This window comes from Punica granatum, chromosome 2 (genome assembly GCF_007655135.1).
Source record: "Punica granatum isolate Tunisia-2019 chromosome 2, ASM765513v2, whole genome shotgun sequence".
Classification (NCBI taxonomy): Eukaryota; Viridiplantae; Streptophyta; class Magnoliopsida; order Myrtales; family Lythraceae; genus Punica; species Punica granatum.
The window spans coordinates 33184956-33254669 of NC_045128.1; the positions used below are offsets into that span (position 1 = coordinate 33184956).

General features: G+C 37.3%; 10 protein-coding genes across 18 annotated transcripts in view; 7 read left to right on the plus strand and 3 right to left on the minus strand.

Annotated features, from left to right (window-relative positions):
- Window positions 1-2185: 2185 nt before the first annotated feature.
- LOC116196526 lies at window positions 2186-4746 on the minus strand. Its single transcript, XM_031526285.1, has 2 exons — window positions 4451-4746; window positions 2186-4191 (listed from the first exon to the last, which is right to left on the minus strand). Exon 2 carries the CDS (start codon window positions 4060-4062, stop codon window positions 2413-2415), a length of 1650 nt encoding a protein of 549 aa, XP_031382145.1. The 5' UTR covers window positions 4063-4191; window positions 4451-4746; the 3' UTR covers window positions 2186-2412.
- Window positions 4747-8352: 3606 nt separating this feature from the next.
- Window positions 8353-11883, minus strand: LOC116197805 (alpha-soluble NSF attachment protein 2). The gene is made up of 9 exons (XM_031528054.1): window positions 11562-11883; window positions 10839-10888; window positions 10666-10738; window positions 10315-10394; window positions 10081-10232; window positions 9451-9610; window positions 9318-9365; window positions 8928-9008; window positions 8353-8708 (listed from the first exon to the last, which is right to left on the minus strand). Exons 1-9 carry the CDS (start codon window positions 11704-11706, stop codon window positions 8628-8630), a joined length of 870 nt encoding a protein of 289 aa, XP_031383914.1. The 5' UTR covers window positions 11707-11883; the 3' UTR covers window positions 8353-8627.
- Window positions 11884-14456: 2573 nt separating this feature from the next.
- Window positions 14457-16560, plus strand: LOC116195476 (amino acid transporter AVT6C). Its single transcript, XM_031524701.1, has 5 exons — window positions 14457-14941; window positions 15133-15288; window positions 15408-15611; window positions 15708-16176; window positions 16285-16560. The coding sequence occupies exons 1-5, from the start codon at window positions 14563-14565 to the stop codon at window positions 16409-16411; spliced, it is 1335 nt and encodes a 444-aa protein (XP_031380561.1). The 5' UTR covers window positions 14457-14562; the 3' UTR covers window positions 16412-16560.
- Window positions 16561-16622: 62 nt separating this feature from the next.
- LOC116195477 lies at window positions 16623-19205 on the minus strand. 6 transcript variants are annotated; one of them, XM_031524704.1, is made up of 7 exons: window positions 19067-19205; window positions 18278-18406; window positions 18094-18157; window positions 17565-17672; window positions 17366-17464; window positions 17104-17229; window positions 16623-17016 (listed from the first exon to the last, which is right to left on the minus strand). In XM_031524704.1, the coding sequence occupies exons 2-7, from the start codon at window positions 18299-18301 to the stop codon at window positions 16880-16882; spliced, it is 558 nt and encodes a 185-aa protein (XP_031380564.1). In that variant the 5' UTR covers window positions 18302-18406; window positions 19067-19205; the 3' UTR covers window positions 16623-16879. The 6 variants fall into 6 exon arrangements, with proteins under 6 accessions (XP_031380564.1, XP_031380562.1, XP_031380565.1 ...); XM_031524702.1 differs by having other exon boundaries at window positions 18272-18406; window positions 19067-19204; XM_031524705.1 differs by having other exon boundaries at window positions 18278-18366; window positions 19067-19197.
- Window positions 19206-19353: 148 nt separating this feature from the next.
- LOC116195475 (pentatricopeptide repeat-containing protein At3g13880-like) lies at window positions 19354-23295 on the plus strand. Of its 4 annotated transcripts, none has more exons than XM_031524699.1 (5): window positions 19356-19648; window positions 19816-19920; window positions 20007-22402; window positions 22500-22520; window positions 22610-23295. In XM_031524699.1, the coding sequence occupies exons 2-3, from the start codon at window positions 19843-19845 to the stop codon at window positions 22197-22199; spliced, it is 2271 nt and encodes a 756-aa protein (XP_031380559.1). In that variant the 5' UTR covers window positions 19356-19648; window positions 19816-19842; the 3' UTR covers window positions 22200-22402; window positions 22500-22520; window positions 22610-23295. The 4 variants fall into 4 exon arrangements, with proteins under 4 accessions (XP_031380560.1, XP_031380559.1, XP_031380558.1 ...); XM_031524698.1 differs by having other exon boundaries at window positions 19357-19648; window positions 19742-19920; XM_031524697.1 differs by having other exon boundaries at window positions 19357-19920.
- Window positions 23296-29733: 6438 nt separating this feature from the next.
- LOC116194525 (transcription factor SCREAM2-like) lies at window positions 29734-31948 on the plus strand. The gene is made up of 4 exons (XM_031523340.1): window positions 29734-29884; window positions 30527-30655; window positions 30740-30910; window positions 31510-31948. The coding sequence occupies exons 1-4, from the start codon at window positions 29798-29800 to the stop codon at window positions 31603-31605; spliced, it is 483 nt and encodes a 160-aa protein (XP_031379200.1). The 5' UTR covers window positions 29734-29797; the 3' UTR covers window positions 31606-31948.
- Window positions 31949-35216: 3268 nt separating this feature from the next.
- Window positions 35217-39844, plus strand: LOC116197521 (probable folate-biopterin transporter 2). The gene is made up of 5 exons (XM_031527688.1): window positions 35217-36071; window positions 37136-37392; window positions 37827-37922; window positions 38011-38181; window positions 38855-39844. Exons 1-5 carry the CDS (start codon window positions 35672-35674, stop codon window positions 39461-39463), a joined length of 1533 nt encoding a protein of 510 aa, XP_031383548.1. The 5' UTR covers window positions 35217-35671; the 3' UTR covers window positions 39464-39844.
- A 1043-nt stretch (window positions 39845-40887) lies between these two features.
- On the plus strand, window positions 40888-41984 carry LOC116196967. The gene is made up of 3 exons (XM_031526941.1): window positions 40888-41161; window positions 41373-41463; window positions 41606-41984. The coding sequence occupies exons 1-3, from the start codon at window positions 40954-40956 to the stop codon at window positions 41700-41702; spliced, it is 396 nt and encodes a 131-aa protein (XP_031382801.1). The 5' UTR covers window positions 40888-40953; the 3' UTR covers window positions 41703-41984.
- A 2995-nt stretch (window positions 41985-44979) lies between these two features.
- On the plus strand, window positions 44980-47510 carry LOC116194631. Its single transcript, XM_031523482.1, has 4 exons — window positions 44980-45347; window positions 45607-45742; window positions 46546-46609; window positions 46867-47510. Exons 1-4 carry the CDS (start codon window positions 45068-45070, stop codon window positions 47008-47010), a joined length of 624 nt encoding a protein of 207 aa, XP_031379342.1. The 5' UTR covers window positions 44980-45067; the 3' UTR covers window positions 47011-47510.
- A 17732-nt stretch (window positions 47511-65242) lies between these two features.
- Window positions 65243-69714, plus strand: part of LOC116197014 (protein NRT1/ PTR FAMILY 5.1) — a 4512-nt gene continuing 40 nt past the window's right edge. Inside the window, exons 1-5 of the mRNA XM_031527003.1 lie at window positions 65243-65540; window positions 65776-65993; window positions 66635-66847; window positions 66996-67336; window positions 68698-69714. The exon at window positions 68698-69714 is cut by the window's right edge and continues 40 nt beyond it. Of these exons, the coding sequence (XP_031382863.1) occupies window positions 65438-65540; window positions 65776-65993; window positions 66635-66847; window positions 66996-67336; window positions 68698-69598 (1776 nt within the window). The 5' untranslated portion in view covers window positions 65243-65437 and the 3' untranslated portion in view covers window positions 69599-69714. The remainder of the gene's footprint in view (window positions 65541-65775; window positions 65994-66634; window positions 66848-66995; window positions 67337-68697) is intronic.

Sequence of the window (69714 nt, forward strand, 5' to 3'; positions counted from 1 at the left end):
TTAACATCTGAAAATCTAGTGATCAGCCCTTTAGATTACTAAGGGTCATAGGGCCATAGGGCCATTTCTTGGCTCCGTCTATAATAGATTTTTATTCATTAATAAACTAAAGTTTACTAACTAATTGATAAAATAAAATATATTTATTTAATAAAGATAAATGTTAACTCCAGTAAAATTTCGAATTCGAGTTTTATAAATAAAAAATTCACGTTAAAAGATTTTTATTCATTAATAAGGTGACCTGACGCGAACTGAATTAATCGAATTTAATAGACTTTCGAATATTAAAACGCACTCGAAAAGAGAAAACGATAAGCTCAGAAATTCTTTTTCTCGGGGAGCTTGACCTCAGCAATTTTGTTTGGTCTGTTTTTGATTGGCCGATGATTTTTTTTTTTTGGGTTACAATTGGCCGATGATTTGGCAAATACATTCCTCGGATGATGAGGCAATATCCTGATGAAGTTATTAAATATTACAAAACAATCATATACAATATATATATATATATATAAAACACGAGATGCGCTAGAGCAAATATTCAAAGAGTATTACTTAACGTTTAATTGTTAACACCCAATAAGAATGCTTAAAAGTGAAAAATTAATTCAATAAACGATTCATAAATTCTAAGTATTATAATTAATTATTACTCATATGAGTAATGCTTTATCAATATATATATATATTGCACTCAATCAGTTTAAAACTCAATTATCACATCTTAAAATCCTCCTACCGTCAGTATAGATTCGTCAACTGCATCACTTCATGATTTGTCTCGTTTCTTTTTTTTGATCTCAGGACGTTCACTCTTCTCCCTATAGTATTAATTTCCATGTATCTACAACTCTACCACACAAGTAATTTCAAACGGTCATGGAATTTTCTCGTCTTTATGAAATTTCAGTTTCGAATCTTGTCCGGAAGCTGCAGAAGGCAGTTTCCTCGTCTCTCTGATATTTCAATTTCGAATTTTCGCTGGAAAACGAATTTGCTTGCATCGTCCAGAGGATAAATTATACCTCCATTAAGCCTTGCAATCGGTAATAGCTTCAGGGAGTGAGGTTTCTTAGTATGTTATTGTTTGTTTGTTTAACATCGTGGATAAAGTAAAGTGGGCTACAATTGAGAATTATGTTTATGGGGACGCATCAGATGTTAGCCTTTGGCAAGGGGAGGAGTCAACTAATCTGAACATAGCCCATGTTAACTGACCCAAAGGGATCACCCCCAAAGAGTCGTACATTAGGCCTAGCTTTTCATCTATGTCTGCATGAATGATTCACCTTGTGGCTATTTCGAGCCGGAAGGACTCTAACGGAGCTATGCCGGTCCAAGAACACATCAATCTCATCAGAAATGCATTTGAGGCGCGCATGCTGCTTATCATTGTTTTGTCTTACTTTCAAAGAAATGGAAAACTGATGAGCAAAATGGTTATTTGACAGATACAAATAAACGAGTTTCATTATGGTGATATTTGAAACTTTCGATTCACAGACGGAACGAATTGGCTCCCTCGTGTATCAAGCCTTCCGGTGGAGCTAAGGGCAACGATCTATCTCTTCGCTTGTAGGAAATCTCTAAACAAACAGGCAATTAGAGAAAAGGGCAACAAAATTCTCTGACAAGAAAGAAACATCCATCAACTCCTTCAGCCAAATACTTGCGTAGACATCCCAGCGGTTATTTTGGCAAAAACAGTAAGATATGAGAGCAGCTCTCCATGATTGTCCGACGTGCAGACATAGTTTGCAGAAGAGAGTGACATGAGAATCAACTAAAAACCAGTACAAAAAGTGCAGCCAGGCAATGAAATGACGTACATGAGCTGGTGCAACCGGGATCCTCTGTAGTTCGATACCGTGCAGTTTGTGCAATAATCTCAATAAAACTATAGACAAGAAATATTCGTTGAGGAGAACAATTTACAGACAGGATTGCACCAACTGCAGGGATCGTCCACGAGGAAACCTTTTACTCGATGAAAATGATAAAGATGAAGAACAAATAAGCTAAGCCATTGCATAAGTACATTCTAAAGTACATTCCATCTCTTCTATGATTACTGCAAGAGATTTTTATATGCATGTAGATGTGTGAGAGTGGGAAAGATTGCCTGTGCACTAGTAAGAATGCCCATTTGCACATTTTGGACAAGGGCAGTGAGGAAACGAGAAGAATGAAATTGAAAATTCGTATATAAATGACTATATGGATCCTATAAGCCCCATGAGCAACATCGATACGAATCCTGCGAAATAAAGGTGACTCGTGTACATTTCATATCCTGCAATTTTATCGCATCTTGTCACACCCACGACTCATTACAAAAACAACATGAAACAATATTTTCCAAACGGACAAACAGAAATTCTAAGGGATGATAAAAATATTGCCGAATTGTCAATCCTTACAAATAACTAATGGAGCAGGGGGGCTCATAGGTTCGTCCTTACCTCCCACAGCAGCCTCTTCTTTCCCTGCAGCGGGCTTTCCTTCTGGACTATAATACCCCATTGAGATTCTTCCTGGGCTCGGAGAGCTGGGCCCCGACTTCACTTGATCCTCGCGAGGTAGAGGGGACATTGCCTGGCCCTCCTTGTCCTTATCATTCTCCACCACCCGTTTGACACAGAACTTCTCCTCCATGATATCATACGAATTGCTTGTCCTCACTTCCTGGGCAAGGGAGCACCAGCAGCAGCAAAGCCAGAGGGCGCAATCTGCTGCCGCAGGCTTACCGAAACAAAACTTATAAGGTGGTAAATTATATCTCTTCCTCATTTGAATCCTCCAGAATCCACCATAGAGAAGACCAAAAAGGCATAGGAGAATTCCCGCCACGCTCAGAACTTCCCGAACAATCTCGTTGTCTATATTAACAGCTGCTAAGTTGAATATCCAAAAGGGAGCCATACAGAACAGAATAAAAGTAGCTATATGAACATACATGTTCCCAAACCTGAGCCTTTCCATATTCCATCCAAAGACACAGCAGCTACAGAATAGAGAGAGGTAGGCTATGGATATATCATTCCAGAAATCAAGTATTCCTCCACTCCACCTTGGGCTAGTCTCTACGATCCTCTGCTCATCCTGCTCTCTCAACGCAAAAGAATACCTCTTCTCTAAGGATTTACGTCTTAGGGCCTGACCAGTGGAAGAAACTTCTAGTTGGGACTCCTCGTCAAATTCAGAAACATAGTCTTTCCCGAGCGGGCTGATGATGGTGTATAAGCCTGCAACAGCAGGGGCCCCAATTGCAACTGAGATACAAATCCCAACCCCAAAGGCTGGTCGTTCCGACCTCTTGTACCCTACATTGAGGCCGCACAGCGCGTACTGGGCAAAACAATTGATGTGTAGCAAGATCACCACCACCATCATGTGGGCCCACTCATGTGGCTTGTAGGTCCCATTCTTGCAGTAGATCTTCCTCAGCCTCGAGATATCCTCAGGCTTCCATCTACATAAAAGCACGAGGTGATAGAACCTCTTTGGGTGTTGGTATAGACACATGAGGGTGAAAAGGGCATTGAGGATCTGGTTATTAACTTCAAACCACGCATTCCTCGCAGACTTTTTGGGGATAGCCTTATTCAACATCCCAGTCATCACAAGGAAAAGTATCGCACCCGACACAGCGACGCAGACAATCCAAATGAAGAGGGCCAGGTTCATCGGGTCTCGGATCCATTGCTTGCTCATCTTGAGGAGTGAGCCCCAGTCGATTTTCCGAGAGAATACCCCAATAATACGCTCTCTGATTCCGTGGCTGTTAGAGGAAGCCACAGAACGTGACATCTTGTCGCGTTCCTCCGCTAACTGCCGGAATTTAGCGGAAGCAGAACCAAACTTCAGGAGGTTTAACCTGCCAGGAAGAGTGCTCAAGGCACCCTGGAAACCCGTGTGAGATTGCGGGGTCTCATTGGTCAGCAGTGTTTTCCTAGATGATGATATATTAAAAGGAACTGAAAGATTCCTTCCACTGGTATCCGATTCCTCCATTTCCTTTTCGCCATTCAGCCCATTCCCATTACCAGTGGGGGCCATCCTCACATGAAACAGAAGCCTCTCAAGAATTTCCCCAAAAACCCGAGTTCTTGAACAACCCGGCAGTGATTCAGAACCCCCAAGCAACCAACATGATCTGTCAGTCGGTCACACGATAGAAATTGCAGTCTGAGAAAAAAGAGAAGCAAAGAATCACTCCACTGAAAGCTGCAACAACGAACAATTTTTCTTGCTAACTACTCCAAGAACTGCAGCTCAAGTGATAGCGACTGCAGTCCACTTTTACTCGCTGGGAACCAATAGCACAGAACTTTCACATTCAGCAGACACGGGCTTCAATCCTTATCCAACACCTAGATATTAATTCCGGAAATACGAAGTACGAGCCGAATCACATCAAGAAGAAGGCCTTAAGACGAGGACATACCGACGGAGTCCACAGAGCAACCAAGACATAACCGTCTAGGATGACCTCGATACTGGGGAGAGGTTCCCATCAAGAACACAGCAGCCATGCTTCCAGATGATGATGAAGAAGATAAATCAGTTTAATAATCCCCAGTGGGTGAGCCGCTGATTTCCGAAGCTGAAGAAAGGCGGAGTTTTCATGAGAAGAACAGGGTGTCGAGAGAATCAGAGAGAGAAAGATGATTCCTCCGCTTTCCCCCAAAACAGTGTGGAAAGAATGCGGTGGTTGAGCCGCAGGAGGAAGATGGAAACGACGACGCTTTAGCCCGCTGCGTCGTCAGAAGCATGACACTGTAGCGGACGTTATCGCCGTGTGCGTAACGGTCTTCTTCCTGTTAGCCGACAAAGACCCGCCGTTTCCCAGCCGTTCTTAATGTGTAAAACGCGGCATAATGTGTAATTTGTTTCTTTTCGGTAGTTAATATGTAATTTTCTTTTCAGTAGAGGCATAATATTATATGTAATAAGTAATTGGACTGTAACATACATACATACATACATATATATATAGTGGTAGATATACATGTGCGCTGCACGTGAAAAATTCTTTTATCTAGTTATAATGTATGCTACTGAAATGTTAAGAATATATAAAATTTAAATTTTATAAGAAAATTATAAATATATCTAATACTATGAATTATTGTACTGGATAGTAATTATAGTGCACCAAATTAATAAATATGAAATTACTTAACTAACTATTTAAATCAATTGATAAAATTATTTTCTTTTTTTAATAAAACGTAATTGCAGTTACTAAAAACTAAAAATAAGTCAATGTAATTGAAAAAATGACCCTTCTCATAAAATACATAAATAAATATGACAATGACGATGGCAACAACAATAATAATAATAACAAAATTTATCACAGCAATAGGTAGATGTGCTTAATAATAAATATACAAATTTATAATTAAATCAAAATCCCAAAAGAAGATATGCATGCCATATTTAAATTAGATATTACCGTAAGACAATATAAATACATACATTTTTCAAAAAGTATATCGTATATCTATAATTTCAAATCCTCCTTGTTACTTTAAGCTTTTTAATGTAATATGTACAAGTATAATTTATTTTTTCTCCATAGATATCTACTAAAAACAACACCATGAAAATCATTTTATCAATTTTTTAAATATGTATTGGACTTTTTCGAACACATAGTCAATAAAAAAAAGGAGAAAATTTTTATCTATATCTATCTATATTTATACTATATTTATATTTATATTTGTTTATAATGTTACAAAAGTGAGAAGGAAATGTTTGATCTTTCACTTTTCTAAAATGCTCTTAATGAAATAGTGTTCCTAATGTAATTTTACTTTTATTTGTGGTAAAGTCGGGGGCATGGCCCAAATTACAATGATAATGTAATTTTACTTTGATAAACACCCAATTGACCCTACTTTCTCTCTCTCCCACTCATCCATCTGCTCTCATCCTATCTTCGACCATTCACTCAGCCTATTTATTTTAAGTTATTTTTTTTTATTTTGTTAACTATATCTCTAATTATCTTAAATAAAAAATTAGTTTCACCTAAGGCTTCTCGAGTTTACCGAGTTGATTTCGAACTTGTATTTTCCTAGTTATATATTTCTATTATTTCAATTTTGTAACTCAATTATTTATATATTAATCACCATGTGTAGCATAGTCCCGCATCTAGTGCTATTATAAAGGGAGATATCTCCCTTTCGTCTCACTTTTACTTATCAAGATTATCATTTTTAGCTTAAAATAATAAAAGCCACAAAATTAAGATTAAATTTATGAAAATAACTACCTATGCGATCACCCTATTTTTCTCTCTTCCACTCCCCTTCTCTCCTTTCTCAATCTTTCCCCTATTGGTTGCCTGTTCTAAGACACCAATTAAACAAATTGAATGAGTTCGAGACTCCATATAACTGTACAAATATCCTCAACTGTTTCAGGCCTTTCCTATCTTTGTCTTCCTCCTTTGCCAAAGCCAAACATTTCAAGGCTAGTAGATGTTTAAATGATGTTGTATTAGATGATACATATATTGTCATTAGTCATAATCATACGCCAGTCATTGTGACGTATGGAACGTCTCTTCTCTCTACACGTGGAAATACAACGAATAACACACAAAAAATAGAAAAAGCATACTCAACAATGCTTAAAATAAATGAGTTTTCAAAGTGAAACTGGTTCGAGAATGTTATGCAAGACGTTCACTTCAAAGTAGATCTCCATCACTACCATTGGTGCAAATAGCTCCACGACATGCAACTCCCAAGATTTAATGAACTATGGGAGAATTTTCTAATATGCACTCAAATGGAACATTTGATGAACTTTTAAATCCTTGGATGCTATTGAAGGATAGAGTTCTAGAATCTCATAATATTTGAATAGAAATTTTCGAAGGGAGGGAAGAAGGCAAATTTCTGAAATTAGAACACCAAAGAATGTAAAAAGAAGTTTCTCAAAATGAGAGAACCGACATTTATAGTTTGTAAAACCTCATGTCTCTTCAATGTATAGACACATCTCTCTTCAATATATAGATACATATTCATGATTTCATAAAAGATATTCACCAAACTCTTAAAGAGACATATCTTTAGACGATCAAGGGACGTGAATACATTTTTCATGAATATGTTAAATTTTAAATCATCAAAATAAAAAAAGAAATGTCCATGTCTTGTGATTTCAACCGTAGGATTACACGTAACCAATAGAATATGTAAATCTTAATATATCAATTAGTTGTTAGATCAAGCAATACTAAAACCCCCCCTGCTTACATGCAAGTCTAGACACTCACATATTGAAGTATTCTTTCATTGACAGAAGCAACAATAATTTAAAAAACTTATTTTTTGTTCACTAATTAATTCATAGACATGATTTTATAGGTGAATGATCACATATATGGTGTATGGAATGTAGGTTAATTTAGAGATGAAACCGTAAATAAACTTTGATCAGAATTTGAAGATGATACTTATTGAAAGGTCGTGACTCGTGAGTCACAATCCAAAAGATAGAAAAGCAAAAAACAATGAGGCACGGGGGTGTTTTAGGAAGAAAAGTTAGAGAAACAACTATGCAAAGAAATTCTCATCAAAGTGTAATTAGGCTTATTCGTAAGTCATATAGGCATGTGTCAAATTTTCTATCTATTACATCATAAAGAACCAGACACAGCGATGAGACAAAGAATGTTGAGCATGATGAGACAACAAATGTTGAAAAAAAACCTAGATGTAGCAAAATTTGAAAACTAAAAGTCAGTGTAAAATAAATAGAACAAATGTACCTGTGGTGATGGGCTAACTCGATTGAGAAGGATGAGCGAAAATGAAATGTAAAAAAATGATCAATGAATAGAAAGAACCATATATGTGTGTATCTATATATATATATATATATATATATATATAAAATGAAAGTGTACAACCAAAAGTCATAAGTCGAAAATGTACGAGAAAAAATCACGAAAATACAATATTATTTTTAAAATAATTAAAATTGGAAAAACACATCGTATTTTTATGTAAAATATAGATTTACATATAATATAGATGTACATAATTTTTGGAAATTTATCCAGGAGTAGTCCGAGAGGCAGCCACACCTAAGGTTTGAAGCGGCGCGTTCCCCTCGCGGACCGGTCAACGTAGATTGGGATAAATCATTAATTGTAATATCTAAAAACCGGGGAGTGCAAAGAGAAAATGTCACGCAGACCTTTTCCTGAAACTCAAAGCTTGTTATTGAATAGAATCCTACATGAAAAACGTTTTCATGGAAGTAAGTTGATTATGGGTTTATGAATAGAATACTTCATTTCATACAATAGGAAGTATGCGTATAGAACCATAGAGGACTTGTACAGTGTACTCCCGAGAACTGTCTGCAAGAGAATCATTGCTTGGGAGTACACACAAATTAAACCCGGTTTATTGGAACATGCTATTAGTAGTGTTCATAGAACTCGCAATTACAAATAAACCGAAGGTTTTATAGACACACATCGGTCCAAGCAAACCCAAACTCATCCGAACAAACCAAAGTAGTCAGAGTGACAGGCATCAATAGAGGTAGCGGTCCGCATCCATGGGAAAAAAGAAATGAAAAGACTCTTAGGTGAGATCATCTTCCTCCAATTCCTTGGCCTTCAGCTTCTCCTTCACCCTCAGGAGAAGGGTCGTCTTCCAAGAATCCTACGCACACGGGGGCAAAACATCAGGACACAGGAAGAAGGCGTGTACAAAGTTACCAATAGAAATATTGGTAATGTTATTGCTTTTCCAATGAAATAGTTAATGTTATCTAATCTTTAAACATACGAAAACACAACAGGTAACAGGAGAGGGATGCCGGTGGTACATAAGATTTTACACAAAAGAAATGCTATTCCTTCTAGGTTAGTCGAAATTTACCAGTGGAGTCATGCTATCAAATTCCTTCACAACATCGGTGAACTTCACGACATCTTCCTCGTCGATGGCAGCAGCAATATCCTGATATCACAAGGTTAGCTTTTCCAGCTCAGTTCTGTGGTACTCAGGAGCATAGCGTGGACCATTATGTAAGAGGAAATTATCTGACTACAAGCATAACACTCATTGGGAAAGGCAGATCATGGTCGAGAGTATTTGGACTTCCAACAACCAACAATGCAAGTAAATAAGATGAGGCAAACTGAAATTTCATAACTCCTAAATCGATGCTTCAACACACACAATTTAACTTATCTAGGAAGGAGGAACCTAAGTTCAGAAAAGAAATGATCAAAACACAATAAGAATGAGTTCCAAGAAATCAATCACCTTTAACAATCTGCATTCACGTGTTCCTGAAAACGTTGGGTCAAGTTCCTGCAAGAGCAAAAGCAGTGAATGGAGTTAGCTTCCATAACAATAAGTAATACAGTGAGATGCTGAAGAAGCGCCAAAAGGTCACCTGGTAACGGTCCAATGCATTTGAAATCGCAACAACATCGCCCTTGCAGAGCTGACAAATGCCAGCATTCAGCAAATGCCCTTTGACTCCGTACTTCAGCAAGTTACTGTTAAGGGAATGCCGTGCTACGGCCTCGTATATCTCAATAGCCTTCTGATACCTGGAGAAAAATAAACAAGAAACATCAAATTCCATCACTGAATCACGAATGATATCCTTCCAAGCATCGCGTGCAAAACATCTCTCTTTCCTTTCTGAAATGCAGCTAATCAACATTAACGAAACCACACCCAGAGGACATACATAACTTGGCACCTAAATGCGAATGCAAATCCCAACAAGTGATCAGAATGAAATGCTCTTATAAGTATCTAAAGAAATGATTATTTATAAATCAGGAATATTTCTAGAAAATGGATATAGAAGTAAGATTAGATCTAGTCCAAAACAAATGTTATATTAGATTATTCTGCTCTCATCAAAATTACATATGCATCACGCAGAAAACTTTTGCAATTCAAAATACAGAGCATGATGCAGCTGAAGGTCGAATCAAAATAAATCTATTTGTTAGTCCCAGCTCTTGTAGAAAATAACGTGAACAAAATTATACAACAGAGAGAGACTTACTGCTCTAGCTGTGCTGCAAACTGAGCAACCTTCTGCCTGCACTGATTGGCCGAAGTAGTTACTTCCTCACTTTCAAAAAGCTCAGCTGCTCTTTCAAAGTTGTCAATGGCCCCTTGAATGTTCTGCTCAGACTCATATAATTCGCCAATTTCCTGCAAGAACCAAATTGCAGTTGATGTAATTTTGTCCAGAAAAAGACAATAATCTCTAGAGAGAGAATCCAGGTAAGATTACCTTGTAATATCTCGCAGCCATATTGAGTCTTCCATTCTCCATAAAAAGGTTCACAGCCTGCTCCAAGCAAGATATTGCCTCTGCAAAAATAGACATTCGATTAAATAGAGGTCTTATCTGCCTCAAAACACAAAATGGTAATGCATAAATTCATGTTTGGCATCTAGACGAACTCAAGGCCATGAAATGTAATCTACCTAATAAATCATTTAGAAAAAGAATATCAAAGACTCATATTCTGATTGTTCTGCAAATGAAAGATCGAGAAATAATATTGACTAGTGTAGCCTGAAATAATCACATAAATTATGGTTACCTAGAACCGGAAATTATCACACTAAACAACCATACCCTTGGGTGATGTTTTCTTGTAGCAATTGGCAGCATCAACGTAAGATGAAGCAGCTTCATGCCTGCTTTGGCTCTGTACCACATGCCAAATGACACATAAGTTCTTACACCATGCTATATAACTATAAGCCTGCTTACAGTGCCCAATGGTTTTCTGAAAAACTAGCACTTGCCTTCAAATGACAATCAGCCAACTTGATATATGTCGACCCAGCTCTATCCCCTGAGACACATAAATAAAATACGGTGATTAGCAGGACATAAACAAAACACTTGTTGTCTAAAACTTAAATTTTAACATTTGACACATTGGCTGATCCAAAAATACATCCCTTGTGCTTTAAAATTTAAAAATAGAAATTACGAGCAAAACAGATCAGGAAGCATACATAGATGTCCTAAGAGACAGAAACATAAAAGGATATGCATAACCTGCCTGAACCCAACAATTTCGTGGTTTCAGATTGTCAATATCATCAGAGTTGCGAAAACAGTATCGACTCTTCTTCAGAGTTGCAGTTATATAGAGCAAACAAGAGTCCGGAGAACGCGTTTCAACAATAAAAGGAAGAAAATCCAAATCGCAAATCGCTCTTCTAGTTCTAAAGCTGATTCGATGCAGATCATTGCTATCTTTGAAAATGGAGCCGCAGGGAGGAAACGAAAACCAAATCCATCCGTCCAACATATGTCAAGCAAAAGCCGAAATCCGATCAAAAACCCTAGGGCTTTGAGCTTTCCCAACCATCGCGATCCACAGAACACAAACTAACCCAGCCGGTCGCGCCAAAACCCCAGGAAGCTCCCGCATTCCTCATGCGAAAGCAAAAATCCCGGCCAACAAAACGAGGGAGAGAAAAATCAAATCAAGGAGATGAAGGGAGAAGGTCAAGTACAGGCTTTGGCGAGCTTGAAGCAATTGGCGGATTTGTCGAACAGATCGGCGGCGTCCTCGTACTTGGACCCTAGAAAGCTCCAGCTATTGAGCTTCTTCTCGGCTTTCTTCTCGTAGTCCTCTCCCCTCGCGAGCTGATCCCCCATTTCTCGATTCCGATTCTACCGACCGGAGAGCATGCAAATTCCGGTCGTTAATACGAGAGAAGACGACGGCGACGGACGACGGTGGTGGCGGAGCAGGTGGTGCCGGTCGTGGTGAGAGGAGAGACAGGTCAGGTCTTTGTTGGCTCTGTTAAGAAAGCAGAAATAAGAAATTGCAGAAAAAGAAAAAACTATTTTTTCTTCCTTTTCCCCACTTCTTTGAAAATTCATCTTCGAAATGGATCCAAGCAGCTGTGATCTTTTCTATAATTCAGCCCAAATCTGTGAGGCCCAATGGGCCTAAAAGTTCGAGGGAACGAAAAGAAGCCCAACATATAGGCCCATGAGTGTTGTACCAAAAAGGACTTTGCCCATTTGCCCGAAGGATGATTTGATACGCTCCATTTAGTTTACAAATAATAATTTAATTCTATCTAATTCAACTCTATTCTTCTCTAAATTCAACAATATAATTATTATTATTTTATCTTTTTTCATTTAATAATAATATATATATTTTTAATCACTTTTATAATCAATTTTTTTAATAATAAATTCACAATCTACTTTCACATCTATACATATATACATAGATATATATGTGTGCGCTTTCGGACATCAATACCATTTATCAATACATGCAATAATTATATAAAATCAAGTTGAGTTAAATCACTATATTTAATTCGAAAACCAAATGAAACCTGGTATAACTAAGGTTTCAAGTTGAATGAATCATGATAGTCAATTATGAGTGGGGATGCTATGATTGCACCTTTTGTGAAAAGATGATATGACACAATCGGAGTAGCATGCTCAGAATGTTGCTCAATCGATGAAACAAGGGCCCAATGCATAGTCCCCAACTTTTAATACATGTCATCATTATAATTGAAACTGTTGATCAAAATGGATACATGTGACGTATTGAAAATAAATAATGTCGACATATACGAAGGTCCTGGCTGAATAAAATAGACAAATTGAAGAAATAGAGCTAGAGAGAGGCAGGTGACCAGGGAGAAATAGCATAGGATGGAATGATAGGATAGAGAGGAGGGTGTTGATTATTTGAGAGAGAGATGAGGTTAGCAGATAAATATTCATGATTGTATTTATGACATTAACCCTAAGTTTGTAACTCTTATTACTTGAAAAATTGGTTATAACATCATTTTTCGAAAACAAAAGGTGAGACCGAAATATGACCCTTAATTTTATATAGTAGTATAGTAATAATAGTATTATAAACAATGATGGTGACGGTGACAATGACGACGACGACGACCACAATGATGATAATAAAGATCAGTAGCTGCATTCAAACAAATGCAAACCTCATGTTTTGATGCATTGTTTTATTTAAACATATTTTAGTCCATTTAAATGTGGTAAAGTTTTATTTTTTCGATTATAAAGGAGATTTATATATCTATTATAATAAAATAAAAATTTTATTACTTAATTAAAAGACACAGATAGTGTCATAATGAAAATCTAATCTACAATTCCTTAATTGACATGCGATGACGTGCGTCATTATACTAATTAATCAATTTTCTCTCTGGTAAGGTGTTTTAATACGCCTCTTTTCACAACTTGCAGAATGTACGTCACATAACACAGCCAGCCAGCCATCTTGAGCAGCCAATACCTACTTTCATGTCCAGGGTCTTTCTTGGTCGCTTCTGGAGTAACAAAAGTTATAGAAGTATCATTGCTAACACGACGCGATTATCTCGAACAACCGGATCGACTAAGTTTCATTGCGTCTAGTTAGATCTTGTCTTTGTCAGCATAGACGTGGATTTGAAAGATAATTATAGAATTGGAGTTCATTGATTGCTGTTGAAAAACAATTAAACGTATTGACTAAAAAGATAAAACAATTAAACGGTTCGTACATGACCCACATTTCCGTCCACATGCGTTCACCCTTTTTCTATTAACTCGCATGATCCCGTATATCCGTCCACTATTCACTCACACTTCCATCGTATGTGGCTGTCGCCGGATCCACCCTGTCCATTACCCATTTACAGTCAAATGTCTGACTGACTCCGTCTGAAATTACATCCTTACCCCTCTATCATACCAAACCAACATCCACATCAATAGGAAAAAAATATATTTTTGATTCTATAAATTTGAAATCAATTTTGATCTTATAAAATTTAAAATAATCGAATTAGTCTGTTTCATAAGATAATTTCGATCATACAAGTTTTAAAAAATATATTTTTGATCATATAAATTAACTTTCAATTAAAATGTGATCTTATAAGATTTTTTTAAAAGACATTTTTTATTCTATAAATCACGAACTGAACTAAAATTGTATTGCTAAGTAAACGTATAGAACTAATCAACACTTTTAAAACTTAGATGATAAAAAAATTGACTACACTTACGAGACTAAAATGTCTTTTTTCCCTTATCAACTACTCAAAAGCAGTTCGATGATAGACATTGATCATTTTGATTCACACGGATCTAGGATCAACATTACCGTCGTCTTTACTCGATTCAGGCACAGCTGTAGGGGCAATTCATCTGAGCAAAGCGAGCACTGCACGGTCTATGACGCAAGGGCCCGAATGGGCACCCGACGGTCGACACCCTAAACTAGCAGTGGCATTTCTGTAAATAAGGCAGTCTCAACACTGCAAAAGTGACCTTTTAACAAACTTATCAATCATGCAGCGTAAGGAACATCCGAATTATTTTCTCTCTTTTATAAATAGGCACATGCATTTATTCATCATCAAGCACAACCCGACAAACCCACACCCACCGACCGTTGTCGACTAACGGACGACTCTCCCTCTCCGGCTCTGCCCCGCCCCCTCAGCCCTCTCCATGTCGCCGGCGGCTGAGGCGCAAGCGCCGCTCCTTCCCTCGGATACGAAGCATGCTGCTGCCGCGGCCGACGAGAGGCCCGCGTCAGTCTCCGGCGCGGTGTTCAATGTGTCGACGAGCATAATCGGCGCGGGGATCATGTCAATACCGGCTACGCTGAAGGTGCTGGGCGTGGTCCCGGCGTTTGTGCTGATAGTGGTGATCGCGTGGCTCGCCGATGTGTCAGTGGGGTTCCTGATGAGGTTCACTCATGCGGGGCAGTCGGTCACGTACTCAGGCGTCATGAGGGAGTCGTTTGGGGCGGCAGGTTCGGTGGCCGTGCAAGCGGCCGTCATGATCACCAACCTCGGCTGCCTGATCATTTACCTGATAATTCTTGGTAACTAATTTATCAAACTTTATTAATAACCTGTGGACAACATTTGATTCAAACAGCAACATGTTCTCGCCGGACATGTACGTATTATGGTAGAGTAAATAAAAAATGTAACATAATTTCTCGGGTCGATTCTGTTTTGGACTAATAAGTGATCGAGATAGTATTGAATCCGTGATTCGTATATGTGGCAGGTGACGTGTTATCGGGAAGTAAGCCGGATGACGGATCGGTCCACATGGGGGTTCTGCAGGAATGGTTCGGGTCACACTGGTGGAACACGCGCGAGTTCGCCCTCCTCTTCATCCTAGTCTTCGTCTTGCTTCCGTTAGTTCTTTTTCGCCGCGTAGGTACGATTTATTTTCCTCTATATCGATCTTTTTTTACATTAATTTTCTTCTTGCGCTACGCTACTTTGTAAGGCTGATGATTTTCATACAACGTGTTCCTAATTAAAGTTAATACTCAGAGTCTCTGAAGTTCAGTTCCGCTGTGTCGGTGCTTCTGGCGGTGGTGTTCGTCGGAATCAGCTCGGCTCTGGCAATATTGGCTCTCATAGAAGGGAAGACGAACAGCATGAGATTGCTGCCGGAATTGGAGGACAAATCTTCCTTCTTCAACCTCTTCACCGCTGTTCCAGTCATAGTAACGGCCTTCACGTTCCATTTTAATGGTGGGAATAGCTTAAGGTTTAAGTTTTTAAGTCTCACAGAAATCTGCAAGCTGATGATCAAGTTTTGGTTGATGATGTTACGAACTTTTCGTGCAGTCCACCCAATCGGTTTTGAGCTAGGGAAGCCCTCCGATATGATTTTGGCGACGAAAATATCGCTCGTACTCTGCGCTGCTATCTTCTTCGCAATAGGAATCTTCGGATACCTTCTTTTCGGAGACTCGATCATGCCCGACATCTTGGTCAATTTCGACCGAAGCTCAGGATCAGGAACCTTCAGCTCCTTCCTGAACGACACAGTCCGGCTTAGCTACGCCCTGCACCTGATGCTCGTCTTCCCTCTCCTGAACTTCTCCCTCAGGTCGAACATAGACGAGTTCCTCTTCCCTAAGAAGCCTCTCCTGGCAACAGACTCGACTCGGTTCATCTCCATCACGATAGTTCTACTAGTTATAACTTACCTTGCAGCAATCGCATTCCCGAACATTTGGTACTTCTTCCAGTTCATGGGATCAACTACTGCCGTGTGCCTCGCATTCATCTTCCCCGCCGCCATCGTGCTGAGGTCCCCAGCTTCTTTATAACCCTGCCCTTTCATCAGCAATTTCATTACAATTTTTACACTGCCTTCTCCATTATCCCGATCAATTTTTCTATCTGATCTCGATTACAGGGATGTTCATGGGATATCGACAATGAACGACAGGATCATTGCAGCGATCATGATAGGATTAGCTGTAGTAACAAGTACAATCGCAATCTCGAAGAACATATACAGTATGTCAGAGAACACTACATAATTTTCTGTAGTTTCTGTTGTTTGTATTGTTTTGTTGCAATTTCAGCAGTAAATTTTTTATAGGTTTTTACCATATTGTCATATGATAGTTTAGTGAATTTCTTGCTGGGAGTTCCAAAACAGATCCCGATCCATGTTAAATTCTTCCCACAACATTTATACTCGATAATCCAAAATTTTCCAGTTCCCATTTTCTGTACCGGAACAACTCCTAAACGAACTAAAACTGTGTCAAGTTGCGCTCTAAAGGGCATGCTAGGATTACAAACACAGTCCTGTGAAGTGCAAGTATCAATCACTCTCTTATTTCAAAAACAAAAACCGGAAAAATGGTGCTAATACCTCATATCGTCACATGAACGGAAGGAACAAACACGGTGCCTCTTCCACTTTCCTTCAAACATTTGCATCAGTTTTCCTGCTCATGATTGAAGATACTTCTCCTGATCAACACATATTTTACTAAGAATTAATCATATCTTAACTCTCGAAACCTCTTTAGCAAGTTCGATTTGTATTTCTCTGCTTCTGCCTCCTCGAGTGAGTCGGGTGTGGACCTTATCAGGGGAACCGCGCCGGCTCGGTGGAGAAATCCAGCAGCTTCTTCTGTAATATGATCAGATGGGTTAAGATATTAAGGCGGGGCATAATCAAGAAAGAAAAAAAAAATCCAAATGGTAACAAGAGCAGAACCTGAACAGGAGAGAGCGGCAAGTGCCTTCAAAGCTTCTTTCCTCGTTTTGTCGTCTTTAGCATTAGCCAACATATTCACAAGCTCCTGAGCTCCACCCATCTCCACTATTTTCATCCGTCTTTCATCTGAATAATCAATGGAGATGTAAAGCTGACAGTTCCAAAACAATATTCTGTTTGGGGAATAATGACAGTTCCAAAACAAGATGGATAGAATTAGCAAATTTTCCACTCATAATGAGAGAAAGTATAAGGAAGATACCGTCAACTGCAAAACGAGCTAATCTTGATGCTCCCATCCTTTTAAACAGAGGATCCTTAACTTGCAAAAGCGAAACGGATTGTTGTATAAGATTATCTCCTGGAAGAAATTCAAAAATTGTTCCTTCAGTCAAGAGCTTTGAAGCAATAGCTGTGACCAAAAACAAGGAAGAAGGAACCTACTGTGAACATCAACATACCCAGATATGGGAAAAATTGGTAAGCAACAACTGTAGCAGTCCCCGCAAATAACAACTTTAAGAACCATCCTATCTTTCTCTCAGCATCCTCTTCAAGGGAAAGCTCCTCTACAAGACAATTAACCGAGAAACACGGGGACAAAAAAAGCTGGAGTCTTTAGAAGCAGCCACTTCAATGGAGAGTATATCACATGCAGGGCAATATATTACTGGGTAGAAATTTGAAAGTACTAAAGCATAAGACCTAGCAATTGAGATTGTGAAACCTCTCAACTTCATTCCAGCAGTAATTGCTTAATCAATGTACATTCACCAGAGTCACAAAAACATGTTCTTCCTGGGTCTTAAAGCATGCAAATTGCAGAAAACAAGTGCCGTGAGATTCCATCAATTTCTCCAATAAAAACAGCACCATTCTTATTTTCAGCAATCCTATTTCTATCAAGAAAGACAAGATTCTCCAATAAAAGAATACGAAGAAATAAGCAGCTGCATATCGATTGGATAATCATGAAAAGGGAGCAGAGACCTTTCCCATTGGCTGACGAGAAATTCCGATTTTGTAAATGCCCGGGCCTTCTTTTGCAGAGGTGCTGCATACAATAGTGAAAACTTGCATTATACACAGAAGGAAAGATTAATAAAATCCACTCAGTCCAGCACAACAAATCTCAAGGTCTAAAACTGAAAAAAGAAGCGGAATTTACACTGACGAGTTGTGCAGCTAGAGCCCGCATGCTGCCCAGTGAAAATTCTTGAAAATTGTTGGTTCGAACTCCTCCGCTGCTATTTTAATCTTGCACTGCAAACTCAAGTTCTGAAGGTTTATCACAGAACTCAACCTAATCCGAGCAGCCATCATGAATTTTGCAGGTAGGTAAACAGTTCGAAAACGTTAGAACGATACTAGAAGAACAAGATTGAGACAACACCAATGAAATTCTACGACAGGCAGAGTATAAAATTATCCAAATCAGCAAAATGGACCGAAATAAAGAGAGTAACAACAATATCGGAATAGTAGAAAGAACCTACGGATGCTGAAACAAACAAGATTCAGGGTTAAGCCATGGGGACTATTAAGAGTCACAACAATCAGTTACATGGGAACTGTTCAGACAACATGGAAAACAGCTGCCCCCAAAAGAGAAAAAGATTGAAATTCATGACATTATGCTGTTTAAAGTCCTCATTTTGACAACAAATAGATACTACATTACACAAACTCTGCCAGAAACTATGAATAATTTGGAGCAAAGACATAAATTGCCATGGACTGCTGAAACAAGACAAGAGCAGAAAGCAATCTGCTACAACGTGAGAAAACATAAACTACACAAGAAGGGGCATCCTCAGATGGATTAATTCAAACCCCCCCCCCCCAAAAAAAAAAAAAAACAACAACTTGAATCAAATCAACAACCCCAAGTGAAGAAAGCGAAACTCTCAATGAACAATTTCATGCCCCGGAAGATGAAAATTTCAGAAGGGAGCAGTCTTACTGATTCGCCGGACGTGCTCCGGCTTGCTTCCAACCCGCTCTTCCTCCTCCTCCTTCCGTCTTCCTCGTCTGCAAATGTTTCCCCATGCTCTCTCGCAGTAGCAGGGGCAATGCTGCCGCGAATGATGGGCCTAAAGCCCATACTTGATGTCGGCCCAGCCCATTATTGTCTTCTCCATGGGCCCTGTCAAGACTCTGAAGCGAACATTATCCCAAATTGCCGGAGCAGGGGAAGCTCAGTCTGCAGAGTGACGTAGCTCTCACCAGTCACCACTCAAATAGCCAGCCTCGTCCTGGACAGTTCAACTCATCGAGGCAGGGGCGAATCCAGGATTTTCGTTCGGGAGGACAAAAATATTACTTGATATAATTATTACATAATATTTTTTTTTTCAGGGAAGACAAAATGTAAATTTTACGTAGTAAAATTCATAAATTAACGTAATTTTGGGACAAAATTATAAAAAAGCCAAAGTCCCCCTGGTATTACATTGGCTCTGGCCCTGCATCGAGGTAACCTCTTTCTGCTTCATCTCGAAGGAACAAAGCAGTGGTTGCGATGAAAATTTTACCGGTTTACGAGGTTCGATTTCTCGCGCCTTTTGCCTAACCCGAAGCAGCAGCCTTTCTGTACCTTTCCTTAATGGCGTGACGATCGGATAGAATATGTATTCAGGCCCTGCTTCCATTTGTACGGTGGAACAACCTCGGAACATGAATTTAATTGGTTTCTGTTCGGGGCACTCGCAGGACGAGGGCCCGAAATAGCCATTGGAGATGAGCTTCTCGCTCAAGTCAGACATTTATCAGTCCCTGAAATTGCTCGAACTGGTTTCCCCTGCCTCCAACAACCGAGTAAGTCATTACGTCCCTATTGACCATGAATTTGAGTTCGTCGCTTAGTTCCTATATAGCAAGTTAATGTTTTTAATATTTTGCAGTCCAGGGGCTCAATCAAATTGTTACGATTGCCCCATACCCGAATCTCTAACGGGTCTGTTAGAATCGAATCCGCGAATGCTGATGCTGTTCGTGGAAATTGGAACCAGTATGATCAACAAGAGCTTGTTGATATGTTGCATCGATGCGCAGAGAACAGGTCCCTCATTGCTGCAAAATCAGTGCATGGATTTGTGCTGAGATATTATCCTTGTGAGGTCAATTTAATTGTACTACTGAATCATGTTGCTTATGCGTACTCGAGGTGCCACGACTTCAGGGCTGCTCGTCACGTGTTTGATAATATGCCCGAGAGGAATGTGTTCTCATGGACAGTCATGATATTAGGATCAATAGAGAATGGCCTGTTTCATGATGCATTAGGATTCTTCCTCGAAATGCATAATCAAGGAGTCTCACCCGACAAATTCGCTTATTCTGCAATCGTCCAGTTGTGCATTAGTTTAGGTTCGATTGAACTGAGCGAAATCGTGCATTCCAAGATTATCAGATCAGGTTTTGCCTCTAATACTTTCATTGGCACGTCTCTCCTTAGCATGTATGCAAAGTTGGGAAGGATGGAGGAATCTCGTAGGTTATTCAACTCCATGGCAGAACAGAATGAGGTCTCCTGGAATGCGATAATATCAGGTTTTACGTCAAATGGTTTCTACTCCGATGCGTACGACTACTTCCTTAGAATGAAGCAAGGAGGGTTGAAGCCAAATGCTTACACATTTATAAGTGTCTTGAAAGCAGTTGGGAAGTTAGGTGACATTGATAAGGGGAGACAAGTGCACAGCCATGTTTCTGAAACAGGAATGGACTCTAATGTCTCTGTTGGAACTGCCCTGATTGATATGTATGCCAAATCTGGATCAATATCTGATGCAAGGGGTGTCTTTGAAATGAATTTCATGGAATGTCGAGTCAATGCTCCATGGAATGCGATGATATCGGCTTATTCCTATTGCGGTCTGAGCAGAGAAGCTCTGGAATTATATGTTGACATGTGCCAAAGGAGCATAGAATCTGATATTTTTACCTACTGCAGTGTTTTCAATTCTATTGCTGCTTCAAAAAACCTCAGATTCGCGAGGGAAGTTCACGGGAAGGTCTTGACATCAAGAAATAGTTTAACGGTCACAGAAGTCAGCAATGCTATTGCTGATGCATATGCAAAGTGCAGGTCCCTTGAAGATGTAGAGAAGGTTTTCAAGGTGACAGAGGATAAAGATCTGGTTTCATGGACAGCTATGCTGACTGCTTACTCTCAGTGTTCCGAGGAGATCAGCGCGCTCTCTTTTTTCTCACAGATGAGGGAAGAAGGTTTCCTGCCTAACGAGTACACCTATTCTTCTATGCTCGCAGCATGTTCAAGCCTTTCTTTTCTTGAATACGGACGGCAGGTTCATGGGCTTATCTGCAAGGCAAGAATGGATAATGAAAGGTGCGTAGAGAGTGCCCTAATAGACATGTATGCTAAGTGCGGGAGTATTACTGATGCGAGTAGAGTTTTTGCAAGGATTCATATGCCGGATATTGTTTCTTGGAGTTCTATGATTTCAGCTTATGCCCTGCATGGATTAGTTGAAAATGCCCTCAGACTGTTTGAAGCAATGGAGAAGCTGGGGATTAGGCCCAATTCTGTTACTTTCTTGTCTGTTTTGTTTGCTTGTAGCCATGGGGGCCTTGTAGAAGAAGGGCTGAGCTATTTTGATGCAATGAGGAACGATTATGGTATTACACCAGAGATGCAGCACTACGCTTGTATAGTTGATCTTCTTGGCCGTGTGGGCCACCTTGATGATGCTGTTGGCTTTATAAAGAAAATGCCTATTGAGCCTGATGAAATGATCTGGCAGAGTTTGCTTGCAGCCTGTAGGGTCCATGGAAATATCGAGCTGGGTAAAGTTGCAGCTGAGAAGATCGTCTCAGTTAGACCAGAGGATCCTGCTACTTATGTCCTACTATCTAATACATACTTTCAGAGTGGGAAGCTTGAAGATGGGCGCGGCCTTAGGGATCTGATGAAGGGTTGGGGCATGAAGAAGGAACCAGGATTTAGTTGGATTTCTGTGAATGGAAGAGTTCATAAATTCTACGCCAGAGATCAGGAGCATCCTCAGAGGGATGAGATTTATGCCGTATTAGAGGAGCTCAGAGTGATAATGAAGCTCTTGGACTTGACTTAAATCACGCATTCAAATATATACAGCCTACAGGAAATCGTGGCTAAACTTTGCAGACTCAGCATGAGACTGAAGAGATTGCGATAAACCTGGTGGAGATTTACCATACCGTATCCACTTGATGCATGTTCTTTGCAGTGATCGGTTCTCAAAATTCAATGCAGGACCCACACATGAACCAAACACCGAAGCCATCTTTTCTCATGGTTAGTTGGATCCTTTCTCCAAACATAGCGGAGCAAACTAATGGACTAATTCTCTATTGACAAGAACCGTCCCTTAATCATCTTTCTCGTTCTGCAGGTTCCCCCCCTGGGTTGCATTGTAAGCTCCATGTGTCTGCTACCCAATTAGCTTCACAAAGATCGGATGAATGTGAGTAGTTTGTTAATGCATTGTTTTTGCCTGTGCAGATTTCCTTGGAAAAGGATCTCCTATCTTCTAGGACTTGATGAACTTGCAACTTATTAGAGCAACTATCCGAAAAGCACGTCACTGGCCTGTCAATATTCAGTCCGAAACGACAAAAATATATATACCCAACAACTGAGAACATCTCCTCTCTCTTGTAATGTCCCGTATCGAAGATATGGCTAAGTTGTAAGTTTGTTTGGTGGTTTCCACTGGTGGCATCTTTAGCTGGTACCTCAACATGTGAAGGAAGAAGAAGATGGGACAAGAGAACACAGTTTGAGTTGATTTATATGCTCCACAAGTTATCTCTTTTTCTTTTTCACCTTCTTTTATGCATATATATTTATAATTATATTGTTGTCTCCTAATCTTGTGAATGACATTCGTCTCTTGTAACTGACCCCGTGACGGAGAAATGCTACAAATCTCTTCGTTACTTTCGATGGAAGGGCAGAGGACAGCGATAGACTGAATAAAGTGCCGAGGAGAGCAACTCCTCGATTCTCCTCGGTTCTTACATTTCTTAGTTGTTTGCTCTGTAACTTCAGAGAACCGACGAATAGAAAAGAAAAGAGAAGAGAGGAGAAGCATTATGACATTGTAACATATAGTTTCTGCTGTGGATCTCTCCATGAACTGATATTGAAGGCTCTGCCATTTCGATAAGACCAGTCATGTTTGATAATCCGACTCATTCTTCCTGATTAAGCTCGACTTTTTCGGTGACTGGCTTTCTATTACGACGTACATCAAATGTGAAAATAAGGAAATGAAAATGCTTTTCCCAGTTGCTAATTTTCCGTCTCGGAACAATGGACGCTTGATTCATGCTCCTTCCTCAAAGAACATTCGCCAGGAAAGAAAAATAGGACAAATTCGATATAGCTGGAAAAAGTGCAGGGCTCGTTTGTTGTGATGGATAAATACTTAGGCCAATTTTCGTCCTCTTGTCTGGGTCATTAAACATTTTGATTTGAAGATCAGAGGGGTTGTGACTAATGAGAGCGACCTTTTTAATTCTATTTATACATCAGGGAAAGAAGTCGTACGGACGTTCTTCCCGATAGCGACTTAATATATGATCGACCTGAAACCCAGGATCAAGCATAGATTTAATCTTCAATTAATCGTGAAATATCACATTAAGTTTGTATCTACGTACATTTTTTTTTTCAGAAAAGGTTAAACGCTTTGAACTGAATAGATGTTGTGATCAATATGATATTCTATCTATGATTTTTTTTTGTGAACAACTTATTTAAGCATTTCGGTCGTGAATATTCTTCTTCCGATTATTCACTAATTGATTAAGCATATTACATGGTCCAAAAATCTCATTTCCTTACACTAATTAGTAACTAGCAATTATAAGATTTAAAAATCTTAAGCTGTTTGAAACAATATTGAGCCAAGCTATATATACATATGATCAGCATTTTTTTTTGGCCAAATTTATGATCAACAATCGAGTGCTTGTTCCAAAAGATTTTGCAAATTGTAGATCTACCAATAGTTGCATATTGTAATATTTATTTATTTAATATAATAATTCACTAAAACAAATCCATGATTTTAATCACGAGACTTCTAATAATTATAAGTCCTACTTATATGAATGATCTTCGGTTGCTCGATCTAGAAGTTTATGATGACTGAGGTACGTAACTCATGTAGGTTATTGAGGAAGGACTAAAACTCGGTAGCAATATTATAATATTTAACCATTGGTATTCTGAATTTAACACGAAATAATCCTAAATTTACAAAATTATGAGAATTGAAGCCCTAAATTTTTCAATGGATGATAAGAACTTTATGAGCTAGAACAACATTGCATTGTTGCTCTAATGCACCTAAGTTCCGATGAAATTCATGAGCCTGATTGTCTTGGCCGATGAACTTTCTCGTTTGGCCCAAGTTTAAACAAGAATTATCGTCATGTACGTGTGCATATCAACAAAAAATTATACATATATTCGGAGAGGAGGAAGGTTATCTCCCAATAATTTTTGTTTTCTGTTTCTTTCCTATTTTCTTTTGTTTTCTATTGTCACCTTTGCATGTGAATGTACTTTCCCGAAGTGCAAGTCACGTGTACTTTTGCAAGCAGTTCACAAGAATCCTTTAATACCAACATACACAATTCAACACCAGCATCATTATATTTTACCATAAAAATTAATTTCGAAAAACAAAAGGAAATTGTTATATCACCGAGAGGGCATAATGGTAATACATAAAATTATTTAGCTGAAATAAGTTATTAAGAAATTGGAAGTCGAGATACAAATGAATATATATTGCTAGTTTTTACATTTTTTTTTCAATTATAAATGAGACCCATGAATCTAGTATAATAAAGAATATAGATAGTCAGCCACAAGAGTCAAATATAAAACCTCATGATTATCAGGCAAGGATGCAATGCCGCTTAAAAATATTCCTCTTTCTCATGTATCATCAATCACTATTAGTACGTACCTAGGCATTCAAGATATATGTAAAATATATACACCTAACATTATCATGATAATATCATTATAAATTGGAGAGAATGTTTTAGCCTAATTGTTTTTGAATGGCGAGATTACATTATTATAATGAGATGGAATGTCACGGGAAACATTTCTGGATTCAGCTAAACTAACAATTGCATGATTGGGCCCATAAATATATTCCTTTTCTTGGATTTTTTTTTGTCACGTTGCTTAATAAGCAAAAATACAAGTAGACACATAAACGTGTACAGGTCAGCAATGCACTACCCACAATTTCTATTTTCCATAATTATGATATATGCATGCTGATTTAATTTGCTATATTTCGTAGCAAATTAAAAATAACATTCAATGCAGAGAGGGGAAATATCAATAGTTAATGTTATCGTGACTGATTGCAACGAGGATCATCTGTTGTTTATATTATATGTTCATGTTCTACATAATTATAGCACAATCATCCAAAACAAAAATCTTCTCTACCTCCAACATTTTTGCAACTATTGGTTGTGATGATCTTCAAGATATACAAAGAAAAGAGAAGGATTGCGAAGGCTCGTGAGAGTAAAAATAAATTAATTTTTTTGCATCCCTCAAAAGTCAAATATGCGTAATGCGAATCTATAAGAAAATTATATATGTATCGAGCAAGGCTTAATTTTAGCACATCTGATTATTTCTATTTATTAATGAATGAGGTAATTTTGTCAAAAAAAATTAAAAATTAAAAATTTTAGTCTTATCAGGGCGATAGTAGTTAAATTGTAGGTTCTTTCATAGGAAAAGAAATGAAGTTGAAGTTAATGATCTGGCTAAACTTAATCAATTAGATATATATATTTTTTAATTCTGTTCATGATCATGATGAAAGTGTTACATAGGAATTTGGTTTCGAAATGAGCTGCCATAATAACTAATAAGTCGAATTATCATCACCTAGGTTTCTGGGACGTGTGAGGACAAATTGCTTCTCTGTTATGAACTTGTATCTATCCCCCATTTTTTCTTCAATATCATTATAAGTGATAAGGTTCAAGTCACCTCATTGACTCGTTCAACATCGTCGTACATTCAAGTTTGCTTTCTTTCTTTCATTTTTTTTTTCTGTGTCTCTCTTCGGGTAATGTACATGCAATCAAATTTCAATTCGGTTATTGCAAAACAGTTACTCCGTCACTTCGTTAATTATGCGCCGTCGATGCATTAAGACTCGGATGATATGTATAGGATGATTTTGATACACCACCCACTAAAGCTTTTAGTTGTCGAAAGAGATTTGGTTTTCTTTTCATTTCCTCATTGCAAAGCATATTAAATAGAAATAATTGTGCCCATATATCATAACGTTTGAAGGAATTCTTAATTTTAGTTCAAATTTAATTTTTTACCTGAGATATCCCAACATTGACGTGTTGGTTTCACATCTATCCCGATGTTAATTTTCCGTTCAAAATTGATGGAATTGCACACGTAGCATGTTAATTTTGTAATAAGTGTCGGGATAGATGTGAAATTAACGTACCACGTGTGCAATTCCATCAATTTTGGATGAAAAATTAGCGTCGGGATAAATGTGAAACTAACACGTCAATGTTAAGATATCTTAAGTAAAAAATTAAGTTTGGACTGGAACTAACAATTCCTTCAAACGTTAGGTTATATGACGTAATTAACCCTATTAAATATAACCGTGTAGTGTTCTCGGTTTCCTTTTTACATAGCTCCTCCTATATAGTTGGCGAGAAGTTAACATTAATGGTGCCAATGTAGTACACGATATTAAAGAAACACTAAGAAAATATTTTTTTCTTTTCCGCAGAGGGCATCATGAGCTTAATAGGAGATGATATTAACCTAAATAAGTGATTGTATTTAGTTCAACTGAACTTGAAACCTCTTAATTTCTAGGGAAGGGTATGCATTTTCCGATGAAGAACATCAATTTGGTGCCATAATCCTGATGTATATAATTATGTTTTATTGATGAGCATATCATCTGATCTCAAACAAGAAATTAATTACTAAATTAGTTGAAAGACCGGCCTCTTCCACCCCAAAAAAAAAAAAAAAACTTTTTCTGACTAAGAAATTAAAAAATCTTATTGCATATGAAGTTGTGGCAGCAAATTAAAGAATGGTCAGATATACGTGTAAAGAATATATAAATTTACTGATCATATATGTAGATGAAGACCTAAAGAAAGCTACGTAGAAAACCCTTAGAGAGAGAGGAGGAAAGAGGAGAATTGTTTTGTAGTAATGATTAAAGGGCACACATGTGAATAGATGGGTACGTGGTTTGGCCCTCTGGAATGTAGACAATATCACATATACATTCGAAGCATTATATATGTGTGTGTGTGTGTGTGTGTACGTACGTCTCTATCTTGAGAGAAGGTATATAACCTCCAAAAGCTTTACATACAATAGAAGCTCTGTGATCATGTCTTGATATACAGTGTATCTCGTGACATATACATTCACTAGAGATCAGGCTGGCCATGATCCAGATTTTGGAGCTTTACTGGCATGCCATTGCCAATACTAAAGAAGGGGCGAGATGCCGATAAATTGTCCACAGTCAAAACCTAAAATGAAATAAATTTTAGTGATATATAAGTTCATCGGTCTTTCGTACTTATTTACTTTTGATCAACATTGTGATTCAAAAGTTAGGTCGCTCTCTCTACCTATTCTATCCATTAACACCTCGCAGGGCGGCTAGCAAAAGACTCTGTCCATCGTTACATACAGAGATAATTTGTGTCCGGCGTATTCAAAGTTTGCAAACGGCTGATGACACCATGACGAAAAATATAGCTAATTTTATGTACTAAAACTTGACCAATCAACCCAAAATATTGACCTAACAATTTATGTTGGACATGAGCTATTTTCTTGATTTTCGGGACAAGAAATGGATTCGTGAACTTAAAATTTCAATTCCAATGTCTTCATCACTAGAAAAGAAAGAGCTTTTCAATTGGGGTGATTGCTGCAAAGTGGCACGTGCGGAGGAAAAGAGAGGACAAAAATTGGAGAAGCCAGGGCAATGTTGTGAGAGAGAGAGTCCAATAAAATTTTGGAAAGGCCCCCGTGAGGAGTGTTTGGAGGCATTCAAGAAATTCACAAACACTATTTATGAGAATTATTAATCATAAATAAATACTTATATATCTTTTTTTTAAAAAAAATTATTATTATTAACAATACTCCCCCTTATTGCTCACCCGACCTTCACTTCTTTCGATGGTCCAATCTTTCCCTTTGCAAATGGTCACGAGACTAGCTTGCTCCCCTCATATGATTCTCTCTTCTTCCTCGCAAATTTTCCCTCCCTTGAAAATTTGCTTCACCATTATATATATATATATATATATATATATACTCGCACAGAGAGACATATATATCTATATATATATATATATATACGCATTTATATGCGCATGCAACCTTATTCTTCCTATAATTATATAGTAGGAGTTTTTCTCCCACTTTCATGGAAGGAACTATGTACTTCTCATAATAGAGCATAAAATTCTGATTCAACTCAAAATCTGAAGTTAAAAATGGAGATAATATTGATGCTTACTAGCTATGATCTTGGTGTAGTTTTTTTTTTTCCAAGTTATAAGAGAGTTACAAATGTTTAGTTTTATACATCCAGCAAAAAAAAGTTTAATTTTATATAAAATTATATAAATGGACACATGTAGTCCTATTATCGAGAATGAAACTTCAAACCTCTTAATTTTCTAGGCGAAGGCGTGGCTACCGTTGCTCCACATAGCTACACCCTTTTCTTTCATGTTGTTGTAGTTTAAAGTATCATAGAATGTTTTTTTCTAATTAATCCATGGAACATTTTAAAATTAATTAATTAGCAATGCTCTCTGCCCATACGAAAAAGCAAAAAATAAAAATAAAAATAAAATCATGTATACAGTATGCATAGAAAGAGAATTAAAGTAGAATGACGTGATGGGAGTTTTATAATTAGATTTGACGCGTGAGCACAAAAGGCTAGCTATTATTGCATCTATTGATGTTGAGATGAATTAGGGTTTCTTGTTTTCCATTGGCCATGCGAGATCAGATTCCATGAATTCGGGAGAGAATAATCTCAAACTATTTCCTAAGTAATTATATATAAGGCACATACAATAATTTTATATACATACAGCAGCCCTATCTAGCCAGCTACTATATGGTTTCATTTTCACAGTTCATACATTGTATATAAGGATTTCACTTAAAACGAAATATGTATCAATAATTAACTAAGCAAAAAAACTCACAAGAGCGAATATGATATTTCTCTTTTGGGTTTTTATTTGAGGATTTAGATATTGGCCCAGCAAGTTTAATAAACTCAAAGGGGGTTGATTATGACGCGCATTCCAAGGAGGCCCGGATAATAATTTGATTGAAATAGTAGATGGATGGAAGGAAAAAAACAAGCAAATGGACATTTTCTTCTGTAGCTTCTTCTGAATATGCAGCTCGTGAAAAGCTAAGTGAATCTAAAACTATAGTATGAATTTTTTGCATTCACAAGAACTCGAACTCGAGACCTTACTTAAGCATAACAAGCGCCGAACCGCTTGAACAAACCCATGTTGCTTTGAATTCCCTATTTAAACATAACTTTCCCCGTAGGTCTCTCGCAGAGAGAGAGAGAGAGAGAGGATGGTGTCAAGGGAGCACCAGAGATCATCAGCATCAGCACTGCATGAGAAGCTTCAGCTCCTTCGTTCTGTTACTCACTCTCATGCAGTAATTATCCTTCTTCTTTCATCTCTATTCCTTAATTCTACCTATATTTGAATGCTCAATATTATGGTTACTTTCCCTTGTTTTCATTTGGGTTTTTGTTCGCAACAATTCTCTGATAATAAACTTGGCAGTATTGAACAAAGTTAATTTCCTTCATCTAACAAGAATTCCCGTTCCCGATTTAGTTATATGTGACAGGCCTGTTGTATTATATATAATTCAAGAGAGAGTCATCCCTGACATCCTTGGGTCGCGATTTTCACAAAAAAGAAGCTGATAACAAATATGTCTTGTTTTGGTTGCCTGTTGGTTTTTAATTTTCAAATTTAAAATCGGGCCTTTACTTAGCTAGAGCAATCAGGGATCAGCTGTATATCTGCCTCGATAAAACCTTGCCAGTATCTGTTTCTGAAAATTAAGGATCACTTGTATTATTTTGTAGACGTGTTAGAGCTGTTAGAACCGGTTCTGGGAATTTCACGAAACATTTGAAAGAATCAAATGAATGAGTTCAGGAAGAATACCAATAGCAAGCTGCGTCTACTCTGGAGCAGACTTCAATAATCAGATTATTATTGTCTGACAGATTTTTACCACCGAAAAATGAAATATATAGTTTAAACTTCTTGTTTTGATTGGCAGGCAAACAAGACTTCAATCCTAGTGGATGCATCGAAGTACATCGAAGAGTTGAAACAAAAAGTGGAAAGATTAAATCAAGATATGGAAGAATTTGCAGAGAGTTCTAGCGAACAATCGTCGTTGCCCATGGTATATAACCTAACTCTGCATTTTATTGGTTGTATATATGTGGCCCTTATTGGAAGTTTTCCGGTACATAATTTCTTGCAACAGGTAACGGTAGAAACCCTAGAGAAAGGCTTCCTGATCAACGTATTCTCGGATAAGAGCTGCCCAGGTCTACTTGTATCGATACTCGAAGCCTTTGAAGAGCTCAATCTTAATGTTCTTGAGGCTAGGGTTTCTTGTACGGAGAGCTTTCGGCTGCAAGCAGTTGGAGGAGAAGTAAGATACGTTCTCCTTTATACGCACGCACGAACTCACGCACGCACTCATGCACCTAATTAATAAAATGAATTACACAGGTTAATGTATTGGTTAATGTTATATGCATCATATGAAATACGCATACAGTTAGCTACATGTGATTGAATGATATAATATGAATTTTAACCTAAATGTGCGAACAGCTGTCTCTCCTTAACTTCTCCTACAAGTGACTGCCAATGACATTTCTCGTACATATAATTCGTTTTGCTAGTGAAAATACAACGAATATGAATGCAAATGTACGTAGAGTTAAATGTTGAGGTGCGGCGCCTGGTTCAGTGGAGGATCATGAGTCATTTAACAATCACACAAACCGTGCATGTCCTTGTTTCTCCTCTCGATTCACAAGAATACAACTTATTAAGTGATTACAATATATTGTCTAGACGCACAACCTAGCTAGAGAGAATGGAGTGAAGAGTGATTGCATATATAAAATATTTGCTCTCAGGAAACAAAAAAAAAAAAGAAGAAGAAGAAATTATCCGATCGATTGACTGAGAGAGATCATTAATTGACACAATGCGCGCGCTCATGGTTAATGTCTTCTGCAGAGCGAAGATCAACAAGGGGAAACGATTGGTGCTCAAGTGGTCAAGCAAGCAGTGGTCCAATCCATCAAGAAATGGAGCGAGGGCAATGATAATTGATCAAACAGAAAGCCTTGTTCAGTATACATATGATCATCATCATCAATCTCCAAGTTTTATATATATATATAAATATAATAGCATAATATATATATAAATTTCTTGATTATTATTTGTTTTTCGATTTATTATAATCAATTAGGGGTTGAGTTGGCAACGTTACTAAACTGTGATGTCGCCAAATGTTGTTTTTGGGAATTGTTTTCTTGGGAATTGTTTTCTTGGAAATTCGGAAAATGTAAGCAGATGCTGCTTCGTAGTAGGAAGGAAAAAGGGTTAGATTTTGTGTTTTTGTTTCAAAGCCGAGCATTAATCCCAAATAGCGCTTCTGCATTCGAATCAATCAATCTATTAAGAATTGGTTTGACTATTTATTCTTCACTAGAACTATTTCCGGGTTGATTGGATGCGTTACAAGTGAATTATATATATATATATATATATATATATATATTAGAAAAAGATGTCCCGTGCGATGCCACAAAATAATTTTACAAATAATCATTGATATTCCGAATAAACATTTAATTATTCGAAGCATAATATTGTCGTAAATCTTGAAATCCTTTTAAACCTTTTTATTTGTAACATAATGTTCATTAATATTTCCCAATCTCTCAATTATTTGATGATAAAATCACGTTAAATTAATTAATATTTTTTTCAAAATAGATTGAAATTGGAAGTTAAATGATAAAGAGTAATACAGAAATGCAATGTTATTGTGATACTTCGGTTCAAGCATTTATGCTGCGTTTGATTTATTAGTGTGATTTTAAAATCATGATTTTGATTTTGATTTTGATTTTGATTTTGATTGTGGAAAAAGACAAATGAGATGGTATTATAAATTTGACTTGGGAAACGTGTATTTTTGTTGTGTAGTGTGTTGAGTTAAAATTAAAATCATGATTCTAAAATCACACTAACTTTTCAAACGGGGCCTTAATATATTGGTATTTAGTACTTTTTCAATTTGTGATAGACTATATATAAAATACTGATAATGAATTACTGAGTACTTAAATCGAAAGTGAAAGTAAAAAAAAACACTTGCACTCACAAACAATAAAAGTACTAGATAATTGAATTGAATTATTAAACACTTGAACTGAAAATACCAAATGCGTTTCCGTGACTCGTTGTCATGTTAGATGGACCATTTTCCTCTCTTTCTTTTTATTCGAGATATTTCCAATAGAACCGATCTTCCTCCGAGTACAACGCGGGGTAGGATACATTGTTTTGGGGTGTCAGATTCTAAAAATTTATATACCCCTACTCAATCCATGGAGCTGATTGTTCGGAAAAGATGCGTCGATCTGTTCCAGCTCAAAAAAGAATTAATATGCGTATGTTGATCCAAATGGACTTAGTAACTCCATCTTGGAGACGTTGGAGGACATATTAATCCCTGGTTGTAGTTTTTGATCTGTATTTGGAATAAGAAATCTTGGCCTTAGTCCCATCATTCACTGAGAAGCAACAAGCTCTATGGACATCCCGATTCCCGAATCTCACAAATGATTAACAGTAACATGCTCACGAATGACTCAATTAGATGTGCTGGAGCCCATAAGATTGATTCGGCCCATCTAGTAACTTGGACCGACCCAGCTCCTTCGTAAAAAGAGGCCCTTGAACTTAGTAAAAAGAAATAAAAAATTAAATGAATATCATCGATTTTGACAAATTCTCTTCACAATTGGGGTATTATTATTATTATTATTTGCTGGGTTTTAATCAATTAAGTACTTATTATTTCTAAATTATTTATAAAAGTTACCTTCAAACAGTTCTTTATAAAGACACGTTTTGACTTTTGAATTGAGAAAATTCATACTGAGTGAGTTTTATCCCCTTAATAGGCCGACCTCATTTGAACTGAATTAGTTATAATCTATTGGGTTTTTGAATACAAAGTACACAAAAAAAAAAAAAAAACTTTTTGTAGAACACGGTTTTCATTTTAATCTGCAAGAACGAAACCGTTGTTCCTGACCCATCATCCACCAACTCCCAACTGCCGTTCTTTGGCCAACAGTTGATATTTGCCACTTATTTCGGATTGTGCTAACAATTTTTGGCAGAATTCGGGCTTAAGAACAACCATTACGGATAAGCAATAAATGGCTCTTAGAAGTTGTCGAAGCATCAAATGATAAATTAATCACTGGACTGGGGCACAAAGCCTCAGATAAAGATGCCAATTGAAATAATAATGAATATTTTCATATACAGGAGAACCCAATTTCTAATGTATAGAGATGGGCCAAAGGTAAAATGATCTTGGTCCGTATGTCATTTATTAACTTCACCATCCAAAGGAATTTAAAAACTAATGATATATTAGTTTAAAAACTAATTAAAGAAAAAAGGGAACACGTATGATTCGAATTCTGAGCAGAACTAATGATATATGAACAACGAGAATTGATTCATCATTAACCCATACAGATATTAAAGATTTCATCATCCCTGAAATCTCAAACATACCAAGCAGGGCGACAGGTGGAGATTGTCGATGTGCAATCCATGTGATGAATCTTCCTATGTTGACATCTCATCTGAATTCAACCCATCAAACTCGACAGTCTAATTGGACGAAGCAAGGAAACGAAGATACACAAAACAAAGTGCCACAACACCAAAACAAGGGGGAAAAAGGAGATTTGATGAAAAATTATAAATAAAGGCATTAAAATTATTAATCGGTTGCCGATCATCAAGTGCCGTATAGGACTCCCAATTACAACGCCATGAGGGCTTGTTTAAAGTTAAAGCTAATGCGAAATATTCCTATTTATTTAGGAACTTCACTGAAAACTGGGGAAAGGACAAATGCCACAGAAGCCAGACATCACAGAATGTCGCAGATTCACCGCCTGATTAAGTGACAAACTGTAATAAATAGTCACCATTGCATCATATGATAATTGACATAAAAGATTGATATGTTGAGCATAAGAAAGCACTTCGTAGCTCTATGGCGTTATATGTTCTCCATGTACCACTCGACTATATGTCCGACCAGTAATGAAAAATCTAATCGCGCATTAGATAATTTGTGTTAACCGATTGTACCACATGTGACACATGAATCACATTTCTCTACCTTCAACGCTTTGACACGATAAGGATTTATTAAAGGCAAGCCTAATCCAAATGTCTGCTTTTTCCCACTTTCTAGTTGAGAAATCCAAATGCCGGCTGGTCCTTTCACCCAAAAGTCTTACGACAAGACAGGCCGTTTATATATATTACGCAATAAATATGTAAATATCGGTCAGTTGATTTTTTTTTTCAAGATTAATCGAGTTATTAGCCTACTGTATCTGCTCTAATTAAGAAAAATTAATCGTCACAAAATATTTTTTTCGCTATAATTGACTAAAATTTTAGCCCAATTTAGTCATGACAACTCTACTAACACACTAGTGAATTAAGTTCAAAACTCACTGAATCAATATTATGAATCGATCGCCACCATCTCATAATACATCTGAGCTCTATATCGTGATGTTCAAATTAAACGCTCGAAACTTAATCACTAAACCACCATCACTGAACCACCGTGACTGTGATGGACGTTCATTGGTTGATTAGTTTACGAATCACCATTGAAAGTCAAACGCGCCGAGGTACTGTAGCTGTCTTGGAGCCATCCCTCCTCCTCCTTTCTTGATCTGCCCGATGGTTCATTCATCTTGCCGGAGATTGGTCAGAATCTCTGAGTTATGAGCGAAAAAGTGACTCTTTCTCTCTCTTCACCTCGAACGTTTACCGTCTTTGACATGCCCCGTTTGTGATTCTTTACTGGTTCTTCGTTCCTGCATCCTCGGATGATGTCGAGAGCAAGAAGCAGCTTCCTTTGCTATCAGTAAATCCGTGACGGAACACTAGCAGGGTTGCTGTATAGAGCTCAGTGGATTTGTTGAAGCAGTAATATCTCGATCCCGGATTCGGGTTTAGCTCCGTTTCTTGCCCCCGCAGAGAGCTTGAGGTTCTTGGGATAGTAGAACTTGTTTGCTCCTAAAGAGGTTGTCTTGGGGAAGCAGTGTTTGGGATGGTGGAGAAGGAAAGTGGAAAACCCGAACCCTCCGCCGAGGAGGAGGAGGAGGAGGATGCCATGTCTATGGAGGAAACGGGGCCTCCCAAAGGAGGAAGGCTCGGTCAGCTCTTCTCGGCCCCAATTCTCTGGCTCAGAATGCTGTCGGATGAGATGCACTGGAGCTTCGTACTGGGTGTGGTGTTTGTTTACGGCATTAATCAGGGGCTAGGCGGGGCTCTCGCGAAGGTCGGGACGGAGTACTACATGAAGGACGTTCAGAAGGTGCAGCCTTCGGAGGCGCAGATTTATTCGGGAATTACTTCGATCCCTTGGATTATTAAGCCCATCTGGGGACTTCTCACGGATGTAGTCCCTATCTCCGGGTATAGGAGGCGGCCATATTTCATTCTTGCAGGTAAATCCGATTCCTAATTTTTACTGGCGGCTCGTATGTAAGGAGTTAAGTGAAGCTAAGAAGTGGGGTTATCTTCAGGTTGTCCATTATATGATCGTATAATTGCAGCATTAGATTTGGAAGTAACTAGTGCCGACTCCTGTTCTCATGGTCATGTTGCTCAAATAATATTCAGGAAGCATTTTATGTATTGACTGTTTCATGTGGCAATGTAATTGAACAACGGGACATTGCCTAATGAGCACTTAAATCACGAAGATAGTGATGAGTGTGACGACAATACAGTCACTCATGGTCCGACCAACCAATTGCGTAATGCTCAAGATCCAAGGCCATCTTGGCCTGCATCGCAGTTAGACGTTTCTCATTGATAGGATTACCATGTCATACAGAGGACTCATAAGTACCTCCCCATGATTGTTAAGTTCTTGCCTGAGCCGCAAATATATCTCGTCGAGCAAAGAAACAAACCTGATGCTTAAATTCTAAGAAGGGCAATAAACATTGAGAATCCCAGAATGACAGCTTTTGGAACTTCCCAAAATTGTTAGTACAGCAGATGGAGTTGTGGTAAATGGTAATTTAGTTTTCTTAAACTGTGTTTGATTTAGAAATCGAAGCACACTTGGGGTCATTGAGTTTCTGCTTTGTACCCGTCTCTTGAACTTATTAGAGAGCAACTGCTTAATCAAGTGGCCGTGACCTGTCATAATTGAGTTTTATATATAGAGTTGAGCATCTATTAGTCCACTGTTCTTTATGTTTCAACTGAACGGAACAAAGTAGTGTGTACTTATTTCTAAACTCGACTGAGGAGGATGAAAAAGGCAGAACGGTGAAGTGGGATGCGATAACCTCTATTACATTCAGAGATAATCTGCTGTAGAGGTTAAACAACTGCTGAACATGCATTCGAGTAACATCATGAGGGTGATGAGTGGCTCAAATAGCTCGGCTAGAAAGGCGATAAAGCTGCTTTCTTTTTTCACTTGTATTGGACCATTGATTACTTCATATTTTTAAGACAACTCATCATTACAGTTTTGTCTTTTGTTAATTTTCAGGTTCTCTCGGGGTGCTCTCGATGCTTCTCTTGTCACACTATAAGGTCCACCTTGTACTTGCCCTGGCTCTTTTAACAGCAGGAAGTACTGGAGTTGCAATAGCAGATGTAACCATAGATGCATGTGTTGCACAGAATAGCATTGCTCACCCTTCTCTCGCCGCTGATATGCAAAGCCTGTGTGCTTTAAGTTCGTCAGTCGGAGCGCTTGTCGGGTTCTTCATCAGTGGAATACTGGTTCACCTAATTGGTCCCATGGTTAGTACAGAGGAAGAAGAATCAAGTTCCTGCATTTTTCCCTGGATTTTGTAGAACTAGGATCCTTCATGATGAATTTTAATGCTTGTGATATTGGGCATGTGATCCTAGGATTGAGGTAGTATCTTGTTAGAACTGTGTTGGGTTGCTGCAAGTATACTTCGATCTCCTAATTTGCGTCATTCAATTAGTATTACGTTCTCCTTGCTATCATATTCTACACTTCTAGGATGACCTATCCTGACTTTCGCATCTCTTCTGTGTGGACCAATATTCTCGCGATACTGTCTTGTCCGGGTTCTATGATTTTATACCTGTTCATCACTCTGCTTTCGACACTTTTGAAATATCAGATATCTCGTTTTATTGTTGTTTCCCTCGTTTGACTCGAGGATGTCATGAAGTTTTACCTACTAATTTCTTTTACTTGGTAGGGCGTATACGGTTTTCTGGTTATCCCATATTTGCTGGTGCTTTCAGTGGGAATCACGCTGAATGAACCTCACGTGGGCAACTTTGATTACCAGCAGGTTTTGCTCTTTTAGAACCCTCAAAAATTGTTTCTGGCTCCTCCTGACGTTACATCGACAAACTAACACCGTATCTCTGTGCCCTCAGATAAACAGGAACTTTCTCGATGCCGGAAAAGCCATGCTGACAACACTCAAGTGCCCAAGCGTGTGGAGGCCCTGTATATATATGTACTCTTCCCTTGCTCTAAGCCTGAACATCTTTGAAGGCATGTTCTACTGGTACACAGATGCGAAAGGAGGCCCGAATTTCTCTCAGGTGCATGACCTCTTTCTTCACAGGCTTCTACTTCATAAAATGACTTTGGGAATTTGTAAAAGTTAATGAAAATTCAATACTGCATCGAAGTCAAATTTTTTGATCTTATGCATCTCGATGCTATTTGATGAATTTCTCGCAGTGATATGCACCCTAGAATATTTGGTTCGAGATAACCAAACACAGTGCCAATGTTCCATTTCTTTCGTATAGAAGATGAATTACATTGCGAACGATCCATTCCTTACTATTTGGAAGGAAAGGGAGCAAATAAAACATTACAAACTTGTTTACCCAATAAAACATTATAAACTTGAAAATACTGTTTTATCCTTTTTTAATGTAGAAGACTAAATTATAAGAAGGGACATACTAGTCAATTGGTCCAAATAAATTTTCCTTTCCCTCCTTTATTAGTCTACACAAACAATGAAAGCTCAGTCCCTCCCTTTCCCTCCCCTCCCTTAGTCCCTTTCCCTTGCAAAGTGATATCCAAATAAAATGATAGTGAAAGAATAAAGCTTTATTTTGCAAGAGTATGAAAAGGAATTGAAAGGTACATTATTTTGCACGTGAAGTTAGAAAACTGAGCTGTTTTCGATAACCGAATGCGGCAAAAGCAATGTACTATTCAAGTAATGTATTTACTAAAGATAGCAGTTTTCTTTTGCAGGAGACGGTGGGCTACCTATTTTCAATCGGTTCGATCGGCGCCCTCCTGGGAGCGTTACTCTACCAACATTCCCTCAAAGACCACCCCTTCCGAGACCTCCTCCTATGGACCCAGCTCTTCTATGGAGTGTTGGGGATGCTAGACCTAATCCTTGTCGTGCGCATAAACACAAAGTTCGGCATACCAGACCAATACTTTGCTGTGATCGATGAATGTGTATCCCAGATGATTGGGAGGCTAAAGTGGATGCCTTTACTCGTTCTTAGCTCAAAGCTTTGTCCCCCCGGGATCGAGGGCACGTTCTTCGCCCTCCTGATGTCGATTGATAATATGGGCCTGCTCTCATCATCATGGGGAGGGGGCCTACTGCTGCACATATTAGGCGTCACGAGGACAAGATTCACTAATTTGTGGTTGGCCATTTTGGTACGTAACCTGTTGAGGGTATCCCCTCTGTGCCTGCTGTTCTTGGTGCCCCGGGCTGATCCTAGCTCGTCCATTCTCCCGGATGGAATGCTGAGTGCGAGCGAGGAGACTGGAGATGGGAAACTCGAGGCTGAGGAGAACATTGAGTTGGTTTCCCTTGTTAGCCGTGTCGATAGAAGCTAGTTAACAGGAAAAAAAGAAAAGAAAAAGACCATATCAATACAGCCATCTTTCCTGCCACCGGAGTAATTAGATTGCCCCAGAATTTGAAGAAGGGCAAGAGATTGTGTTCTTCATCATGTTCGTCATGTTTTTTCCTTTTGCTGTATCTCCAATTCAATGTTATACACGTATGCACATGTTTTTTGGATCAAGTGAGGAACGGCAAAAAAGGGGGGAAAAATAGTGTTGCTAATGTCCAAGTTCTATATGTATCTGCATGGGTCTCCATCCAATGTCTTTAGAAAATTCTCGTTACAGGTAGTGATGCAGTTAACATATCTTAGCTGCAATTTAGGAATTTGAAACTCACCGTAAGTATCCCGTGATTAGGGCAAATTTAAGTGCAAGTGAGAATTATTATTACTATTATTTTTTCATGAATAAGCAAGAATTAAATTAATTTTTTTTTTTGTGAAAAGCAAGGATTAAATTTTAGTTAGTAAATTAAGTACATCTCATGATATAAAAAAACTGATTAAACGATAAATGTGCAAAAATTGATGCAAAAATAGATTAGTTATTATTTTCTCTTTTTTTTCTTTTTTCTTTTTGGTCCATCTAACATGGAAACAAGTCGCGAATACATTTGGTACTTTCAATTCTTACATTTAAGGAAATTTCTAGGATCCCCATGTCGTGCCAAAAACTCTTTGTGTTTAATATTTTAGTTCAAGTTCAAATGTTCAGTATTTTATACAGTTCATCACATACAGTAAAAGTGTCAAACATTTAAATTGAAGTACTAAAAATTTAAGTGAAATACCAATATATCACCAATCAGTAAGTCCTGTTAAATTTTTTTATTTTGCACCACCTAATATTTTAAAGTTTAATTGGATTCAATTAATTCAGGTCGAAGAAGGGTCGGCGCAATCCACATTCGGTATTATAGATAAGTTGTTTCTGAAGGCGATGGTATAGCTTTTTTTCGGTGGAGTGACAGTATAGTTTTTTGTGTCGTTGGACAACTACTTTAAAACTTTTTATACGAAGAAATAGGGGTAAAGAACAATTTCTTTTAATATTTTATTTTTCGGGAAACAAAGAAAAAAAAAAGTTACAAAGAGGAAATGCATTAACTGAAAAGAAAACAATAGAAAACGAAATTAGAATTTCTCCTGGATAAATTCAATCCAAAAGGATATCTGGTACTCCGACATCAGAGCAGAACAGAACAGAGCCGCAGTCTGCAGTTCGCACGGTCTGCAGAGGTTCTTCAACTTCTATCGTTGATTTCCATCAGATATCCAATCCAACGGCTCACAGTATCTGGGTAGGCTCCCTCATCCTAAAAACCGGCAACCTCATAGCCAGCGGTTTGATGCTTCTTCTTCTCCTCCTCCTCTTAACGTACGTTGTTCAATAAACACACACACACACACACAAACACACAGAAAGAGGGATAGCTTTACTAAACCAAGGGGCTAACTTTAATACAATTATATACGTACATGTATATATTTTTATATATATCTATATATCCATCACCTACCCTCTTACTAAATCACCCTATAAATACCACTTCCACCCCAGCAGTTCAACCCCCACTCAAAAGTTCAACATATCCTTTCTTGGTGCAAAGAAGCAAGAACCAATCTGAAGAGACCGATATGGAGGCTATTCAGTCTTGGGTTTCCGAGCACAAGCTCACCAGCGTCGGTTAGTTCCCGATTAACCACCGCCTACCTGGTTCATTCCCGCATCCCTATTGACTATACGTACAAAAGAGTACACATAGGTAGTTCTAATGATGGGAGCTAGACTGATCCCACTCTCGAGGTTTATATACACTAGAGTCGTGGTAGGCTCGAACCTTTTTCCCGTTGTTTGAGAAGCATTACGTTGCTAATGATATGCAATGCATCTGCAGGAGCGTTATGGGCATCAGCAGTAGGAGCATCCCTGGCTTATTCGCGTGCCAAGTCCCCTCTTAAGCCAAGCCTCCGCCTCATCCATGCTAGGTCATTATTGATCATTTGACTGCTTACATGATATTAGCTCTCTGTCAGTGTTGTAGTTACTGCTGCAAAACTATAATTCATCGCGAACTATTTAGTTTTACTAATCGATTGATTTGCATTTCCGGTTGGTGCATATATATAGGATGCACGCGCAGGCCCTGACACTGGCTGTGCTGTCGGGGGCGGCGGCCTACCACTACTACGAGCAGAGGTCCACGGAGGCGCAGAACAACAATTAGAGATGAAGCTCGCCGAAGGCCCTTAAGTTAATCACCCTCGCGTGATTAGAGCCCCTGATTGAACTTATTCGGGACACCAGGCTCCCCATATTACTGTCCTCTCGACTTTATCTACAAGATTAACTATGCCGGAGCTGCTGTCTTCGTAGTCAATTTCCGTTGCTTTAATTTTACCTATGTACTGAAGTTTTATGCGATGATGCCGATAACTACTCATGTATCGTGTACACATATCAAATGAAATAATAATAGAAGCTATATATGTACGTCTTCGGTTATCAATATCGTGTTATGTTATTACCTCCCATAATCACTCGTCGACATATTATATATAGCTGTTGTCGAGTTTCTGAAAAGTACGGTTTTCGCTCCGGATTTCTCCATATTGTTAATTACGGATGTGCCCATAGAGAATTTGGCTATGTACGTACGTAATGTATGCACTTTAGCCATCGGGTACACCTACGAATACTTTCCATCAACCTAATTCAATGTGAGTACCTTTATTAATTTCAATCATTAATAGCACTCAAACTAATTAATTGAATTCACATTTAATCATCCTTTGACAAATTTTAAGGGCCAGTGGTTTTGAACGAAATGTTCTTAAACCCCTACGTTTTGTGCTCCAATAATGCTTCCTCCTATAGGAAAAAAAGGTTTGATGTTTCAAGGGCCACTTCAAATTATTTTTCCCTCAATTAGACCTTTTTGGTTTTATTTTCAGCACATATGATCTATGAGACTATGAGAGGATGGTATCGTGTTCTCGAAATTCTTTAAAACTGATATTAGAGTGATGGAGAACGGGATACTGCTCCAATAGCCAGTGGCTCAAAGATGGAGATCTATAGCCATGGTCGGAGGTGATATAGTGGCAAATCGACAATGTGTTAGAAATTGCATCGTGATTGTCGAAAAATATGGAACTGTAAATTAACAATATTATCTAGTTTTAGATCTGCATAAGCATTAGGGTTCATTAATAATATAATTAATAGTTATACCAATGTGGATTTCCTTTTTCCGGTGGGAATGTTGGTTCATTTAGATTGTTTGGCATCTCTTTTTCGTAAATAAGGTTTTGAATCCGAAGTTTTAAATAGAAAAAAATTCCCCATTGGAAGAATTTAATTTCTTGGGCCGACTTAAATTGAACCTAAAGTAATTAGTTTCCATAGAATTCCAAATATCATTTTGTAAAAAGGAAAAAAAAAACCTTTTAATTGTATATTTTAGTATCCAAAAACCTAATAAACTATGACTATTCAGTTCAAGTTGGGTCGGTTCAATAAGGGGTAAATCTCTCCCAACGTGAAATTTTTTTTTATTCACAAGACTCGATCTTATTTAAGAGGAATAAGTATCGATTCACTTGAACCAACCCATATTGATAAAATATAATGATTATTATCACACAAAGGGGGAAAAAATATAGAAGGAAAGGCCGACTAAACCAAACCATGGAATGGAAGCCGTTGGATTTGATAGAGAACGTGAAACTCACCGACTTCGGGGCTTAAAATGTCGTACTAATCACACTTTAATTTTTATTTACTAATTAATTGTGAATTCATTAAATTATTTTAATAAGGGAAAGCTTTTTAAGAATAAACAATTTACCGGAGAAAAAGAAATGGACTAAATAGGGACTGCGAGTCAGTCAATTTGAGTCAGCTAAATGTCGGGAAAGGAAATCGATTGAGAATGTTTAAGGACGAGGGGGCAAAGGACACATGTCAAATGATGACTTGACCATTGCAAAAGATTTAAGTGGGTTTGTACTAGGAAATTCGATTGATTGATATCGAGATCTGGTTAATTAATTAATTTTTTTTGTTAATTGTTATTTGAAAATTTATAAAATGAAAACAAAACAAACTAAGAGTGGGTTCTTGGACATGGCTACGTACATCAATGTGGTTTTGCGAGAAACTGAGGCCCGGAGGAGAGGGTGAATTGTATATAGAGTGCTAATGACCAACGTGAAGTTTCCTTTTTTTAAGTGGTTTATTGCATATTTTTCTTGAACAAATTTCAAATTTAAATTTTTATAAATTAAAAATTTCATGAATGAAATAATTTTATCTCTTAATAAGCCAATTCATCCAAACTAAATTAATCTGGCCAATTAGACTTCTCCAATACCATAGTGCACCTCGAAAAACGTGAAGTGATAGCCGAATCGGGTTCATTTGGACCTAAAGTTAATGGCCCAGCCCAATCATGGGCCTAGCTGTAAGCCTTCTAAGCCCAAGCCTGCAAAAGTAGCATCATCAATCATGGAATTCCTCCTAGTGTAATTTTTTTTTTCTCTTCCAATGAAATACGTAATACGGTGTATTTCCAATCTATTAAAACTAATTCCCTCTAGAGTATCAGTTTAGTTTTGACCATAAATGCTTCCAAACCCCTAAATCGCAGGTCAAATCTGTTGGCTAATAACGTAATTTGTCAATTGCAGCACATTTCGTAATTCCGTAAAAATTTCTCTCTTCTCTCATTGTAGCCCTTTACCGTCACATCCAGCTCCATCCAAGTGCATTCAGTGATTCTTTTTACTATCTCATTAGTATCTTTCTTTTCCCTTCTTTTTTGAGTGTGATAGAGAAACTCTCTACTCCTTTGACTCATACTATGAAATTTTTAGTGTTGGCTTCCCTAAGAACAACTATTGAGGTCAGCCCGACAACGAATTTTTTCGAGTAAGGCTGTTATTTCTTCAAATCTTTAAAAAATTGGGCTGGATATGGCTAGATCTGTGTCAGTATTGGACATACACAACTCATAAGGACAATAGCAGTGTAAAAGAATGGTAATATTTTATCCCCTATTTGTCTCTTATCATATATCTCTAAAATGGTGTTGGCCATGGTTTCTCGGGTGGCTGTAGGGCTCTATGCCTAGAGGATCGGGATTAAACTTCTCTCGGTGAATGGAATTCGCGGAAGCCATGTTGCATCTCTTTTTTATCCGGCTAGCTCAATCTTAGTAGATTAACTATTAAGGAGGGATTTTTTTCTTGACAACATTAGTTGTAAGTCAGGATGTGTACTGTGACGATGATGTCCAGAGGCTTAGGCTCTTATCGATAAAAAAAAAAATTATCTAAAGAATGGTATGAAAGGGGCAGCCAAATTTCACTCCCAAAAAAAAAAAAAGGCTGCCAAAATTTTAGGAGTAAAATGAAACAAACAAACTACAGGGTTCGTTTTGAGGATGAATTAAAATCAAGGGGGTGTATTGGAATTACGTTTATAAACCCCAGAAAAAAAGATGGAGGGAAATTCATCGCCTCCCTCCTCTTCAAGCATCAGTCTCTCGAGAAGTCGGAGATTCAACGGAAGCTTTCACGGTAACCTCTAATGGAGGCCGCGAGTAGAAGAAAAACCCCCCTCTCGAGTAGCCATGGCAGTCACAGTAGGAGAACCAGAGGAAGAAGAAGGCCTCTGTCTGACTGCACCAACACCGTCGTCTCCCCGAGCTCTTCCTCCGCCTCCACTCCCAAACCTCCTCCCAAGACCAATCCCTGGTCCTCCTCAGGAACCGCACGAATCGGCAGCAAGGATGGCGACGCTAAAACCCCGAGCTCCGATAGTGTCCGACGGGCCTCGGCGCATTCTTCCTCGACTCCAGAGTCCCACGGTAATTGGAGATTCGACCACATCTCGAGTTTTCTAATTCATGGTGATTGAGCTTATTGGCTGCTGTTGATAGTTGGAACCGAAGGAGGATCAATTACTGTTACATTCATGAGATTCACAGTTAGACGATTGATTTGCTTTGGTACTGCAATGTTTCGACTGTTATGATCCGAAATTCCATCTCCGAAATCTTAGATGCGCCTGATATCTGGGGGTGACCTTATTAATGTTTTCTGATGGCTGTCTATCGTTGTATGAAGATGCGAATGATCTCTCGGAAGTTGAGCCTTTGACAGTTTACACTCGTCGAAGGACTGCAGAGAAAAGGAGGATCAAGGGGAAGGCAATTGCTGTCTCTGCATCTTGTTCTCCTGTAAAAGGGTTTCGGCTTGTCAGGTGGCTGTCTTTGCTCTTTTCCCGCACCTTCCGTGTCTATTCTTCATTATTAGAACCTTTGATGATGTTAGCAAGCAGAATGCCACATCATGGCCATCAAAGCGATGGGCATTTTCACGATTTTACGGGGGGAATAAACAGGCATGTATGTGCATCATGCCACTTTCGGTGGTTCTAGAATTCCTGCGTGAATATTCATTTATACCAAGCAACTGCCTCTTGAGATCGAACATGCTCAGCAGTTTTGAGCTTACTCATTGATCTCCAGTCTCTACAGCAGGTGCTGAATATGAGAATATCATGTTTACTGGTTGTCCAATTGGGCCAGTAAGTGAGAGTCCTGAGTGGTGTCCTGAGACCTGTTTGTTGCGAGGGATACTCATTGTCGAATATATAACTCTTTAAGCACCCTTAGCTGGTTCTTGTGGAGATAAGCTTGATTATAGTACAAGAAATCTTGTTTTAGGGTCAAAGGTTGGCCGATTGTATGTTTAGATGACTACGCTTGTGGTGCATTTGGCTGCACTTGTGGCTTTGTGTTTCTTTCTTATATAGAAAGAGCTACTAGTTTTATTAATGTGCGATCTGATTCATCTTTCTTATAATGTACGGTGTATGCCTTTCTGCTCAGATTATGTTCTCAGTATACTTATCCAAATAAAGAAATTGTCTCATGAGCTATTAGCTTAAGATATGTTTTATGGAGTGTAGTTGCTCATTTATATGAAGCCAGTTACAACATTGTTTGTGTCTGTCTGAAATTTTGCACTACAATAGATATCTGAGTTCATCTTTTTAAACAGGGACAAGCTTATTGAAGAAAGAGATGGTTATCTATCCAAGTCGTGCCCTCTACCTATTACAAAGGTATTTGCCCATGCATTGGTCTCAATTTCTGTTTTGTCCGAGAAATGCAAGTATCTTTATTGGGTAAAGTAGGTTTTGCATCATACTCTTGTATTGAACTATATACTCTTGAAAACATATGAAAAAATTATTCATGGTTGGAGATGAGGATTTTGGTTACATTTGCTGTCTCTCTTAACCACTTAAGAGACAGCTAGTTCTGCTTAATTTGTCTGTCATTGTCAGTTAACATTAAAAAAGATTTGGTTGTCATGCAGAGGCAGAAGTCTAAACCTCCAGAGTCTGGGAAAGAATCTAATGCCTTGGAAGATTATATAAGGCAGCAAAAATCATATTTTGCTGAAGTTGATGCATTTGAGTTGCTGGAGGAGGAGGTAGTGCCTGGTGAGGAGTCGGACTAAATGCATGGGATTTACTGGAACCTTAAGGTAGCATCTCATACTTTGGTGCAAATGGAGGGATTAGGATATGAATGACGAGCACCAAGTAACCTGAACACCGCGAGATCGATCGATCTCTCAGAGTCATCACAAATAGTGGCAGATTCCTCCACTTGCTATACCACATATTCAAGAACTAAAAATCCACCTGCAAAGTTTTCTAGTTACCTGGACAGAGCAGACTTTTAACCAGCAGAGGATGTAAGGGGATAGTAGTTCTCTGACTTGTTTATAGAGTATCTATGCAATGAAGATTCTCAGCATTGTACTATACTGACTAGTATTCAGAAAAATTTGATCGTCGCTGATATTTTCCTGGCGTCTTTTTTTTTTTTGTAAGCACAGTAAATGTAATTGAACTGATTACACAAGTAAATTTTTCTCACGTTGTTGGTCTGCCGTATGGATTTTAATGAGAGGTACTAGAGGGAAATAATCATCTTGTGATCTCAATTATTTAATGTGGTGCATCTTATCAAGGAGTTATCTTTTCGATATTCAGAATTTCTGTCATTGGAACTGTCAGCCATTTCTCTTGATGCCGAAGCACAATGATGGAAATGGGCGCATGGATGTGGATCATGGTCCCTTCCAGCTAACTTGCTCATTTATCAATTACTGCTGAAATTGGTTGTACTATCGCTGCAGACTATTATTTGAAAATGATGGTTACCTGGTGATGAATGATGATATAGAGTAGAAAATCTCGTTGTAATGGACCTTGAGAAGAGAGCTACGTGTTTATCTACTGATCACATTTTATCTACCCATTGATACATATGATGATGATAGTTAATGTTTGGACTACGTTTCACTTATGTATCTGCAATAATTCGTAGCTTCCTTCAACGGACCTATGTTTATTGACTTTCCTGCTTTTTTTTTCCTGACCTCTCCTTTGTGTCCTTGATGTTGGCCAACTTGATCATGGCCCTGATGAAATCATTGAAGATATGATGGAGTTCTGCTCGTACTTTTTCACCGTGAATTGACAGGACCATTAGCAAATAATTCCTGATTAGTATGAAGAAGACCCTCCTTAAGCAAAAGATTCTTGAAAAACCTATCATTAAACCGATTTGGTGCCTTGCAGTCCGAGTTCCTGGGACAATTCTCTTTTTGCATTTTCATGGCACCTTTTCTCTCATAGCTTCGGCATTATTTTCTTTGGATTGAGCCGACATCAGTTGTGCAACAATTTTTCAAATTATTGTTCGATGTTTGAGTTGCAATCGATCTATCCGCTGAGCGCCTTGCTCGACTTAACTTAAGATGTCCCAGCCAGCCCATTTTGGAGCAGATATAAGCTGATTATGAGCAGGGTGCTCAAATTTCATAATGTGACAGTCGAATGCTCTTGGATTGTTGCCTCCTCGTTGTATACTGTTGTTGCAAGTCTAGTTTGCAGCTGGGAAATTGGATATACCTGAGAGAATTACCATATTTGTTACTCAAAGACCAAGACAAGGGAACTGTGATTGCAGAGTTTTTTAAGCTATCATTTAGCACAGCAAATCGCGAGTATTGAGTTGAAGATTTAATCGATCAATTATTCTTCGATATATAAGGTTTATATGATTAATTCTGTGAGACTGTTTTCGTCAGGAAAGGTTGATCTCTTACATGAGCGACCACAGCATGGCCCGCCAGAGCAAGAAGGTCGGCACAAGAAGACCGGTCCAGGGCAAACTTCCTTTCCCGCTTTCCTTTATGCTATTATTGATCACTTTGGATCCCTTAAGGGGATATATATTTATTGAGCTTTGCAGATTTCACCAGTTTGAATGATCTGTATCGTCTAACATATATTGCAGCCATGTGAAACAAGCATTCAGGTCACACGATCTCAGCTCCGTAGTAATTGAGATCTTAGAAAAGTATAAGGAAAAAAAATTTATTGCCGTCAAACAAAGCCAGCCCAACACAGTCCTTTCTCCATACCTGCCGCGCACTCTCAGTCGCTCTCGGGCAAGTGGACCAGTAATATTTGATCGAGACATTGCCTCGTGATTTGGTAAATGCAGTAGCTGCAGCAAAGGGCAGAAAAATAAGTAGATGCTGCAGTGAAGCCATGAAGAAGATTTACCATTTATCATGAACTGTAAGTCTCCAGCAACTCAAACTCTCGATAGTATCCGATCACTATATGGTCCTATTTTCGTTCTCTTGCTCGCCTCTCTATGCATCTAGGTCGCCTGTTAGTGCAGCGGATCTATTAGCATTCAGAAGATTCAATATATGCGTAAGGCAAGGGGACACTGATCAGTTCACCGTATCTTCACTGGCAGTTTATCCGAAATGTTCTTAAAGAGTTTAATCTGAATTGAACTCGGCTCCTTGGCGATTTCTTGTGCACTAATTGGAGCCAGATTTATGAGGATCGTCCTGCTTTCATTTCCACGTTCTGGCATTCATCATGCCTGTCATCCTTCGAGTCGGACTGTTCAACTTGGAGGGGTGTTGGGCCCTCCTTCACCTTCTAGTAAAGCTGCTGGCAAGCCATATATGGTGGAGTGGAAAATGGAATTACTGGTGCTTGCTTCCCCGATATGGTGAATCATGTTAGGCAGCTTTCATCCCGGACCTCGGGGGGATACACTTGGTACCATGCTTCTGGCACATGGCCTTATTTGTTACTCATACAGATAGATCCTGTCCAGTTCCATATCAAGCTTTGGGCCCTAGTACATGAACCTTACCTTTGTGTTAGCACTGGCCATTGAGCTCATTCGCATTAAAAACACGATTCCAGTTCGATGGCGCAGGAAAAATCATTTCACAACTTAGTCAATATTAAATCGTCTAGTGCATCCACTATAGATTTTCATGTATTTCATCTTCAGGAATATGCTCTCGGGTTCTGTCGGTTTGGACCTACAATTGCATCTATGATCTCCCTTTACTATAATTGTGGGGGCCCCGTTTTGCCCTAGTATTCGCGCTGTGTTCTAGGGGTTGTGGTCCAGACGATTCCCATCATCAGTTGAAACTTGAGGTGTGCAGCCTTCAAGTGGATGCCATCCGCAGTTCCTGGTTTTTCAGGGTCGCCCCAATAATACTGCAAAGACGTAACTTACAACATTGCCAACCGGGCCTTTTTTTTTTTTTTTTTTTTCTTAGGGGTAAAATCGCAAGTGTCCTTAGTCTACTAAGACTAATCTAGTCCAGTCACGAGGTAAGTGTTTGTCTCATCTCGGTCTCGCTGGGTGTAATGTTTTGTCCCTCTCCTATATCCACGAATGAAAGATACTTTTATTTTGAACCTTACCACTGTTGATGAAATTTATCAATAACTAATGTTGTTATATTCGCATCTATTGGTTCAATTAGTTGCGCCCTTACACTCCGTTATAACTATGAAACTCCTTAATTCGTAACTGCAAAATAATGTGTCTAAAATATTTAATACTATATATTATTCTTTAATGGTTCTCTTTGGATAAGAGTATTATATACCCATTCTCTCTTTAATTAATAGAATTCATCACTTATTAAAAAACTAAAATAAAAAATAAAAAATATTATTATATTATCGTTTTTAGAAAAAGAAAAAAAGGACAAAAGTCCAGCGTGATTCCTAGACTGGGGTTGGACCTCAACATACATAGACAAAAGTGGCCGGTTTGCTATGCCCTTCATCCCATGCAACCTCATGTAAGGCCTTTATTCATTTATGCACGGTCGTTTCGACGAAAACGGTGTCTGTTTAAAGTTGCCCTTCAGCACAGCCTTTCGAGTGTCTGAGCCAATCTATATATATATATATATATATAAACAAAGTATCAATCAAATTCTCACACCACTGCACCATCAAAACTAAAAAACGAAATTATTTCGTTTCACCACGTAATCAGTTATAGAATAATGAATTTTTTTTGTCTTCCTTTATCTATAGATGCTATTTACATTATAATATATATATCGTTTATATGCATCCCGGTGTATATATGCATACATGCAAATATATATGCGTACAGAAGCCGTTTCTATTTTATATGCAGACATATGTATATATGCATACAGGTATATAGATAAAGGTACCGTTTGTATTATATATCATATATATGTGTATATATATATTGATTCCCTTTACATTAGACTCTTCTAATCTTTATCTGAATTGGGCATACCACGTGTATCTTTTAAAGGAGAATATTAATAGGGAGCACAATGTGAGCGATAAAAGGTAATTATGTTGTCTTCCTTTTATTACACATGATTGAGCATGTGCCTAGGAAAGGCTAAATCCATGCTCACATGTCACAACTGTACTTTTTTGAATCCATTTTTTATATATAATATTATTGATTGTGAGGCGTTAAATTGATTTATCATATGATAAAATTATCGGAACTTGAAAAAGATACATGAACAATTAATTAGAGTGAGAATGACAAGATTGTGAGATGTTTTGAATACTCGGAGTAATGAATTCATTGATATGATTTTTCTTGATATAGAGGTATATTTTGCACTTTTTGACTAAATATATTATTTTTTAACATAATTGTTTATTTATTAAGTTATTGCTTCTAACAAATTAGGGTTCATTAATGCATGCATAAGAAAGTCCCAAATCAATTTATTTAGACCACTCCTTCGTGAAAGAGGTTTACAACTGAGTAACCGAGTTGAAAGAAGAACAGTTTTCATCAACCGATGCAAGTTTTAGTTTGCTGATATGCAAACAATAAACATCTAAATCAAAACTTTTGCATGTGTTTTTAGTTTGAATTTTCTTTATTTGCTTTATATCTTATATGTATCTTTTTTCCTACAGATGTGATCGAGAAGGTCTTGGCTATTGTAGATAATGAAATTAGATATTGAGCTATTACTCTTCTAGTATTATTTTTACTTATTTTTTTCTATATTGATCAATGATTTATCATTCATGATATAATAAATATAAAATATTCATGTTAAAAATTAATATTTAAGGAATGAAAATATAAAGATTACAGTATGGGAGCTCCCGACAGAACAACTTGAAACAAATTTCTTGAGTGAGGACTCGAAACCTTCTATCATCGTCATTACATCAACGATCCTGAAGGAATTTCGAGCTATGTTCAATAGAATAATTTAAAATTATTCCATTCATCGTATTCTTTCTTTGAGTTACCTCTTCTTACAAATTTTGGAAACTAAACAACTATTGGAAAGGTAATGTATTATATAGGAAACACTAATTTTTATCATCGAGGATTAGTTCTAGTATTCTTTGAAATCTTTTCGTTAGTTATCTCCTTCCAATTATATGGTAATTAGTGATATTATCAAAATATAACTATGCCCTATCTACATTAAAGCTCTCACGTAACACTTCCATAAGGCATTTTTATATTATATTATATATATTGGCTAAATTACTTAATAAATTATAAAATGATGGATTTACATTAGGAAGTTATATTATATTGCATCTTAGAGTATTTGTTTTCGCATTATTCTTTGATTTCTTTTCCTCAACTATGTAGTTTCAAATAATATATTTATAATATTCCATTAAAGATTTTCTAATGTATAATATGCTAAATATAATTGCCTAATATTACAACAATTTCTATATATAACTTATATATATTTATTTAAGTGGATATATCTTCTACTTAATTACATATTCCTTATTATATTCTCTCACATTAGAGTCCTGGCCAAATGAAACGACGTTTTGTTTGGATGTATATATATATTATTGTTATATATAGATATGTATATTTGATTTCCTATATATAGCATAGAGAAATAACCTCTCATATACTGCTCTTAAATATCTTTGATTTCTTTGCTGAATTATATATCGTTTATTACTTCAATAATCTTTTGCATGTTATCATCATCATCATCATTTATATTATTGACATTTTGATTTATAACTGCTTAAGTTTTATACTTGGACAAAGGACATCGAGTGGAGAAATTAGAAGCAAGTCATACAATCGACTGAAAAACTCATATTGTTCAATAGGAAAACATTAACAGAGTTGGAGGAAATAAGATGGAGTCAGATGATCAGATAAGGGTTTGTAACTAATCTCATACACGATATACGACATTTGTAAATCTTTAAATTTAACAAATCACTTTTTTTAGGAAAGAAGACTGACAACCAACGCATCAATAATTGATATATATTGAAGAAGAGCATACAATACAAATTCATATAAAGACATAATTAAATCCAATATTCACGCAAATGATATTTCAAAATAATATATTTATTCGTCATAAAATTACGTGTTATTATAAAAGATTATATATTTAATCAATAAGAGTCCGCGCAACGCACATATATTCACCTAATTAAACATCATTATAGTAAGAAAACTGCGAGTTATATCGGTGCAGCTAATTAATAAACTACGATCCATGTAGGCAGAATTTACTTATAATATATATATTTAAAATTCTCTTTAAATCATCTCACGATTAAGATCAGAACAAGAGCAATGGAGTGGGATTTGTCTCGGTAAAAAGGTTAAAAGCACATTGCAATCTTATCGAAAAGAAAAATATGTCAATGTTAGTATGGTAAGGAAGCAGACACATAGTGGATCTGACATCCCGAATTTAATATAAGAAATTTGTCTAGAGTTCAATTCGGCTCCACTACAAGTAAAAATGATTCTTGAAGACGAAGGGATCGGATCTTCCGAGTTTTCGGTTGAGTGGAATTTACTGTGGACGTTGACAGTGCTGACGTTACGTAATTTGATTGGACAAGAAAGAATCCGAGAACAGCCCCATCTCTCCACATCGTATATATATGGTCATGCCCACCAACCCTTGTAATTTAATTAATTTCTTGGTCGATCGAGTACAAAGTACAAACTCTTTAACTTTGTTGCTAGGGTAAACACCACTTGCAATATCTTCTCTTCGATGAAGTATACATATCATTAGACCGCATTTCGTTTTCTCCGAGCCCGATGTTTTGTTTTGATCTTCGCGTATCGAGATACTAATCATTATTCTGCTTCTAAGTACTGTATGCCCATATGTTAATTTGCTATATTCAATTATTACTCTTCATTGTTCTAGATTGAGCCTCATTTGTAACCCAAAAAAAATTATTACTCTGTCATATACCAGTACACTGACCCGAGCGCTCGAGCTTATAGCGTCCAATTTCACCTATCCAATCTGTGAATGCCCAACTTGGATGTCGCATCCTACATTGCAACATTACATCAACCCACGAGACCTAACCTCTACGAAACACACAATTGCTGACTTCACTTAGTATGAAGATTCCAAAATGATCAACGTCTGGACATTTAAGGAGCAGGATTGATTCGTCCTTGTCTAGGCTTCCTTGGACTTCTGAAGTTTTCTCATATCCGTCCTGATGAGATTTAATCTAATGTTTGTGGCCCAATGTTTGCGTCAATTCAAATTACAAAATTGACTGGTTCGACATATCCTGTCTTCTACTCTGCCTAGCTCGTTCAATTGGAATCACGTTGAGAAGACAGCACTGTCTTACTCGTGGTCTTAGACCAGTTTGCGCATATCTCAACTAATTCCTTCTTAGACGAGTTAGAGGCATGTATTCAATATTGTGACACTGAAGGGATCGATAGGATTTTGAGAATATACCGATATATCTTTGCATTTCCGGATGTTGAAAACATAATGAATGAATGTTGTTGCATGGAGCAGTTGGCAAACCGCGTTATATGTGGACAACTGTACTTGCTATGTGCAGGAATTTGCTATCCAATAGAAGCATCTCGTTGGCAGGACTAATTATCGATTAATACTCAAATGAGAAGTAGTCTTATTTAATAGGTTGAAAATATCTCATAATCTCATAGAATATTACAATGATCTGTTCCAACTAGTTGAAGTCGATATCTCTATATACATCATCAGATGAACCTTCACTGTATGGCCTTTCCGGGATGGAACCTCCCAGTCGATTGCTTGCTTCAACGACTTCGAATTAAGGTACATAGCGATCTGTTCCAAGTAGTTGAAGTGGATATCTCTATATACATCATCAGATGAACCTTCACTGTATGGCCTTTCCGGAATGGAACCTCCAAGTCGATTGCTTGCTTCAACGACTTCGAATTTAGGTACATTATTTCGATGGTTCCCAAATGCAACCAAACCATCGAAAGTGGTGTCTCTTCCAATTTAATGTATCCAATGAGGTTGGAGCATTGGAGATGAGGCTGGGAGTTGCCCAATCCATTCTCCCTCTTCTTTTCATGATCAACTTCCACGAAGCACTCAATCGACATGTATGAAAACTAATACGCACTCAATAAAGCACTAACCTAATTAATCGCATCATCAACCCAATCAAGAAATAAAGAAAAAAAGAACAGAACTTAATTGTTCTCTCTTAATTGATAATCTACCCGACTTGAAAAGAACTGTCTAATTATGTCTTAGCTACTATCATGTGGATCAAATCAGTCCATTGATTTTATTTACTTGTCGTGCTCTAATATCATGTGGTTCAACGTCTCTCTGAAAAGACAAGGAATGATCTCATTGAACAGAGTCTTGATTACGACTAAACATAAGGTATAGTATTCAAATTAGCGTGCAGTGTCTGTATCGACCGATCTTTCAAGCATCTTTATTGCTCTACTGTATGATTCGCTGAATGGGAGATAATTGAAAATGTAGTAACAGTATGGAATCTTCCAAGGGCATCCTCTGCATGGAGAGAAAGAAACCTTAAAAATATATATTTATTTAAAAGAAAAATTAGGGGTATCATATATCAAGCAAGATTCTGTATCTAGACCGGTGTGTAACCTAGAGAGGAATGGGTTGGGGTCTTTCTTGGACCATTTCTTTTTTTCTTTTTTGGACCATTAAAACAATGACAAATGCACAGATTCTTGACCATTAAAACAATGACAAATGCACAGATTCTTGAAGGCCAAAAAGGGCAAAAAAAAAAAGAAAAAAGAGATGAATAATTTCGACAGTAAATGGGGGATCAGATCACTATACATATAGCAGCCCCACACTCATCAATTCCTCTTTGTTTGGACCATATTGTGCATGTTCTGTCAGTCAAGACATAGTACCAATTCGACCATATCTAAAATGATATAGCAGAAGATAGTGATAAAAAGGAATGTGAATGCGGATTCTGGATGTATTCCTTGCTTTATGAACGACCGATTTACCTTCAAAATATCACTCTTTATGTATTCATTGCACCGCATGGGTTCGGGGAATCAGATTCTACCTGCATGGTCCATAGTGAATCAACCCGAAAACTCGACCTCAAAGTCTTAACAAAAGAGGATAAGAGGAAAACGTTTTCAGGGAAATTGGTCCCTGCCATTAACATCTCCTTCCCCCTTGACCTCACAAAAGGTCAAAAAATTGCTTATGATATTGATAAAGAGGAATCTTTTCTTAGCCAATGAATCTAAGAAGCCAATGGCAAAGCCGGCATTTGGGCTTGAAAAGTTGATGACTTGTCTATTGAGGAACATGTATATCTAGCTAAGAGTGCAACCACGCATGAGGAAAATATGACTGGCAGATAAGAACGATCGAAATCCTTCACTCCAATAATCTGTATCGATCTCTGCATCTCTATCTTTTTATCATTCTTTTTGTCAAATAAATATGCGTGCAACTGTGCAGTTACTGAATGCATGTTTCCCTTCAAATGACATGACACATCATAACATAAGGAGCATATATGTGTTTAATATTCTCATGGTACTCGGAATACTAGGAATTTCACGTCATATGTTTTGCCATGCCCAAGTTTCTAAGGCTATAGAGTTGGCCCCTAGGACTTTCTTTAATCACATGTCGCCCCTAAAACTAATTCAAAGTTCTCACAATAACCCTCTTTTTGCCTTTTCCGATAGGATTTAAGCTCAAATTTTTAGTGTTTATTTTACTTTCCTCTGGTTTTGAAAATATATTTCAAAGACTTTATCTTTTTTTGGTGCATTTTTAAATTTTATTCTTTCTTCCCTTTGACAAATTGTTTTTCCTTTTCCTTTTGTCTGGTTTCTCCGTCATGGGAAAAAAGGATAAACAAAAGGGAAATATAAAAGTGGGCGCCTGGCTTGGGTAGTGCGGTCGGTCGGTGACTCGGTGTATAGCTTTTTCGTTGACTTCATCTGGATTAGGCATAAACCAAACCGGTCTAGGCTCTAGCCGATAAACTCCAACACTTTAATACTCTTGTAATTAATTCTACATAATAATGGACTAATCTCTGATCCAAAAGTTTAATAATGATGCATACATAATTCTTGTATCGAAGATTCAATATGATTGCCGCATCTAGTAATTCTTTCAAGGAACCGTTCAATTCAATGAATTAGTTTGAGCAATAGTTATGTGTATAAATAAAATTGTTAATAATAAAAAAAAGCACAATATTTTCACATTCTAACAATTTTTGCATGAGTTTTTTTTCCTTAATCTAAAAGTATATAAACTTTCGATTTGATAACGATTCTAGCGCGACATCAAATTTTTCATTAATTTGGATGGAATCGAGGCCACAGAGGGCGTCGGCAACCTCAATTGGGAGGAGGGCACGAACGACCTAAATCGGGGGGTGATGGCCTGAGTCGTGGCCTCCACCCTCTAGATTCGGGAGAAACCCAAATTAATTAAAAATTTGACAACGCCTTAGAATTGTTATCAAATCGAAAGTATGTGCATTTTTAGGTTAGGAAAAAAGTTCTTGTTATAATTGTTAAAATATGAAAAATTTGTGCTTTTTTTGTTATTAACCCTAAATAAAATATCGATGAAGCATTTGTAATCAGCTCGGGGAGTAAATACATACTTTCTTTTGCTCAAACTATAGTTTCAAGTATACTACTTATAAAAGCCCAAAAAGGTATTAAGATTAAGGGAGAAATCCGGATTTGGATCAAGGAGAAACACGGCCCTTGAGGGCCGGATAGGAAGATTAATTGCACAAAATAGGAGAATTATAATTATTCTTTTTTTAGATAATTGATGCTTCATCGGGCTGCCTTACTCAAAATAAATTAGTGGAGATTCATTATACTTCTGAATATCAAAATAATGTTTCATTACTAAATAAAATAGCATTAATTTGAAAAAGAAAGTACTATTTTTCCTAAATATAATAACAAATGAAAGGTGTTATAGATTTACGCTTCAACTTTCACAAGTGTTTTATTTATGACAAACTAGATGTAGAGTATGCGCATATGCACCAGATAGTATTGAAAAGATGGCTTATCACTCATGGTATAAGCTTATAGATGATATAAAATGTTCACAAATTACAAAGATTCTTTCATGATTGCGTTAACGGAATTGGCTATAATAAAGTTGCTATAATTTTTCTATTTTTAATTTGTGACAGTATATATCTAGCTATGGTTTATCTCTTATCAATCCTATTTCAATTAAAGTTCTTAATTTTGGTTCTCAAATAGGTTGACGATGTGCTACAAAATAGTTAACTGAATGCTTTAAAAAAAAATATTTCTTTAGTCTGTATAGTATGAAAGTTTGTGTTTTGTTTATGTGAATATACTAAAAACGTGTATAAACAAATAATTATTTTTAAAATTTTTTTTATTCTTAAGACTATATAAAATGACTTTTCATCTTTCATAACTGAAGAATTTTTAGAATTCCATAATGATGATGTGGTTCAATAATAATACGTTACTTTTCGCATTGTGATTGATAAAAACTTTAAGAGTCACTCAAACATGAGTCACCTACATCTTATGTGGCATTGTCCGGCTTATCATTATGACTTTTATAATTATATATAGATTTTAAACTTTCCGGTTTCCATCCATTACAATTGGTTTTCCGTTATTCCTTTTCTTTTTAAATTCCAGAAAACTTTTAATAATTCTGAGGAAAAAGAACGAAGAGGTAGGGAACCAGAAGCGGTAGGATCATGGCATGGACTAGCATCATCAAGGCGAGGAAATCAGCGCTATTGTCAGATCCCACAACTGAAAATTTCCCCTATCTCTTCAATTTTGCAAACGAAGAGGAGCAGGAAATCCCCAATAATAGAGAAGGAATGGGGTAGCAGTCGCAACCTAAAATTTTTCACGCTTTAAAAATATTTATACATAATTTTTCAAATTTTGATAAAATATTTTATATTCGCTCTCACTACCTTAAGAAAACTATCTTACTATTTGCACACTCTAAAATTTCACCCTCCAAGACCAAATTCCAAGTCCGACCCTGAGTCCGCGACCCACTGATTAGGAGAGGTCATGGTGATCTAGAGGCTCACTGGCAAGAGTTTTTCCATCTCTCCCTCTATAAAATGGAGAAAAGGGCTTCTGATCCCGCATTGCCAGGAATTTTTAGACCCCGCTCTTCCTCTACGTCTCCTTTCTTCTTTAATTTCTTGATAATTATTTTTTACTTTTATGAAATTAAAAACATATTTTTAATGGAACAATGAAACTAGAATTGATCATAAATAAAACAATTCTAAAAGTTCATGCTTAAATTTAACACATTTTATTTTTTCTACTATTTTTAGGAGAAAAAAGTAAAATACATGTTTTTTTTTCTTGAAATTAATCCAAATATAAAATACAAGGGTCTCAGACCAGTTACTTATTTAAGTAAAGTCTCAAAAAGATTCAAAAAGAAAATTCACAAACAAGCATCAAATTGATAAAAAAATACTTGATTTTTCGTTTACAAAGTAGATTCATGAATCTAATACGATAAATTAAAAATCATGGTAACCAATAAGGGGGTACGAGTAAATCACTACGACAATGAAATTTGAAATCTCTTAGTTAGCAAATACGAGCGTGCGTTACTGCGCTGAACTTCTTTTCTTAACCGATAAAAATACTTGAAACAAAGAAAAACGACTCAGTTAGCTAGGAGAATCTACAAAAGACCTTGAACTTGAGCAATAAAAGAGGTGGCAATTTTAAAGTTCACATTTGGAAGAGTCATAACTCTGCTTCATATCGTAGACATAATTTTCTATAATTTTTAGGGTAAATTACAAAAAAAAACCCAAATTTTATAAAATGTCTCAATTTTGTCTTAAATTTTGTTTTGTAACAGAAAAAACCATAAGTTTTCTAAAATGTCTCAAAAATGACCTCCGTTATAACCTCCGTCAATTTTTGTTGTTGATGGTAGGTCCCTTTAGCAGTCCACGTAGGTCACACGTAGGCTGGTGGGTCCCTTTAACAGTCCACGTAGGTCACACGTAGGCAAAAATTGACGGAAGTTATAACGGAGGTCATTTTTGAGACATTTTAGAAAACTTATGGTTTTTTTTGTTACAAAACAAAATTTATGACAAAACTGAGACTTTTTATAAAATTTGGGTTTTTTTTTGTAATTTGCCCTAATTTTTATGGAAAAACTGAAAGGATAACATAGGGTACAATAGACTCCCATACCTTAAAATTTTCCTAATGGACACTTCTCTCCCAAATCCCACCAAAATTCACGTTTTATCCCGTTGACTTTATTGACTTAATGAGAATTAATTTCTTTTAGTCCCTAACCTTTATATACTTTTACTTTCATCCTGTTCTTTTTTTGTTTAATCAAATTCTCAGTGTTACACGGTATATCTATATGATTTTGCAGTTTGACTTTTGCTAAATCTATTGATGTGTAATAATTTTGAGAATAAAAAGATATTGACAAAATAGAATAACTTCCTGGGGAACACTGAGGATGAAAAGAAATTTTTTTATCATATCAACTTGGTCAATGAGGTTGAGTATTAATGTTTTTGGGAAATAGCCAAAAAAATCAAAAATTTTAATCAAATTCTTTAATATACCAATTTTTTAAATTTTAGCATAAAAAATCACAACGTTTATTTCTGTTTTCCTGATCTATCAATCCGTTAATTGGGCCGTTAAAACTGCTGAAGTAACCGTTAACGGCGCTGATGTGGCAGGGGGTTGCTTACGTGGATAATTGCCACAAAGTTTTAAACCTAAAAAATCACATAGTTTGCTTTTTTTTTTCTCCCCAATCTACTAAAATATTAATAATTTTTCCCTCATCTACCAAAATATCAATAACTTTAAAAAATCACATAATTTGCTTATGTTCCCTCATTTACTAAAATATGGCTTCTTTCAAAAATCACATGTTCCAAAATATGACTTCTTTGAATGATTTTAAGTTTGAATTAGGGATTTATATATACGTGTATTGATTTAAATTTTAAAATAATTTTTAATAAAAAAGAAGTGCTATAACAGTTACAATTTGTCATTTGCAAATAAAAAGAATATTCATATTTATTCTAACATTAAGTAATATAGGAATTTAGATATATTATACTGTAAATACAATAATCATGCCAAAATAACAATTCCAACTGAACTTGTGCACACCAGCATCTATAAAATTTTAGCATGGTTCAACTTGTTGAACACAAGTTCTATTGGAATTGTTATTTTATCACGGTTTTTGTCTTTACAGTATAATATGTCTAAGTTCCTATCTTTGTGTGTATATATACTTACATACATATATATAAATATATAAGCAGGATAAAGGTACACCGGGACAGGTGGTTTTAGAACGCTTCGTTTCTAAATGGAATTTTCTCGATCTTTTGAGCTTTTTCTAAATAATAAAATTTTGAATTTTTAGAAATATATAGATATAGATTTGTGAAATCGTTCATTATTTTATCGATTTTCTGACTTTTTTTATTTTGTAATTTTTAATTTTAAAAACAAGTAAATATAGATTTGTGGAACAAGTCATTATTTTCTCGGATTTTGTAATTTTTTAGAAAAACGAATTGTAGTTTTATTTTTAAAACATATATATAGATATATGGGACCAATTGTTATTATCTCGCATGCATCTATTTTAATTTTAGGTATATCAACAGTCAGATTTTTAAAGATGGGTTCTTCAACTATTTAAACTTTTTTAGAGTTTTAAGATTTTTCAATTTTATATTTGTAGTGTAGGTATTAAATTTTGACATGCAGATCTGATGAATTTCTATCTTCAACATTTTCATCATATTTAAATTATCAAAATTTAATAATAATCGGTCATAGAAATATATATATCTATATGAACCATGCCAAAATAAGTTGAACCATGCTAAAGTAATTGGTCCTAGTGTCCAACAAGTTCAACCATGCTAAATAACTATGCTAAAATTTTATAGATGTTGGTGTACACAAGTTCTATTGGAATGGTTATTTTGGCATGATTATTGCTTTTGTAGTATAATATGTTAAATTCCTATATTACTTAATGTGATAACAAATGTGAGTATTCTTTTGATTTGCAAATGACAAAATTGTAACTGTTCTAACACTTCTTTCCTGTTAAAAATTTTTTTAACTTTCAAATCAGCATACATATACATAAGTCCCTAATTCAACTTTATAATCATTCAAAAAAGTCATATTTTGGTATATGTAATTTTTTAAAATTATTAATATTTTGGTAGATGAGGAAAAAGTTATTGATGTTTTGGTAGATGAGGAAAAAAAAGCAAACTATGTGAATTTTTAGGTTAAAAACTTGTAGCATGCTATCTACGTAGACAAACTGTCTGCCACGTCAGCGCATGTAACGGTCACATCAGCAGTTTTGACGACCCAATTAACAGATTGGTAGATCGGGGAAACAAAGGTAAACGTCGCGATTTTTCAGGCCAAAATTTAAAAAATTGGTAAATTGGAGAACTTTATGAAAATATTAATTTTTCAAATTATGTCCCCTCAATTTTTTACGAAGAATGGAATGAAATGTCTTTTTTTTTAATTTAAACAATGGAGTGTCATGTTATTTGCTAATACCTCAAGGGAGAGGGGTGTAATTTCCCCCTACGAATACCAATACTCTAGGTCTAGGGTGGGCAACACTGCTCTTGCCAATCCCCTCTCGCTCCATCCCTTTTGAGATATTCATGCCCATCATAATCCGTCTATCAACTTGCTTGAATTGATGGACCAAAGTTTTTTGTGTTCTCTCTATCAAGTTGTACACACATGATGCATGCATACATAAACTCACTGTTGCATTCTATCTTTACGACCACCCTCCCTTTTTTTTTTTTGGAGAGTGACTCCCAAGTTTGATTTATAAAAGCTGGCTAGGACAAAATTAACTTACAAGGTGCTGCTTCGTTTATTTATTTGGGGTGAATTTTCAAATTAACGTAATTTTTCGAAAATATAAAGAAGTTAGAAACAATAGATATGCAGCTTAATTAATTAATGGAGTGGTGGAGATATGCATGGATGGAAAAATGATTATGTGTTAGTGAAATCTGACTAGGCATGTCCATGTGCTCTATATATATACACATATATATCCTTGCACATATATGTACTCTTGCACAATATAAATTATACGAAAAAAATTATATAATTGGGCGTTCAGGATCCTCTTGACTTATAAAGTCAACAGCGATGCGGCATTTTAAGAGAATAGATGAGCAACCACGTAAACTACTTAAGAGCCAAGTTTTATATTAGTTTTAACCTGCATATACAATATGTTTAGTGGGGGCTGTGGGGCTGCTTTTTTTTTTTTTTTTAATACCCGTCTGAATTATAGGAGTCCATAGATCTAGTAGAAAATAAATTAGAAAAACGGGAAATGAGAACCGCGCTGATTATTCACGACCCTCTCTTTGGGCAAAGAACCTGTTTAGATACTCTGGTGCTGATTTATGTTGTAAATCCTAACCTTTAATTACGTATACCAACTCAAAAATTTAATATGAAAGTGATTGATGATACATAACATATGTGTAAGAAAGCAATATATCGACTGTACGTACATATGAACTCACATAGAATCATCAGTCTTTAGCTCGATGGTGCATCAGGGGGTAGTACGTATTTTAAGAGCATAATTTGATCAGCTCGATTAAGTTTGAGATTAACCGAAAAAACTTAACAAATACATTGATGTACGATACTTGGAGTACAAATAATTTAGACAATTAATTATAGAAGGTGGAATGTGTATGTGCACCCATTTTGTGATATTGAAGGACCGTGTTTTTTTTATGCACTTCGTATCTGGAAATTCAATGGGTGTCGATTAATTTAGTTCGAGTTAAGTCGGCCCACTAAGGGGTAAAGTCCATTCAGCATAAATTTTTTTTCATTCACAAGACTCAAATACAAGACATTAACCGCTTGAATCAATTCACTTTGATAAGGAGTGTGCTTTCGTTTCATTTTTAATCTTCCAATTATGGTGGGTCGAGGCCCTATCACACCCGTGCCCGTGGTTGGTGGCTTTTTGGATTTAATCCGTAGCCACTTGATTGATATATTAGTACAATTAATTAGTTTTTTTTCAGCAGTTTCATTTCTAGTCAATCAAATAAGGACAAATGAGAAGAAATCACTGCATCATACATGTTCTACAACAGTACATACTAAACCATTCGATTGAATAAGGGAAAGAGAGTGTGAATTTGCTCAGGAGAATCAAACATATAGAATTCATTATTTCAGTTTAAAGGTGTGTATTATTGTACTAAACTTCCATTTATCTTTTCATATATTTTAGTTACTAAATCAGTTGTTGTCCGGGTGAGTTTGCGCATGCTGCAATAATTTGACCTTTTTTATGTGAGTGAACAACAAATCACTTATGTTCCCCGACTAAGCTCATGCGGTAACTTATGACGGAAAAATCCTTCTCTCGCAAAGATTCACAGGTTATACAAAAATGTATGACTTCTAAGACAATTCCCCAACACATATTTACATGTGTGCTTGTCGGATTTGCTTGTCCTTTATCTGTAATAATATCATAAATGACTCTGAGAGCTCCTTGGATTATGGTGACTTTGATAAGGCTGAAGTATTTCGTTGTATATGTGGGTGAATTTATCTATCCAACAATTGGCTTACTGAGTTAAATAATCGCATGTCTACAAGTGTCGAGGAGCCAAAGGTGTTACTATATATCCGAATATATAACAGTATCATCTACACGAGATCTTGGAGAATCGGTGGCAAGGAAAAAGTCTATCTAAAGCATAGGTTTGTCGTATAGTTGTGTCATTTATTTCGTGCGTTCTAGGCTAAAACTGTTTCCACAGAGGATGGAGACATCGTGCAGTAGCATATACCATTACATGAAAATATAGAGGTTTTTTTATAATTGAAAATATAGAGATTTTAAGTTGGATTTCTGACCGTATATCTAACTATATATATACAGAGAGAGAGGTCAGCTTACACAAAGAACCAATAGGCCTACTTATTATACCCCCAATTGCTTGTTAACCATCTCCCCACTAGCAGTCTCTCTCTCTCCCCCTCTCTCCCTCTCTCTCTCTCTCTCTCTCTCTCTCTCTCTGTCCTTTTGTGTTATTATTCATAGAAGAGAAAAAGAACATAAAGTGGAGGAAAATATCTCTTCTTCCATGGAAGCAAAAGGTTACACAAGAGATGGCACAGTTGATCTTCGCGGCCGCCCTGCGCTCGCCTTCAGAACCGGTAAATGGAAAGCATGCGCCTTTCTCGTTGGTAAGTACTTTTGGTCGTGAAGAAGTCATCCACAAACTCGGCTATATATCTTTTCCATGAGGAGCCTATTGCCGATCGATTGAACTCGTCACTTATCTATAAATGAATTTAGATGCAGGCTTCCACGAAACTGGCACCTCTTCTGATTGATTTAATTTCATCGAACACCGGATGACCCCTTTATTCATATGGTTCATGATTTTTTGAATGAAATTGTGTAAATGCCCCTTTACAGGCTACGAGGCATTTGAGAGGATGGCTTTCTACGGGATTGCATCGAACCTCGTGAACTACCTGACCACCCAGCTCCACGAAGACACCGTATCATCGGTGAGGAACGTGAATAACTGGTCAGGTGCAGTCTGGATCACCCCCATCGTCGGCGCATACATTGCCGATGCCTATTTGGGCCGATTCTGGACTTTCACCATCTCATCCCTAATTTACGTGACGGTAACTTCTCTTTTCTGCTTTTCCATGCATATAGTTCATATATATGCCACCAAACTCAGTACTCATCGATCCTAATAACATCTTATGTTCTCTCTCCCTCTCTCTTATCTTCTTTTTGATATGTGTGTACAAACATTCCTTTCACATTGAACTTCCACAGTGAGTGGAACACCTGTTTGGACAATATTTGTGGTCACCTACTCCCTATGGCCAATTAATGGTCTCAATTTGGGGCTCTGTGGGACCAAATGAAATGCCCCCCGCCTGTTACTTCATTAGTATACAGTGAGACAAAAAAAATAAAGAAAAGGAAATTTTAGATCCATATAAATTTTAATGTTATCCAGTCCACAAGTTATTAACCATTCAAATATATATTTCATTTTCCTAGTTCTAGCATATGGGTTTTATTCCCTATTGGCAACATGTGCTCCGATAATTTAATGCTTAACAATGATGGAACTTAAATGAGGTCCTATATCGGGCATGAAGTAGACACTAAATTCAACAGTCTTCACAAGTTTAAGGATATTTTGCATGCGATGAATGGCATTTTGTAATCAATGATCAATATACTTTTCCGGGCGATACTGATTTTCTGACCACAAGCCGTGCATGATTTGCGACTTCCAATCCAACAGGGGATGATTCTTCTGACAATGGCAGCCTCCTTAAAATTCCTAAGACCAACATGCGAGAATGGAGTGTGCAGCAAAGCCACAAGCTCACAGATTGCTTTCTTTTACTCTGCCCTCTATATCATAGCCATCGGGGCCGGTGGGACCAAGCCCAACATTTCAACCTTTGGGGCCGACCAATTCGATGACTTCAATCCACAAGAGAAGAGGCTCAAGGTTCTTCTTCTTCTTCTTCTTCTTCTTCTTCTTCTTCTTCTTCTTCTTCTTCTTCTTCTTCGGTAATTTGTATTTTTTATATTCTGCAAATTTGAATTATTTTTCAGCAAATTTAGCATATTGTAAAATTTTATGGTTGAATTTGAAGGTGTCATTCTTCAATTGGTGGATGTTCAGCTCCTTCTTGGGTGCCCTCTTTGCAACTCTTGGGCTCGTCTACATCCAAGAGAACTTGGGCTGGGGGCTAGGGTACGGTGTCCCCACAGTTGGGCTCGTCCTCTCCCTATTCTTGTTCTACTTGGGCACCCCCATTTACCGGCACAAGGTCTCTGCCACGAGCCCAACGAGCGATCTCATCCGCGTCCCAGCATCTGCATTCCGGAATCGGAGGCTTCCGGTCCCCAGTGACCCCTCGGAGCTCCATGAGCTCAGCAGACAGTGCTATGTTGCCAGCGGAAAGCGCCAGGTCCACCATTCCGCCGTCTTTAAGTAAGTGCCGGGAAATTTTTGGACCACTTATAGTTGCCACTATCGATTCTCGGGTAGATCCACCGGGGTGTCTCCTAATTATATAAGTCCTTATAGTAATGTCACTAGCTAAAATGGGATCACATAGTATAATACTAGATATTCTTGATATTGGGCGGCCGTGGATTGCCTGCCACTTGGAAGTACTTTCCCCCATGACCTTAGGAAGTGTTAATCATCAACAATAATAAGATAGATAGCACCACGTAACATAAAAAACACATGCAAGCACAATGGTAAAGTCATATAGACGGTGAGACTTACCGTGGGACCCGCAGAGATTGAGGTCCAGATTGGATACTTACTTGTCCATTTATTTTTTCGAATCTCTTAAAAGACCATGAAAAGTAATTCTAGAAACTTACTTGTCTGCACGTTCCATATAAATAACCTACTTCTTATTTTGATGAAAGGATGTCTAGTAATCTTACCAACATATTCCTAGCATATGTATAAAAGATGGTATGGTGGTGGGTCAAATAAATGCTCTTAGTGGTAGTACATGTTTGGCACAATAGAATGAGGAAACATAAATAAGGATATGAAATCTCATTATATTGTAGAATTTGTTCATCCATTCATACAAAACATATACTAGAAAATTCTGCAACGAGTTGCTTTCTTCGGTTCTGAAACTGAAACACCATGACATATAAATCTATGACTCGAGCAGAGTTCATGCATAGAGTCAATTGGATCAGGAAAAGATTCCAATTCTAAAGCGTCATGCAGCTTACCCGTGATATAATTTAGTGGTGGTCCTCCATTTTATGTGCTAGCTACGTACAAAAATAGCCATAGAATTTAGCTTGTATATATACATCGATTTCTAAAATGCCCATTCTCATTGGTCTTTTTGAGTTTCCATAGCCATTCATTTGCTTGAGAGTTGCTAGTCCATCCCCTTTAAGGCCCTGTTTTCTAGTACTTCCTTCTCGAACCTGTCCTAATGAATTGTCTTTTAGGTTTTCCCCCTACCAAGTTGTTGTTGTCGTTTTTCTTTCCTTTTTTTTTTTTTGGTGCAGTGCCCACTAATCCACTATTTCCAAGTCCAAACAGACTAAGGGTGAAGCATGGTAATATGGTGGACCAGTTAAGCCATGAGCACTAATTAACACAGGACAAATGCGGAGTTGCTATTGCCACCCCCCAATGGAATTGTCAATGCTTCATAGCCTTATTTGGGGAATGTCTATTGATGAATCTCTATCACTAAGCATGCATTTTGTCTTGTCTATTGATTATATGAGATCTAAAGTTGTTGCAAATAACCTCCACAAACTTTTTTTTAATGGAATTTTGTTTTTTATTTCTTTTCTAAGGTTCTTGGACAAGGCTGCGATAAAAGAAAGCACGATGTCTCCGACTGCACAACCGTGCACGGTGACGCAGGTGGAAGGCATCAAACTCATACTTGGCATGTTCCTGATATGGCTGGTAGTCCTGATCCCGAATACCATCTGGGCCCAGATTAACACCCTGTTTGTCAAACAGGGCACCACCCTGGACCGGAGCATGGGCCCACATTTCCAAATTCCGGCCGCTTCCTTGAGCAGCTTCGTGACCCTATCGATGCTCATCTCTGTGCCGATATACGACCGGTACTTCGTGCCCTTCATGCAGGCCAGGACCGGGAACCCAAGGGGGATCACCCTCCTCCAGAGGATCGGAATCGGGTCCGCTATCCAGGTCCTAGCGATCGCGATAGCCTACGCAGTGGAAGTCAAGAGGATGCACGTGATAAGCGTCCACGGGTCCTCCCACCCAAAGGACATCGTCCCAATGAGCATATTCTGGCTGTTGCCACAATACGTGCTACTCGGGGTAGCCGACGTGTTCAATGCGATCGGGTTGCTGGAGTTCTTCTACGACCAGGCCCCGGAAGAGATGCAAAGCCTAGGGACGACGTTCTTTACGAGCGGGATTGGTATCGGGAACTTCCTAAACAGCTTGCTGGTCACAGTCGTGGACAAGATCACAGGGAAGTATGGAGGGAAGAGTTGGATTGGGAACGATTTGAATGACTCCCACTTGGACTATTACTATGGGTTCCTTTTGGTCATTTCAACCCTCAATTTGGGAGCATTCATATGGGCATCAAGTAGGCATACTTACAAGAGAGAAATTATTGCTGAGGGTGCTGAAGTAGAAGCGAAGCAAGGCTCTGTGCTCCCAGTTGAAACCAAAGCCTTGGAACTACCTCCTCTAGGTTTACAAGTATAGGGGGGAAAAAAGAAAAGAAAAAATCCAAATAATAACGAGAGGTTTGATCGACTTAGTGTGAACTAACCCCCCTCTACGCGGGGGAAGAAACGTTTTACATTCCTAGCCACTTATTA

Coding starts and splice junctions, on each gene's coding strand:
- LOC116196526 (XM_031526285.1), bottom strand. CDS start 4,062: ATGGCCCCCACTGGTAATGGGAATGGGCTGAATGGCGAAAAGGAAATG.
- LOC116197805 (XM_031528054.1), bottom strand. CDS start 11,706: ATGGGGGATCAGCTCGCGAGGGGAGAGGACTACGAGAAGAAAGCCGAG. Junction 9,611..10,080: donor TTTGCAGCACAGCTAGAGCA/GTAAGTCTCTCT, acceptor ATTTTTCTCCAG/GTATCAGAAGGCTATTGAGA. Junction 8,709..8,927: donor TTGATAGCATGACTCCACTG/GTAAATTTCGAC, acceptor CCGTGTGCGTAG/GATTCTTGGAAGACGACCCT.
- LOC116195476 (XM_031524701.1), top strand. CDS start 14,563: ATGTCGCCGGCGGCTGAGGCGCAAGCGCCGCTCCTTCCCTCGGATACG. Junction 14,942..15,132: donor CATTTACCTGATAATTCTTG/GTAACTAATTTA, acceptor TATATGTGGCAG/GTGACGTGTTATCGGGAAGT. Junction 15,289..15,407: donor AGTTCTTTTTCGCCGCGTAG/GTACGATTTATT, acceptor GTTAATACTCAG/AGTCTCTGAAGTTCAGTTCC.
- LOC116195477 (XM_031524702.1), bottom strand. CDS start 18,301: ATGCGGGCTCTAGCTGCACAACTCGTCAGT. Junction 18,158..18,271: donor TAGCTGCACAACTCGTCAGT/GTAAATTCCGCT, acceptor TATTGTATGCAG/CACCTCTGCAAAAGAAGGCC. Junction 17,673..18,093: donor CTCGTCAGCCAATGGGAAAG/GTCTCTGCTCCC, acceptor ATTGTCTTGTAG/AGGAGCTTTCCCTTGAAGAG.
- LOC116195475 (XM_031524700.1), top strand. CDS start 19,843: ATGAGCTTCTCGCTCAAGTCAGACATTTATCAGTCCCTGAAATTGCTC. Junction 19,921..20,006: donor CCCCTGCCTCCAACAACCGA/GTAAGTCATTAC, acceptor AATATTTTGCAG/TCCAGGGGCTCAATCAAATT.
- LOC116194525 (XM_031523340.1), top strand. CDS start 29,798: ATGGTGTCAAGGGAGCACCAGAGATCATCAGCATCAGCACTGCATGAG. Junction 30,656..30,739: donor AACAATCGTCGTTGCCCATG/GTATATAACCTA, acceptor TTCTTGCAACAG/GTAACGGTAGAAACCCTAGA. Junction 30,911..31,509: donor TGCAAGCAGTTGGAGGAGAA/GTAAGATACGTT, acceptor TGTCTTCTGCAG/AGCGAAGATCAACAAGGGGA.
- LOC116197521 (XM_031527688.1), top strand. CDS start 35,672: ATGGTGGAGAAGGAAAGTGGAAAACCCGAACCCTCCGCCGAGGAGGAG. Junction 36,072..37,135: donor GCCATATTTCATTCTTGCAG/GTAAATCCGATT, acceptor GTTAATTTTCAG/GTTCTCTCGGGGTGCTCTCG. Junction 37,923..38,010: donor GCAACTTTGATTACCAGCAG/GTTTTGCTCTTT, acceptor CTGTGCCCTCAG/ATAAACAGGAACTTTCTCGA.
- LOC116196967 (XM_031526941.1), top strand. CDS start 40,954: ATGTATATATTTTTATATATATCTATATATCCATCACCTACCCTCTTA. Junction 41,162..41,372: donor GCACAAGCTCACCAGCGTCG/GTTAGTTCCCGA, acceptor ATGCATCTGCAG/GAGCGTTATGGGCATCAGCA. Junction 41,464..41,605: donor CTCCGCCTCATCCATGCTAG/GTCATTATTGAT, acceptor GCATATATATAG/GATGCACGCGCAGGCCCTGA.
- LOC116194631 (XM_031523482.1), top strand. CDS start 45,068: ATGGAGGCCGCGAGTAGAAGAAAAACCCCCCTCTCGAGTAGCCATGGC. Junction 45,743..46,545: donor AAAGGGTTTCGGCTTGTCAG/GTGGCTGTCTTT, acceptor CTTTTTAAACAG/GGACAAGCTTATTGAAGAAA. Junction 46,610..46,866: donor GCCCTCTACCTATTACAAAG/GTATTTGCCCAT, acceptor GTTGTCATGCAG/AGGCAGAAGTCTAAACCTCC.